Raw genomic sequence first — 69,840 nt, forward strand, 5'->3', positions numbered from 1 at the left:
TACTCTGTCGCTTAAGACCCTAAGATCTTATCCCCAGCCCTAACCTTCCCCCCTGACTCATTTCTCCCACCGCTTACATCTCAAATGTAATATACCCAAAAACGGAGTTGAGTTTTCCCTTCCCACACCTCCTTCCCGAGGCTTTCCCTCCAGAGCCCAGCCCCTGCCGCCCCAGGACACTGAGCCCACGGCTAAGGCGGCCTCTTATTTCTCCTTCTCCTCCTCCCTCGCCTCAAGCCCTCTTCTCTACACCCTCACTGCCACCACCCGAGACCAGCCTGACCTCTGCTCAGCCTCCCCTGGCCCTCCTGCTTTCACCCTTGTCCTCGCCCATTCCTTTTTATAAAATATACTTTTTCTTTATTGTGAAGCCCATGCCTTCTTCCCAGCCAGCAGCGAAGCTGACCTTCCAGCACTGACCTCGTGGTGCCACGCCTTTCTTTCCAGTGGCTCCCAAAGAAAACTCCACGTGCCCCCATGGCCAGCAGCGTCCACACACAAGGTGGGGTGCGCTCGCGCCGGTCTCCTCCCATTGCCCGCACTCCTGCCTCACAGGTCCCCCCCGCCCAGTTCTGCAAACAGGCTAAGATCATTCCTGCCTCGTGACCCCACATTCTGCGCCTTCTGCGTGTCAGGCTCTCCCTCAGCTCCGTCTCGGTGGTGACCACCTGTCTTAGCCCTTTGCTAATTTTCTCTGTTTCCCTTGCAGTTAGTTGCAACTACTTTGCCAGTGGTTTACAGGGGCGTCTCCTTGCTTTTGCCAGTCGCACCGCTAGGACGGAAGCCCCGCGAGAGCGGGAAACGGCCATCTTCTCTAGCACGGTTGGTCCAGCATAGGTCTTGGCACACGGCAGATGTTATGTTAAAAATTGTTGGATCAGTAAATGTTCTCTACCTCTGTCCTCCGTCATGCCTAACTCACTGCCGAGGAAACCCCTGGGACTTGGTCAAGACCACCCACCAACGTGTCCGCTTTTTCGAAGCCTCAGCGCCTGGGGTTTCCTTGAGCTTGCTCTGGGCTGCCTCCCAGCAGGCGAATTCTGCCTTCTCTCTCGCTTCCGCTCTCCACACCCACACCACAGATTCTCCCACCAGCCTGGATTAAAGCAGCACGTCTAAAGCACCCACTATGTGGCGGGCATAGCGAGTTTCCGCCACCAACTCTTAAGACAGGCGTCTCCCAAAAGAAAAACCACGGCTCGGAAGAGACTCGTAAATTTGGCACTCAAGTCCAGGATTAGCTTAAACCAAAGAGAACAGTGAGATTTCTAACCTGTCTGTCCCCAAAGCATGCTCCCCCCCGACACCCCATCTTGCCCCCCCCGTAGACAGATGTGGACTTGCCTGGGGAGGTGGTTCTAGTCTTCTTTGGGAAAGGGGGGATCCAAAGCCAGGGAGGGGGCGCCGCAAATGTAGGAGGTGGGAAGCCCGGGCGGGGGTGCTCTGGCAAGAGGACACAGGACCCAAGAGGGAGAATCGGGAGTCTGTCCCCACTCTCCCCGCCCACCCCGGCCAAGCCAGCCTGAGAAAGGGAGTGGGAAGGGGCGCTGCCGCCAGGAGACCCCTTGTGCGGCCAGCTTTTCGCCGCAGAACCAGCCTCTCTCTTATCCGCAGCCTCAGACGCAGGAATTTGCCTCCCTGCTCCGTGGGCCTCGGGTCGATGGCGCGGGGACAGCACAAGGGGAGGGCAGGTGGTTGCCCAGACCTCGGCCCCGGGAGGGGACAGTGCAGATGGGGCAGCTGGGATCCAGGGGCGGCCTCGGGCGGCTCCCGGCATCCCTCGGAGCTGCCCGGCGGCTGCGGGCACCTCACCTGCGCTCACCGGGCGGGCTTGCCGTCTGAGCGCCACGCTCACCCCGCGTGCCCCTTGCTCCCTTGTTGACACGTCCTGTCCCCACCCTGCAACCGGGGAGCGGTGGAGGACACTGGACTAGAAGACGCTTCTCACTTCTCAGTAGTAAGAGGCCCTGGGCCTCTCGGCGCCTCTGACTCCTCCTCTCTGAAATGCTTATACTCATAATTGCAAGGGCCAGGCTGACGTAGCGAGGACCCAGGGACAGGAGGTCTGGGAAGCCAAATGCATCTCAGGGACATTCCCTTCCAGGCCCGTTTCCAGGGGTTGGAATCCCCAGCGGGCTTCCTGGAGGAGGCGGCTGGGCTAGAGCTGAGGGGCCAGCAGGGGTCCCTGTGAGCTCCCGCGCCCGTCGGAGCGCGCCGGGGCTGTGGGGAGGGCTGCCCGGTCCCCGGAGGACCAGGTGCTGTCTGCGCCCTAGTCCCACCCTGCCCAAACCCACCCCTTCCCACCCTACCTCTCGTCTCCCCCCCCCCAGCCCAAGGCCTCTCCCACCTCCAGGCCCCAGCTGGACCCCCGGGTGGGCTGCTCTCCCCCGCGGGAGAGGCCGGGAAGCGGAGGCCGAGAATGGGCACTTCAACCCGGGCAAATTAACACGTAGGAAAACACCCCGGCACCTGGAGAAACAGGAGCTGCGCCGGGGGAGGGCGGCGGAGCCGGGGGTGTCAGGCCCCGGGCGGGGCGATAATTCAGCCCCGCGCCCCGCCGCCCGCAGGCCCCCACCCGCCTCCCGGCCTCCGGTTTCAAAGGCCGCCCGGCAGCAGCGCCGCGCGGGTTCGCGGCTCCCGCGCTAAATCTTCCTGTCTTCACGTTCTTGCAACCTGAGCCGGCCGAGCCGACCCTCCCTCAGGGGCCTTAGAGGAGGGCGGGGGAGGCGGGAAGGAGGGCGGGGAGGGCCCCCCCGCACTGGCCGCCTCTGCGACCCCCGCTTTGGCCAGGGGCTCCCTTCCCTCCCTCCTAGGGGTCCTTCGGTGGCAGAGGTAGCCTCAGAGCAGGGCTTCTCAACCAGGGGTCCGTGAGCTTGAAGCGAAATTCAAAAAACCTTATCCTTGTGGGGACGTGTTGGTGCGGGTGTGATATAGTTATTAAATAATCCACAGGAGAGGGTGGACTCAGTAAGGGCTCCGTGGTGTTCATCTGACCGGCAAAGGGGTCCCTGGAACAAAAAAGGTTAAGAGCCCCTGCTCTAGGGGAGGCTTTTGCACCCACAGCTTTGGTGGGAATTCTGGGTGCTTCCCAGTGTGACACAGTGCACGTGCGTGTGAAGGGAAGGGGGAGGCTGTTGGGTGGCTGTGGTGAGCTCACACCTCTGCATGTGGAAAAGTCATTTTCGTGCTTGAATTGGAGCAGATGGAACGTCAGAGCCAGAGCCCCCCCAGCAAAGGAAGCAGCGAGGAGGCCCCAGCAGCTGGCCTGGGCCGTCCCTGGCCTGAGGCCGTGCGGAAGGCGCCCCGGCTGCCCGGATCCTGCCCACAGCTCTGCTAACACCCGAGGAGGCCCCTGAGTGTGGCACTGAGGAAGGAACGAGGGCAGGGAGTCCCATCCCCTCTTCCCAGGGGTAAGAGGTTTGGCAGGGAAGCCCTGATGGGATTTCTGGTGGGAGGTCCTCTCTCCATGGTTCGCTCAAGGCACAGGGTGGGATGGGATGGATGAGCACATATGGGAGCTTGAGGTTCCCAGGGACGGCAGAGGGCATTTAATTAGACACGAGCTGGGAAGTGGACGTGGCTCACCTGATAGAGCATCCGCCTACCATGTGGAGGGCCCAGGGTTCAAACCCAGGGCCTCCCGACCCGTGCGGTAAACTGGGCCACGCACAGTACTGCTGCGCGCAAGGGGTGCTGCCCCACGCAGGGGCATCCCCGCATAGGGGAGCCCCACGTGCAAGGAGTGCGCCCCACAAGGAGAGCCGCCCCACGTGAAAAAAGCCCAGCGCACCCAGGAGTGGCGCCGCACGCACGGAGAGCTGACTCAGCAAGGTGATGCAACAAAAAAGAGACGCAGTCTCCCAGTGCTGCCAGATAATGCAAGCGGACGCATAAGAACACACAGCAAATGGGCACAGAAAGCAGACAACTGCAGGGGGGGAGAGCAATAAATAAAATTAATCTTAAAAAAAAAAAAAGAATGAGCTGACCCAGTGGAGATCATGGTTTTGTCAGTGAGGGTAAGCGTAAGAGCAGAGGCTGGGGCTGCAGCTGAGTGGGGGTGAAAGATCTGCGTGAGATCTGAGAGTGAAGAAATAGAGTTGTGGGGGAAGAATTGCGGAAGTGGCAGGCATCCAGTTAGGGGTGGACATAGAGTTGGAGTTAGGGTTCAGATTCAAAGTAGGGGGACATGTTGGGACCAGACAGCATGTTAAGTACAGAGTTCATTCCTTCATTGTCAATGAACAAGGATTAACTGAGCACCTGCCCTATGCCGGGCACTGTTCTTTGCTTGCTGGAAACAGAGCAGTGAGCAAAACCTAAAAACTGCTCCCTTGGAGGGTGCATTCCAGGGGTGGATGCAGATGATAAAATAAATAAGTGGACACGCCGTACGCTAAATGGTGGTAAGCGCTACGGAGACGAGGCGGAAGGGTTAGGGCGTGGTGGGGGATGGTGACATTCGAGTCAAAGCCTCAAGGAAGGGAAGGGAGCCATACAGACGCCTTGGTGAAGTGGTGAAGGACACAGGGGGCAAGGGGGCAGCGGACTTGGCCCAGTGGTTAGGGCGTCCGTCTACCACATGGGAGGTCCGCGGTTCAAACCCCGGGCCTCCTTGACCCGTGTGGAGCAGGCCCATGCGCAGTGCTGATGCACGCAAGGAGTGCCGCACCACGCAGGGGTGTCCCCCACGTAGGGGATCCCCACACGCAAGGAGTGCGCCGTGCAAGGAGAGCTGCCCCAGCGTGAAAGAAATTGCAGCCTGCCCAGGAATGGCGCCGCACACACGGAGAGCTGACACAACAAGATGACGCAACAAAAAGAAACACAGATTCCCGTGCCGCCGGCAACAAGAGGAGCGAACAAAGAAGACGCAGCAAATAGACACAGAGAACAGACAACCGGGGTGGGGGGGGAGGGGAGGGAAATAAATAAATAAATCTTAAAAAACAAAATGAAAGGACACGGTGGGGGGACAACAAAATCTCTAGAGTGGATACATGCCCAGCATGTTCAAGAAACAACAAGGAGACCAGCGTGGCTGGAAGAGGGGGAAACAGGCAGGGAGGGGCTGGAGGGGTGGCAAGTGCGCGGACCCCAGGGGCCTTGCAGCCTGAGAGCTGGGGTTAGGGTTGGAGCAGAGCCAGGTTCTGTCGGTTCCAACTACCCCCCCAAAGAAAAAGGACATCGCTGGCAGCCAGCATGGAGGAAATGAGCAGAGGCGGCAGAGCCTGGGAGGGGCAAACGGAGCAGGTCTGCCCTGAGAACTGAAGCCCTGGCCCTGGGTAGGGCCCTCCAGGCCTCTGGGTGGTCCGAGGCATCTAACGGGGCCCCTGCCTGTCTCACCCAGTGTCTCCCCCTCCAAGCCTGAGACACGTCTTCCTTGGAGCTTGTCTTCCAGAACTTTGTCACCGGCCCCCCCTATTTGTTTGCTAATAACAAGATGTTGGGGGGCTGTCTGTTTCTCCTCCTCCACCTCCATCCTCTTTCCCTCCTCTCTCCTGCCTGCTTCCTCTCCCTCTTCCTTTCTCTCCCCAAGAGCTGATGCAGTTAATTGGAGCGTCTTGGAAGTGCACATTAACACACAAAGAGCCAAGGAGACGTCTTGGCAGCGAAATATCATTATCACTTCTTGAGCTCCAGCCAAAATCCCCTCGCGGTCAAAACACAATTCTTTAAACTAAACAATTAAAGATTTGTGCAAGTGTGGCTGCCATGCGGTATCGGCTGGGAGCGGCTGCCCTGCCAGTGTCAGCAGAACTTAACAACCTGCTCCAGCTCCCAGCCAGGTGACGGGCCCGGCAATTCCTGGGAAGGAGGGAAGACGGCAGGCCCGTGCGGGGGTCCCGCCAGGCCACCAGGAACACGCAGTCCTCAGCACCGACCCCCAGCCCCCACGAGACCCCAGAGGAAAACACGGCAGCCCTGGCCCACCCTTCAAGCACCACCTCCATTTTGGAAGTTGGGGTTCAACCTTGACCCCACAATCACTCTGGACTCAGCTGGCATGGGGCTCAGTCCCTTCCAGAAGCCTGAGGATTCTGAAACGCCAGACCCCTAACCCTTTTCCTGGCCAGTGCCCACATGCCCGTCTTCCGAAGCCCCTTGCCCGGGGGTGAGAATCCCTGGGCATCAAAATGCCCCCTGGTCCATTTCACCCTGGAACTCAGGCCACAGGGCAAAGGGCCTCTGAAGCTGCTTCACTGTGCCGTCCAATCCCTCAGAGTCCTCTCCTCCCTCTGCAGAGCCCGGACTCCCGCCCGCCCTGCCTGGCCTGGCGCCGGCATCCACGGCACTCAGTCACCCACTGGCCACGACACGCACCGCACAGCCTGGGTTTGGAGGACGGAACGGGCATGCTGGGGCCCCACTCCATCCCTGACCCTCCAGGGAGTTTCCACCCTTCCCCGACCCCAGCGGGGACGCCGTGCAGGGCCCCCACCGATGGGCGAGTAACTGTGGGGCCCTCAGACACGGCCCTGCCTCTCCCTGGGCCTCCGTTCCCGTGCCCGTCCCACACGATGTGGGCTTGACGTGCAAGATTCCTTCCAGTTCAAAAATTCTGAGTCCCTGATTGCACGCACCGAAGCGCAGGGCCGGTGCGGGGCTGTCGGTGTGTTTGGGCAGCACACGAAGCTTCTACATTTGGATAAGTTGCTTCTGTGCCGTCCGTTTCAGCAAACTAATTCAATCAAAGATACTCGTTGTGTCCTAGGCAAGGGGATTGGGGGAGACCAGGGAAGGGGCCCTCCGTCTCCAGCTGTCTCAGCAAGGAGTGCCTCTTTCTGGACTGCCAAGGAAGCCTGAGTCTAGTGGAGCAGACTCTAGAGCCAGACTAAGTTCAAGTCCCTGCTGCCCACTCGTTAGCTCTGTGACCTTGGACAAGAAGCTTAACCTCTCTGTGCCACACGTTCCCCATCTGTAAAATGGGGTTAACAATAGTACCCACCTCACAGGGTTGATAGGAAGATTAAATGAGTTGGAATGTGGAAAGTGCTCAGCAGAGGGCCTGGCCCACAGAAAGCACCCCGTGAATATTAGCTGTGGTTTTCCACGGCTCTTCTAGAGGGAACCTGTGATAGCTGTTCTCCAAAGATGGCCTCACAATTAACTCTGCATCCCCATATCCATATCCTGGTGTAGTCCCCTCTCCTGTCAAATCCAGGCTGACCCGGGGTAATCGACAGAAGGAGGTGAAACTGATGCTGTGTGATTTCCAACAGCTAGGTGAAGCTTCTGCCTGGGCCTCACGGCAGGTTCACTCTAGAACGGGGCTTCTTCACCTTTTCTGTTGCATGGACCCCTTTGCCAGTCAGGTGAAAACCACAGACCCCTTACTAAGTCCACACTATCCTGTGGATTATTTAATAAATAGATCACACCTGCACCAACACGTCCCCACAAGAATAATTTTTTTAAAAATTTCAATTCAAGCTCTTGGACCCCTGGTTAAGAACGCCTGCTCTAGAATAAATCAGGTACCATGTAAGTCCAAATACCCTTAGTACACCACACTGCGAGGACCCCCAAGCAGCCACGTGAAGAAATAGAGAGAGATGCATGGCCAAGCACTCAGCTGCTTCCTCCACCAGCAGAGATGCCGAGTAAAGACCACCTGCACACAGCCACCCACACCGGGCCTCAGGGGACCCCAGTCCCAGCTGCCACCTGATGGAGCCACCTGAGCCATCACAAGAAGAACCGCCTAGCTGAGCCCAGCCCAGCCACAGAACAATGAGAGATAATAATACGTTTTGTTAAAGCAACAACGGTTCAGGGTAGTTTGTTCCAACTGCAACAGAGCCTTCTGTAGAACTAAGAGTTGGAAAGAACTGTGGCAATCTGAATGTGAATCTAATCCAAATCAGGTCACGATGCCACTCTCTTTCTCTAAACCCCACTATCGTTTCCCATCTGCTCTAAGGTCTACCATGCCTTACTTTCTCTGTGCCCCCACTCTCCCTCTGACCTCATCTCCCACCACCTCTTTCTTCCCTCCCTCTGCTCTAGTCACTCTGATCTCCTGGCTATTCTTGGAACATGCCAAATAGCCACCCGCCTCGGGGCCTTTGCTCTTGCTGTTCCCTCTTATTTGCTCGCAGTTCGCTCCCTCGCTTTATTCAGGTCCCTGCCTTTCCTGAAGCAGTAACCCCAGTCCTTCCAATACCCCATCCATCCTCTTCCTTTACTCTGCTTTCTTTTCCCTGGGGTTACTCATGGCTCCCTGACTTTAGAGTCAATATTCATTTATGCTTTCCTTTCTTGCTTTTTATTCCACTAGAATGGAAGCCCCAGGAGGGCAGGAATTCTGTCTGCTTGGTTGACGTCTATAGCTCCAAGGCCTAGAACCGTAGCCTGATGCCCGACTCTGTCCCAGGTAGCCCCTGCACCCTTGTGTCCACTCAGGACGCCCCTCTCCCTCGCCTACCGAGCAGCAGAGGCCGCTCCTCTCTGTCACTCACGCGGGCCAATAGCCCTCAGCTCTTCCAGTTGTTTCTGTCAAACAGTATTTACAATAAACTTTGTTTGAACTTTTGTCTAAGTGATAATAATAATAACATGATAATTATACGGAGTATAACGTACAGCCAGCTGTATTTAATTAAAGCTGTAATTTCGCTAAGGGTTTCTGGAAACAAAGTAAACCGCAAGTGTTGTACCACGCATACCCCTCTTTGGGGATTACATCCGCATGGGAGCAGGGCGGCTGGAGCAGAGGCCCCAGGGGCCAGAGGCTGCCCAGGGCGGGGGGTGGGAGTCTGGAGCACACTCCTCTCCGGGGGTGCAGAGGGTTGGGTGGGGTGGGCCAGAGACCGAGCCCGGAGCCTCTCAGGACATGTGCACAGATTTCTTCTGACCTGTGCTGCCTCACGGGAAAATAGTTCAAGACTTTAGAAGATTCCAGAAGATGCCAAATGAGAGCAAGAAACGTGGCTAGGAAGGGCCGGCTGGCCCTATAGACCAGAGGCCCATGAGATGGGACAGGCAGAAGGCGTCAGTGCTAGCCGAGGGGCAGGCACCCAGGCGTGGATTCATCCAGCAAACTTTTCCTGAGTTTCTATCACACGCCCGGCACTGAGCCGGACCCCGGGGTTAGGCAGATGGGCTCTGCCCTCCTAAGCACTGGGCTGAGCGAGGAGACAGCCTCGTGCACCAACCACAAGAGCCCCCGAGGTGACTGGGCAGCTGAGCGGTCAGAGCCCAGCGTCTGGGCAGAGAACTCAGGTTCAAGTCCTGCCCCTGTCCTTCTGAGCCGGGCATTCTCCTCTGCCTCTCTGAGCCTCTCACACAGGGCTATCGCGAGGGTTAAATGAGTGATCCCCGGTCAGGTGCCTAGGACGGCAATGCCTGACCTGTGGAGAGGTAAGTGGGAGCTTTTATCATTGGGTATTTCAGGGAGCACAGTAAGAGGAGGCATTATCTTTTGACCTGGAAATAGGTGACCAACTGTCCTTGTTTGCCCAGGACTGGGGGATTTCCTGGGATGCAGGACCTTCAGTGTGAAAACTGGGACAGTGACAGGAAAACTGGGACGCTGGTCACCCGACCTGGAAAGTCAGAGCTGGGTCTCATAGAGAAGGTGACATCTGAGCTGTGCCCATGCTAAGGCTGGCGAGGACTTAGCTCAGGAGAAGGGCGAGAACACATGGAAAAGGATGGGCCAAGGGCCTCCGGGTCCAGTGAGACATGCACTCCAGGTGTGACCCCCAGCCAGTCACCCTCCTCCGAGGCTGTTGTCCCAGCTGTAGCCTAAGGGGTTGGACTGACAGCCAGGGGCCCTTCCAGGTCTGCCATCAGAGAAGAGCGGGGCTGCAGGAAAAACCCTGGGGGGGCTCATGGGTCACCCCACCGGCCCCCAGCGTGTGCACACAAGCACACAGGCATGCAGATGTAGGTACTGCACACACGTGGGCACACAACCCATGCACGTGCACACACACACACCCCGACAGGGCAAGGGCGGTGGACGAGTAGGGTGAACCGCAGAGGCCGTTTTAATTGTCTAAAGAGGCTTGCTGCCGCGGCTGGGGTGGGGGCGGAGCAAGATCGCTAAAGAGATGCAGAAATATTCCTGGGTAATAAAATATCCTCTTTTCAGTGTCAAAGTTAATGTTCCAGGACTCAGGTAAAACCGGCTCCTTATCAGCCATGCTCTCCCTGGAGAGGGCAGGCTGCGGGGAGGGAGGCTGGCAGCCTGGGCTCCTGGCACCCCCCAGGGCGGGGTGGGGCTCGGTGGTGGGAGGAGGCCGCCCTCCCTCCGTGGTCCTGCCGCTGTCCCCAGGCCTGGGGGGCATACTGCCCACGCGACGTGGTGGCCCTGGTTGTTTGTCCACCTTCCTCCCTCTGTCTTTGCTATGGATGACAGTTCATTCCCCCACCCAGCCCTCCCTCCTTCCTTCCCTCCCTTGCTCCTTTCTTCTCTCCCCTCCTCTCTCTCAGCCTGTTCCTTCCACCTGTCTGCCCCCGTCCCTTCTGCATGTGCCTGTCTGTGACAGGGTTTATGTCTGGCTGTCCTGCTGAGGTTCTGTCCCCTGAGGCTGGGACAGGAGGTCAGAGGCCACACACACTGTCCGGGCACACCTTGAGCTCACCGCGCACCGATGCAGCCGGTGCGGATCCGCACCGGCAGATGCGGGGACCTCAGGAGCCTCGCCCCCCGCCCAGAGAGGCCTCCTGCATCCCCTGCACGACCCCGGGCCCCGAAGCTGCTGGCACGAGCCGCGGTGCCGCGCCGGGACTCTGACAGGCCGCTGGTTAAATATAGAGCTGCGCATGCAAGACGGGGCTAATTTTAGCAGGAATGTGCTGGAAACTTTCTGAGGGCTCCGTTCTCTGGCTGTCTCCCCTGTGCTCATCGCTGAGGTCTGGAAGGAAAATTGCTGGTCCCCGCTTCGCGCCTTCCTGCGTCTCTCCCCGTCGCGCCTTCTCCCAACTCAGGACCCCAAACGCTGTCCGCGTTCCTCGACTTAGCAGCACTCTTTTAGCCCAAAAGTCTAAATCCCTTGGGTCCCTTCTCCTTGGCCCTCCAGACCCTCACCTAGGTCTCTGCGGCAAGGCCAAGGTCGGCCAGCCCTGGGGAGAAATGGTCAGCCAAGTAAGCTCTTCCTTCAGCCTGTCCCACCCAAGTGACTTGTCCTGCCAGGAAGGAATGCACCTGCCTGGCTCACGTAGTGACACCCCCTTTCAGTGGATAAAGTGCTGAGTGCTTTATAACGAGTCGCTCGTTTCATACTCAAAGCCGCCCTGAGGTGTGTGTGATGAATTGCGCCACTTTGCAGAGCAGGACATTGATGCCTAGAAAAGTTCAAGGATTTGCCCAAGGTCATTCAACACCACAATGTCCATCACCAAATACATTGTTTTTTACAGGGAGTAAGTTTGCCTCTTAAGCCAAAACCTGGGAGGAAATAATGTTTAGCACAAAGGAATGAATGTGGAATGGTGGAAACCTCGAGGACTCCGATTCCTGAACTGCACAGACCTTTGGAGTGGGGATGGGTAAGCCTCTTAACCTTCCCCCCCAGGGGCCTAGGACCCCAGAGCATGCTTCTCCCCCACCAGACTCTACATTCATTCTTGTTCTGATCTCGTCCTGCTTTCCCCTTACCCAGACAAGCAGCATTTAGTGAGCAAATACTGTGTGCCCAGCACTGGTGCAGGCACCGGGCTGCAAAGGTAAATGAGGCAAAGGCCGCGTCTGGGCTCTGAAGGCTCCGTGGACTATAGCCGGTGGCAGGCTGGAGCCCAGAGTAAACAATGAGCCGAATTCTCGTTGGTAAGGACGACAACAGGAGAGAGGGGGACAGAGAGGAGAGAAAAACTTGACACAGGAAGGGGCTGCTCCGCCTCCCCCTGTGCAGGAACCTCCAGGAGACATCAGCTCTTCCTCCCCGCGCCTCTGACTGCTCTCTCTGGCAGCTCCAGAAAAATGCCCTGTCTCCCCACGGGGCTGTGTTTCAGCGCTGCGTGGTTGTTGTGCTGGAGTGCGAGGACGTTTCCCTGTAATGAGGATTAGAATAGCAACGAGGACGATGACATGCTGTAGTCAGAGAGCAACAGATCCCGGAGGAGTGCCCCCACCGCCGCTGCTGCGGGGACAGCGACAGAGGCCAGCCCGCCCACCGTCCAGGAGCCGCGGGGCCCACGCCCCACTCTGCTGCTGTCCCCAGCCTCCCCACTCCCTCTTCCCGCTCGGGTTTCTTCCACAGCCCTAAATTGTTTCTAATATACCCTATCAACGGCATATGCATTTCCTTACTGTCTCCTGCACTAAGATGTGAACTCTAGGAGGATAGGGTATTTTTTTTGGTCCCTGCCACATCTCTAGGAACTAGAACAGTGCCTGGTGCGTAGCAGGTGTTCGAGAAAGAGTCGTTCATGCGCAAATACGTTAGGGCTTCTGTGCTGGCTGGACTCTTGGTCCCCGTGGGCTTGGAGGGGGGTGGCCGAGGGGCAAGCCTGTGTCTGCGTCGACCTGTGGGAGGATGTCTATTAGCTGTGTGCATGAGTTGTGTGTGCACAGGAGCTGTGTGGGAGTTGTGTGGGTGTGTGTGTATGAGGCATGTGTGGGAGTTGTGGGGGGAGATGTGTCTGTATGAATTGTGGGTGGCATGTGAGAGTTGTGTACGTAAGTTGTTTGTAAATGAGTTGTGTGTGCCTTGTGCGTATTACACGGGTGTGTGTGAGTTGCATATGAGTTGTGTGAGTAGTGGGGGAGAGCTGTGTGGACGTTGTGTGTGAGTTGTACATGTCTGACTTATGTGTGTCTGAGGTGTATGTGTGAGCTGTGCATGTTTGTGAATTGTGTGTGCGTCTGTGAGTTGTGTGTGCACTTTCAGCCTGGTCAACTCCCTTCACACACTTTAGCTGCTCCCACCGATCTCGGCTGCTGGCCCGGTGAGTCTCGAGTGAACACACCGGGAGCCGGAGGAGGGTGTGGGGTGAGTCGCCAGCGGAGGACCTGGCTTGCAGATCCCTGCTGATGCCCTCTGCCCACCCCCAAGTCTCTAGGTCAGCCTCACCCAGCCGTGCCCACATCAAATCGTGCCCCTTGGCACCCAGGTGGCCCAGACAACTTCTGGAACAGAGGCTGCTCCCCGCAGGAGTGGACGCGGTCCCAAGCCGGGTTTCCGTCCACTCCGGGTGGAAAAGCCAAGACTCACGGAAAAGAACAAAGACGGCCAGGACCGACCGTACCTGCTACGGGCCAGGTGTTGTTCTGCATTCTTTACAATTCTCCCAACCCGGTGAGCTAGCTATCGTTGGTACAGATGGGAAACTGAGGCACTGGGGAATGCGGTGCCCAAGCCTCCAGAGCCTGCCACACCCCAGTCCTTGTGCCCCAAGTCCTCCTCTCGCCACAGCCTGCGGGCTTCACCCAGATGAAACGGTGGGCCCCTGCCCCTTCCCCCGACCCCCGCGGCCTAGCACGGGAGCAGGAAGGGGGCACGCAGGAGCCATCTGCATTCCCAGTCTCGCATGCGGGTTCGTGGGGTCCTGACAGCCTCCCTGCCCTCAGCAGACACCCTGTCGCCCAGTGCAAAAGGACACGCACAGTCACGTAGGGACACGATGACTTGACTCCCACTTGCGCCCAGGCCGCACAGCCCCCGAGCAGGTGCCCGCTGGCCCCCTCGCAGCCTGCTCCTGCTCGCAGCTGCCCCACACCCTGCAGAGTGCGCCCCTCCCTCCTGGGGCCCACCAGGAGCTGTCGGGGGGAGCCTCCCCGAGGGCGGGGAACCCCCCAAACTCCTCCTGGGGCTCTGTCCCCCGTCTCCCCTCCAGTTCCCTTCCAAGCCGCTGTTGCCCGGTCCTCCTTCCTTCCTCTCTGCCTCCCTCTCTCCTTCCCGCCTTCCTTCAACTTCCTCTCCCTCTGCCCCTTTTGCTCTCCCTCTGAGTAAACACGGCCCCGTTGCCGGCCGACAGGTTCCCGGGGCGCCGCGCATTGCCACCTGTTGCTATGGAGGAGCCTCTATCGCAAACACTGGGTAAACAGCTGCTGCTGGGAGCCCCTTTCTGCCGGCCGGGGGTTTATTTGGAGAAAGTCAATAAGGAAAAATAAACATTCCCGGCCCTGTGTATATACAGCCTTGGGACCAGTCCTCAGCTGCAGTCCCCAGAGCGTCCCCCAGGCTGAGCCCCCGCCCCTGACCCCAGGGTCCTCCAGCCAGAGCGGGGCGGGGGCGAGGTCCACCTCTCCCTGGGCACAGGTCCCCCTGCCGGCTGCACACAGCCCCGGCCCGCGCTGGGTGTGGGGCTCAGGGTCTGGGGCTCAGACCTCCACTTCTTCCTTCCAGGAAAGGGTCTGAAGCTCCTCCCTGCCTCGTGCCAGGTCCCTCTGGGGGCTTTCTAGGGACATTCTTGCCACCAAGGCTTCCGCGGGGCGCTGGAGTTCCTGGGAAGAGGCGCGAACAAGTCAGCTTGATTGGGCGCCTCTCTCCCGCAGCTTAGTTTCAGCTGAATTCAGTTTGTTAAGTGTTCCGTTACACAACAGGCCACTCATTCAGCACCTAGCTGTTTAGCACAGGGGTTCCTAACAGGTGAGAGATTTCAGGGGTCCTTGAGCTTAAATTGAAAAAATAAAATCACCTTATTATCTTTGTTTCCTCTGCCCTTTAACTGAAACCTAGCGTTTCCTTCACTCCTGAAGGTATGCTATAAATATATTACGGTAGGATTCATTTCACCTGACTGGCAAAGGGATCCGTGGAACAAACAAGGTTAAGGGACGCGGACTTGGCCCAGTGGTTAGGGTGTCCGTCTACCACATGGGAGGTCCGTGGTTCAAACCCCGGGCCTCCTTGACCCGTGTGGAGCTGGTCCATGCGCAGTGCTGATGCGCGCAAGGAGTGCCCTGCCACACAGGGGTGTCCCCGCGTAAGGGAGCCCCATGTGCAAGGAGTGCGCCCCATAAGGAGAACCGCCCAGCGCGAAAGTGCAGCCTGCCCAGGAATGGTGCTGCACATTCGGAGAACTGACACAGCAAGATGACCCAACAAAAAAACAGATTCCCGTGCCGCTGACAACAGAAGCGGACAAAGAAGAACATGTAGCAAATGGACTCAGAGAACAGACAACTAGGGGAGGGGGGAAGGGGAGAGAAATAAATAAAATAAATCTTTTTAAAAATCCAAAAGCACAAGGTTAAGACCCCTGACTTAGCAGCTACGACTTTGGTGAGCAATTGCGCCGGGCCCCTCTGGCTCCTGCCCTCATGGTGCTTTTAGGCTAGCGGAGAGGCCCGTGAGCCGCAAGGCCGCAGAGAGCTCAGTGTTTACAGGGTGCGCCGAGCCGGGAGCTGTGAGAGTGTACGAAACACTTTCCATCCGACTGACGTCTAGCACACGCATTGGCTCAGCCCTCGAACAAGGCTAGGAGAGATGGTTCCTACTGTTATTCCAGGTTGAGACAGGGCCGGGGGGCGGGGGGGGGGGGAGCCGCAGTCACTTATTGGTCAGTTAGCTAACCTGGGAGACTCAGCATTTAAACCCAAGACTGGCTGAGGCAGAAGTCCCGGCTCCTCACCGCTGTGTCTCTTGGTGTCACTTCTTTTGTCTCCAGGCTGACCACAGAAAAGCCGCCAGCAAAGCCCCAGTGAAGAGTCTCAAAGGCAGGTGACCTGCAGTGACCAGAAAGCCCGATGAGGCGCTCCCAGAGTCCTGCGGGGATGTGGGTGTGGTCCAGGGGTGAGAGCTGGGAGGCGGGATTGGGGTGCGCCCTCGAGGCGGGTAGAATTTAGAGGGCCCCGGGAGGAGAGGAGAGTTCTCAGCAGGGTTGGGCTCGGCCGGCCGGGGTCAGCATCGCGGTGGGAAACGGGGAGGGCGAGGTCTTGCCTCTGGCTCCCGAGCCCCTGCGCCTCTCCCTCTCCCGGCAACGCGCCTCCACCCACACCACTCCTGCTTCCTTCCTCTCTCACCTGCGTGTCTACGCGGCCTCCTTCCTGGTCTTCCTGCCCCCAGTCTTGTCCGCAATCTACTCTCCGCCAGCCACCAGGGTCTTCCAGAAATGTCAAGCCAATATCTAATCTTTCACCCCTCTCTTCTGCTGGCCTCGGCTCGTCTTCTTCCTCAAGTCCCAATGCATTGGGCCCTCCCAGGCCTCTGAGCTTTGCACTTACTGTTCCCCCTGCCCGGACATTCTACCATATTCATTCACGAACATTTAGTGAGCACCTACTATACGCCTGGCATTGTTCTGGGCCCTATGGCCAAAACAGGCAAAGATCCCTGTCCTCAGGGTGAACATCCTAGTGAGGAATAGAGTCCAACAACACAGCAAAGAATAAAATATATTCAATATTAGGTGGTGCTGCATGCTGTAGGGGAAAACACAGCAGGGAAGAGGAGCGCTTGAGGCCTTGAGGCCACTCAGATGGTTTTGCGTAAGATGGGGTTCCTGTGGCGGGTGTTAAACAGAGGGTAACATGAGCCCTCTTAGGTTTTATCCCTCTGACTGCTGTTTTGAGACTATACAGAAGGGGGACAGGGTGGAAGCAGGGAGAGGAGCAGGCTGTATCCTGCTTGTCCTTTAAAGCTCAGTCTTGGGGAAGCAGATGTGGCTCAAGCGACTGGGCTCCTGCCTACCCCATGCGAGGTCCCTGGTTCAGTTCCCAGTGCCTCCTAAAGATGACAGCAAGCTGGTGTGAATAGCAGGTGTGGCAAGCTGATGCAACAGAGACACAAAAAGAAAAACATAATGAGAGACACAACAAAGCAGGGAACAGAGGTTCCCAGTGCCTCCTAAAGAAGACAAACAAAACAGCAAGCTGACGTGACAGGCAGGCGCAGCAAGCTGGCCTTACAAGATGACACAAGAAGAAAAACATAATGAGAGACACAACAAAGTAGGGAACGGAGGTGGCTCAAGCAATTAGGCGTCTTCCTCCTTCCCATATTGGAGGTTCAGTTCACGGTGACCTAAAGAAACCAGGAAGATGAACAGACACAGCAAGTGCTAACAATGAGGGGGTGGGCGAGAAATAAATATGTAATAAATCTTTCTGTTAAAAAAAAAAAGCTGAGTCTTGGCCCTCTTGTCTGGGTGAGGGTGCTCTGCCCTGACGCCTGGAACAGCCTTTGCTTACTGATGCGCTAGTCCTTGCCCACCCTACTGGTGTGGTCTGCTGGAATCATTTTCTCTCTCTTTGCACATGATCTCTGCCGCTTTGGCCCAGGATCTATCCCATGAGAACCACTCAAACCCTTGGTTGGATGACTTAGAATGTGGGTCTAGATCACCCATGAGGTTCTTCCTACATTCCCAAAGGTATATCCCTTCACGTGACCTCCTCCCTGATTCCCCGGAAGGAGAAGCAACGCAGTCCGCCCATTTCAAGCTCGGGTTTACTGACCTGAAAGAGACCCCTGGGGGCTCCCACTTCCCCGCAAGTGCTGGGCACCCACCTCCTCCAGCCCCGGGCACCCAGTTCCTCCCCATTGGAGCAGAGCCTCTGATCTGCTTCCTGGCCCTCTCTCTCCAAGACCCTCTCCTGGGGGAGCCAGGTAGGAGGGGCACCCCCGCCAGGGTCTTCCAGCTCCACTGGTCTGGCCAGCGTGTGTGTCTTGGTTTAACGGAGCAACCCCGCAGGCCTTCAGGCGGGCGTCCCAATGCCCTCCATGCCCACCTCCCCCAGCAAAGGTTCTGAGGTGGACAGGAGCCCCACGGAGCCCTGATGCACTTATCAGGAGCAAGGGAATTAACATTCCCAGGCTGTAATTATACTTTCTGCAGGTGACACCTAAAGAAGCATCTTTTTATAAAAGCAGGTAAATTGAAGGCTTATGGGATTGTGGGGAATGAGTGTATTTTTAGCACGCTCCCCTCACTGCCCGCGAGTGCCAGAACTCTGGTTATTGCCCTGGCACTGGTGGTCTGAACCTGAGACTGGCAACTCAGGATGGTTGAGGGGTCATTGACAAGGGGATCTGGGAGGCACCGAGAACTTGGGCCACGTGAGAATATAGGAAAGAAGCCTGAGAAACTCCCTCTGGTGGGAGAATGAAGGGAAGGAGTCATTCATGAGCAGAGAGAAAAGGCATTTTCACATACAGTAATAGTAATAACAGTGATGATAAAAGTAGTGATAGCTAATCCTTATATGGCACTTATTAAGTGCCTGGCGCTGTTCTAAGTGCTTTTTATATGTTAACTCATTGTGATGGCTAAATTCACATGTCAGCTTGGCAAGGTTGTGGTGTCCAGTTGTTTGGTCAAGCAAGCCCTGGCCTGATTGTTACTGTGAGGGTATTTTGTGGATTTAAATCATTAGTCAGTTGATTGCATGTATGGCTGATTACATCTACAATCAACAAAGGAAATTGCCTTCAGCAATGAGAGATGTCTCATGCAATCAGTTGGAGGCCTTAAAGGGAGGACTGATGATTTCAGCAGTCAGAAGGAAGTTCTATTTCTATTTTAGCCAGCCAGCTTCTCCTGGGGAATTCATCAAAATCTTTATTGGAGTTCCCAGCTTGCAGTCTGCCCTGTGGAATTCGGACTTGCCAAACCCCGTGGCCACATGAGCCAATTCCTATAATAACTATCATTATATATATCCTGTTGGTTCTGTTTCCCTGGAGAACCCTGATAATATCCTCATTAATCTTCACAATAATCCTATGAAGGAGGTACTGCTATAATCCCCACTTTACAGTTGAGAAGACAAAGAAGCGTAGAAAATTTAAGAGTAATTTTGTATTCGGCATTGGAGATGCACATACATGTCTAAACATATATATAAAAGTTCCTTGACTTAGTGACTGAATGAATGATCCCCTCGCTCCTATTTCGCAAATGTTTACAAAGAGGACTAAAGCTTAGCCAATCAGAAAGCTCCAAGGGCTAGGCAGCCCCTCCCCTTTGGGGTGGGCCTCTGATCCTGCTTCCTGTTCCTTTCCAAGAGCCCGGCTTCCTGCTGGGGCGAAGGCCGCCATTTTGGTTGATGGCCGCCATCTTGGTTGATGGCCAACCTTGCCATGTTCTTAGGCACAGAAGAGCAGAGCAAGAGGCGGTGAAAAGATGCTTGAGGAGTTGAGGGAAGGTTCCCTGGATTTTGCAGGGTCTTCTGCCCATTTAGGGCACTGCTTGGAATAGCAGATCTGCTAATATGGAGAAACTGTGAAGGAGGAGGAGGAGGAGGGGATAGGGGCTTCCTAGATGGTGCACACTGGTAGCTGCTGTCTGGGGACATCCCTTCTCCAGGCAAGGAGATCAGCACAGAGAAAGCAGAGGAGAGAGAGGCAGGAGGAAAATGTGATTTTTAATGCAAGCCTCGGTAATCAGCTATTTGTGATGGAATTTTATCTGTCCTGGTCTCTGAGGGATGAGAAGCGGGAGTGAGGGAAGAGGGGTCAGAAATTAGTATGCAGAAATATCTGATCAGCCAAAGTAATTTTCTTTAATAATCGTATTCATACTGCCTGCTCTCTGCTCACGAGAAGAATTAAGTATTTAATAGTAATATATTTCATCTGGCAGTGGTTCCGTTTCGTTAGGAACCATGATGCCTTGTTGGGGTACGTGGGTGGGTGGAGGTTTGGGGGGGGGCCAGGGTAGGAGGTGTCAAAGAAAAAAGAAAAAGAGCTAAGTGAGCAGGAGGGAAGCAGGCTTGTGTGGGCAGGAAATGAAGTCGAAGTGGAAGCTGTGTGCCGGGGCGAGGCCCGCACGATTCTGAGATGCCCCTCAAGTGCGGGACTCTCCCACTTATGTCCTCTGGCTGCGGCTCCGATGCCCCAGAGGCCCCACTTCTGACCCAGTCCCTCAAGCTTGATGTCTAACCTCCCAAGATAGGTCCTCCTTCCCTATCTCCGGCCTGTCCCTGGCCCCCAGCCCTGAGACCCTCTCCCAAAGACTTTGGAGGCGCTGGGTGACTAGCCCTGCAGAGGAACTCCCACTGTGAATTCCAGACCCTACCCTGGCCCCCGTGTCCAAGCCTCTGGGGCTCTGGGGGCAGGTTCCTGGAGCTGTCCCTGTTTGTTGCCCAGACCAGAGGAGAGCGTGCAGTTCCTGGCTCGGGCCTGAGCAGGGCTGCTACAGAGAGGCGTAGCGTGTCCCTCTGCCCCGAGGCTGCAGGAGCTGCGTGCTTAAGCTATTCCATGAACTTTTTTTTCCCCCGCAAACTAAAACTATTTATTATGAGAAATTGTAAATAATATATGTACAGGCTTTCAAACATCAACATTTCCTAAAATGATGGCAATTTAACACAAAATAATGAAAGATATATATGCATTGTTTTGAGGTAATTTGTGGCATGGTGTTATAAAATATAAGACACAAAGCAAAACAAATAATAAGTCTGCAAAGAAATTTGAATAAAGAAGGATAAAATGTAAAATACAATTTGATAATTTTTGTACATATTAGTTTTTTTTAACAAATCAATTTTATTGATACATATTAATAAAGCATAAATCCATCCCAAGTATGTACAATCAGTGGCATTTGGTACAATCACATAGTTGTGCATCCATCACTTCAGTCGTTTCTAGAGTATTTTCATTATTCTAAGAATAACAATAATAATAATAAACAAGAAGCAAACAAAACTCATCACCTCTCCGTCTCTCTATGCCTCCCCTGCCATACATAGCTGCTGTGCTGTCTTCCCCCTCTAGTTTATTTATATCTTGTAAAAACAGTCTTATATGGGCAACATCACCCATATTCGTATTTTACATGAGGTTTCACTATGTTATATAGTTCCTTATTACATTTTCTAGTAATATACATGTCCTTGACTTTCCCTTTCAACTAATCATAGCCACATAATAGCTCTGCTAGCCACAAACACCATGATGTGCTCTCACCATTTCCTTTCATTTCCAAAGATTTACAAACTACCTTTTAACCCGTTCTGCACAGACTAACCCTCAGCTTTCAATTGTCTACCCTCCTTCTATTCTCTGGTACTTATATTCTAACTATTAACAAATTGTGGTGTATACACAAACTGGAATATTATGCAGCAATAAGAAGAAATGAAGTCTTGAAGCATATGACAACGTGGATGAACCTGGAGGACATTATGTTGAGTGAAGCAAGCCAGACACAAAGGACAAATACTGTATGGTCGTGCTATTATGAACTAAATATATTATGTAGAATCGTGGACTTATTACATGATGTTAATATTTTAAAAGCAGGCCCAGCACATGCCAGGGACATAACTGATGACACCCGGCACTTGGAGTGCTGGAAGCCCTGGGAGAGGCTCTGTGCCTCCTCTGCCAGGCTCCCTGAGCTCCGCCACCCCAGTGGAGAAGAGCAGTGAAGAAGAGGCTACCATATTTGCCCGATGAGCTGGAGACAAAGAGAGGGAGGGTTGAGCTGCAGATAGCAGAGTTCAGTTTCTTGCTGCTCTTTTTAAGAGCAAACTCTACAAACTGATGTGCAGTGATACTGGCATTTCCAGGCGCCTGACAGGCTGGAATTAAACACCTGTCCATTAAACTGACAGCCCCAGGAAGGACAGGGAGGGGAGAAAAGGAGGAAGGGCGAGAGGGCTGGGAACCCAAACGTAGGCTGGCGCCTTCCCCATGGGAAGCAACGTGACTGTGAGAGAGAGAGAGAGACGGAGGGAGGGAGGGAAGGAGGGAGGGAGAGGGAAAGACCAGAGTGAGATACAGGCCCTGTACACAGCATCTCTGGGGTCGCTGCCCTGGAGTTTCTGGGCCAGAGTGTAGACAGGTAGATTGCAAGCTAACATTCCAAACTGGACTCTGGGGATGGAGGAGGAATATGTGATGCCCCCAAAGACTTATCCTCATTTGCCCAAAGCTCCAGTTCAAAGACTCATAGGGCTCCGGCAGCCAAACTGGCCTCCCATCCCAGGATCTTTGTCTGCTGTAAACCCCTTAGCCATGTACATGCACTAGGCAACCCATCCAGTACTGCCCTGAGACATCTCTTGGGCAGTTATGTAACATCTAAGTGGGTCTATCCTGGCTCCCCAACTCAGATGTAAGCTCCTAGAGAGAAGGACACTTGTCTTGTACTTCACAGATGCTCTCCCACAGTGCTCAGTGCATACTAGAAGGTGGGGCTCGGGTAGGAAGCTAGATTTATGGACAGCAGGGGTTCCTGGAGGAATGGACAGATGAATGGCTGGACGGGTGGGCAGATGGGCCGATGCAGGGCTGATCGTCAGGTGCTATGTACCAGTGTGCCCGTTCAAGTTGTTAAACATCGAAAAATGTCAGTACCAGTTAGTAAATAACTGTTGCCCTGAGCCCACCACATGCTCCATGCCCCACTATCCCAGCCATGACCTTGAGACTTGATGGGCCTCCCCATGATCCAACAAGTAAAGTGTTAGCACCCAGCCCAGCAGGGGGCCTCAGGACCCTGCTTCATGGCTATGGCGATCGTCCATTCTGATTGGTCAGTATCTACACTTATTCTTTTAACCAGCACCCCTGGGTGGGTAGGTGAACACAGGCCAGGGTTGAGGAAGGGAAGGAATGTTGAGATTAGGTGATTTCAGGGAAGGAAGACCTGGAAGGAACTGGATAGGGCCAGAAGGGCCAAATAGCTGTCAGGAGGCGTGGGGGGGGGGGTTGTTTTTTCACGCTCCCCGCCCCCTTGAACCACTCAGGGGAGCCGTCCAAGCCTCAGTTTGCTTACGTCTTAAGTGGGGACAGTTATCCGCCCTGCTTACCTTAGAGGGTATCTGTGCCCAGTGGAACCTGTCACTGGACCCTCTGGCCAGTTTTCTTTGCTATGAGCACATGCAATTCTCAAATAGATGATGGATTCCCTGAAAACAAGGATGGTGTGTAAAACATCTTTCTAGCCCACAGGGTGCTCACGAAATGTTTGCTGAACGGATGGGTGCAGGAGTAATGAAGGAGTGAATGAAAGTGAGCGCGGACTCTGAAGAGTGTAACGGGGGATTGCAGATGGGGAAGTTATCAGATAGCCGGGGGAGGAAGTGTGAGAGCTGTGGAAAGAACACTGCCAGAGAGCAGTCGGGAGCTTTTCCCCGCCCTGGCCAAACCCTCACATGCCACCCTTCCTGCCCTGGTGATGCCCAAGCTTCGGGGACACCAGGTGAGCATGAGTTCTTAGCAGAGAGCAGACCTCTGATGCCACAGGGCAGATCCAAGAGTCAGTAACGCCAACTTACCCAGCTTCCCAAGATGCAACTCGGCAATCCCTGGAAGCTCCAGGTATCAAGTGGGGAAGCAGGTCCCAGAGGAAGAGAAGAGTTAGCATCTGAGGAGGGAGACAGGCCAGGGAGGGCCTGGCCAAGCCCAGAGGAGCTCAGAACCCCCCTGGCCTTGAGTTAGAACCCTGCCCTCTGCGCTCCTCCTGCCAGTCAGCCTGTCCCTTCTTCCTCAAATCCAGCTCTGCCCTGCCAGCTTCTCCTTCCCAGCTCTCTCTCAGCAACCCTTTCCTGCAGATCCGGGGCCCATTGGGAAGGGACCTCGAGCCCCATGCTCTGGAGAAGAGCTCCCACATGATCTTGGCCTCTTCCCAGCTCGGAACCACACAATTTAGCACTTAACGCTTTCCCATCTCGTCCGGGGCTCCATTTGCTCGGGTGAGTGTGCGCTGCACGTGGGGCTGATCTCCCACGACATCTGTCGCCCACCGATTGCCAGGGTTGATACAGCTGCTCGGTCTGGCTAAGCCGGTATTCTTCCCTTCAGGGCTTCCAGCAAGCTGTCTGGAAGCTGCCACAGGCAGAGGGCAGCTTGCTGCGCCAAAGTCTGCGAGACTCTCCACCCCCTACTAGAGAGCACACGTGCGCGAGCATTTTACAACCAGCCCCGCCTGGGTTCAAATTCTAGCCCTGCCATGTAGAGCCTGTGTGGCTTTGGGCGAGTTATTTAACCTCTCTGAATCTCACGCACTTGTCCTGCCACCCTTTAAAGGATGGTTTTGAGGATTTAATTAGAGCTGGGGTGTGAAAGGTCTTTCCAAACCAAAATGATACACCCATGTACAGGAGCTTTATTATTATTGTTGCTATTATTGGTATCATCCTCATGATCACTATTGGTTTAGTGCAGCTGAGAAAGCAGGAAGGGGCAAGGGCCGGATCTCATTAAAGCCTTGCCACGGAGCAGAGTGATAATGTGCAGACATCTAGGGGAGAAAAATTCTTCACCATCTGTTTGTGTTCGAGCAGAGCCCTTTGAAGCTTCTGCGGCCCACACTGGCCCCCTGGCCCCGTCCTGAACCCCCCGGGGATCGTGTAGGCACCGCTCATGCAGCCCGGCCCTGTCTCCAACTCTTCTCAGCCTCCCGTGACCACGCCTCATCCCACAACCAGCCCGGACGTGTTCCCTGTTTCCAGTGTATCTCCACTTAGCACTGGGGGGTAAGACACACAAGGTGTGAAGGAAATCAGAGGAGGAGGAGAAGGAGGGAGAGAGGGAGGGAGAAAGGAGGGGAGGGGGCAGGGAGGGAGGGAGGCACTAGTACTGGATTTGGAGCCAATCCTGGCTCTACCACTCTCACTAATTTGGGTGGTCTTCATCAAGTTACTTAACCTCTTAGTGCCTCAGTGTCCCCATACGATATCAAGCCTCCCAGCATCCTCTGCTGAGAGTTGGAGAACCAGAGACTTTCAGACCCCATTTCTAGCCGACCATTTCCTCCACCAGACCCATCTGTCCAGGGAACCAGCCCTCTGGTGTTCATTCTCTGGACCCCTGGGTCTCCACGATCTTCCCTTCCCCACGGGCCCCCACCCATGTCCTCACAGGGGCACCCCAGCACCGAGCCTGTGTTGGTGAGCTCACAAGGAACCTCGCGACATGGGCCTTTCTCTCTGCCGTAATGAAACCCTTTAATCATATTCAAATAGGTTACTGTTCAGGGGGAAAATAGAAATATGGATTTGATAGCAATAAATTTCCCTGGCTGGCTAAGCCCAGTTCTTAATTGTCCTGTCCCAGGGCTCGCACATTTCATTGTTCGTTAGGTGCTTAAGTCCCCACTCTCATTTTGTGGCGGTGACATTACCGTTGATGGCTCTAATACTCTCATAATTTGAAAGGGGATTTGCATGATAGAACGCAGAGTATTAAAAGAAAAAGAAAAAAGGGAGAGAGAAAAATGGGGGGGGCAAGATGGGAGGAGGAGCTGGGGAAGGGAAGGGGGGCAGTCAGGGGGGAGGGGTGGGGGAGGGACTCAATCTAGCTTTCACTTTAAAAAAGTCACTTTCTTCAAAGTCAAATCATTGTTTTCATTAAAGTAAAGAGAAAAAAAAAAAAAGGAAGAAAGAAAAAAGCCGAGACTGCACATTGGGCTGACTGGGCACTGGTATTCTCCTTATTGTTCCTAATGGTTATTAATTATTATTATCCGGCGGTGCAGGGCTCTGTGGACGTGACGTCCCCGATGTCCTTGGGGTGGAGTTGGGGGGGCAGCAGGGGAGGGGGTGACTCTGGATGGGGAGATTTGCTCCTGGGCCACAGGGAGATGCAGATGCTCACCTCGTGGCGGAGGCCAGCAGGGGCCAGCCTTTGGGTAGGCGGAGGTGCGACGGGGCACTTTTCTAGAAAGCAGGCCTCTATGGGAGGAATCCAAGCCTTCTGGGTGCTGGCCAACTCTTCCTGGGTTTCCTAGAAGTCTCCTCTTTCCAAAAGCAGTGATTTGGACACCAGACACTTTTTAGTTACTGGTGGGGTCTTGCGAGTCCTTTTTTCCTTCTTAGGAGGTACCAGGAATTGAACTGGGGACCTCGTATATGGGAAGCAGGTGCTCAACCACTGAGCTACACCTGCTCACCCTCAAGTCCCTTTTGCAAAGTGGACTCCTCCCCACCTCACCCTCACCCCAATCCAGAACTGGAAGGCATCATGCAAGTTTCCAAAAGGGCCTCTCCTAGCTCTGACATTGGGCACTCAGGGCCACACTGCCCTCCCGTCCTGGCTGAGGGAGTCTCAGGGTCCCCAGGACAATTTCCCCCCTCCTTAGCATCTTTCTTCGTAGGGCTAGAAGTTCCAGAAATCGCTGCAGTTGGGTTTCTGGAGTTTGGGGGGTTGTTGATCCAGCTTTCACAGGGATGATGGAGCTATGTCCCATGCAGGACTCTTTCCAGGATTTCCTGAATCTCCCCAGACATGGAGAGCGCATGTGGCTTAGTGTCCTCGGTGGGTGGTGTGAATGTGCCGGGGAATTCTGGAGAAAGCAGGGCGTGACGCACGTGTTGGGGGTATAGAGTGAGGTGTATTGCCCCTCTGGGCTCATGAGTTCAGGGACATAGGGTCCCACCCACCAAGCAACCCCCAGTCGTGTCACTGTCTAACCATCCCCCACTGGGCCAGGCAGTGAGTTGCCCGCGTGCCTCTGGCGTATCCCAGCCGTACACCCCTCCTGCTCCTGCCGGTTCTGAGCTCCTCTCAGCTGCCCCTCGTCTCCCTCCATTTCCCGGGGATACTCTTCTGGACTCGAATTTTAAATCAAAGAAATTCTGGAATTGGGGGGAAAAAAAAAATTGTCTGCAGACAGCCTCCTCCACTCCCTCTTCCTCTTTCTGGGCCTGTTACTGGAATTCCAGATCCTGGGAAGGGGCAGCCTCAGGGCCTCCTCGGTGCCCTCGGCCTTCCCGGTCAGGTCTTTTCCATCTGCTAGCCCGCTCTGTTACCCCTCTCCACCAGCTCCTCCTCTCTGTGCCCAGCTGCTGCTCCAAGAACCACCGTCACCGCGGTCGACCCCGGGCTCCTGAGGGGTGGGGCTGGAACCCGCTTCCCATATGGAGGGCGAGGCATGAAGGAACAGTGGGGATTAATGGAAAGACTGTAGAAAGAAAGAAAAAAAAAAAATACGCTACCCCAGAGCCCAAGCTCCAAGGTGCCGCTCTTTTTTTTCCTCTGAGGACGGGGGGGGGGGGGGGGGGGGGGGGGGGGGGAGGGTGGAGGACCCTGTCCTCACGGCTTCCCGTACACAAGGGTGACAGAATGCCACAGGCCCGGCCCCTCGGCTCCCCAGCCTGGCTCCCGGATTCATACCACTGTGGACCTAAAGCGTCTTCAGAGGTGCAGTCCGGAGCCTCAGGGAAACAAATTTTGTGCTGCCCCCCCCCCATTTTGCCCCCCCCAAGACCCCCAAGGAGAAGCTGTCTCCAGGAAAGGGGGGCGCAGAGAGACAAAGTGATTCTTAAATATTTTCCTTCTCTGCAGTCACTCAGGGAGGAGGGGCAAGGGGCGAGGGAGACAGGAAGGGGGGACAAAGGGGGCTTAATAGGCTCCTGTGACAGCACAGTGTCCACATTGGGAAAAGATTAATGATGAAAATTAATCGCCTGACCTTTCTTTCCAGGAGCTGGAGGTGAGGCGGGCCATTAAAGCCTCTTATGTTGTAATTAACGTTGGAGGGGAGAAGAGAGCTGCCTTCAGAATGGATGTGATCATTTAATTAGGCTTAGGCGTAGGTGCCACAACAGGTCCACAGAAGTCATAATTTACCTATAGCTTTAAATTACACAAGCAGAGTGGGGATGGCAGAGTTTAACGGCAGGAGGACCCGATGCGGAGCTCCGGGAAACAATTAAATAAACACCTCTCGTGAGGGAGACGGACAAAGTGACAGAGAGACAGACAAAGAAAGCGGTAGGCACTGACAGCGGGTCAAGTGGACAAGCCAGGGGGAAGGCGCAAGGAAGAGGGGCAACGCGAGGAGTTAAGAGAGGGAGATACAGTAGTGAGCCCCAAGAGTTAGTGGTGTCAGGGAGGGGGTGTGTGTGCAAACCTAATTCCACAAACACATCCCGACCTCTGAGCACACGTGCAAAGGCCCTGCGGGGCCAAGCCCTCACTGCGCGCTCGCCTCCCACGTGCGCCCCTCAGTCTCCCCTGCCGAGCTTGGGCGAGGGGCGACGCCGTCCGTTCTCAAGCCCTCCCCAATGCGGGCACCGGGGCTTCCCGAGCGCCGCGCGGTGCCCGCGTCCTAGAGGACACGCCGCGGCAGGGGCGCAGGGCGCGGGGCCGCGAGGTCGGCGCGGGGCCGCGGGAGTTCAAGGCCGGGGCACTGCGCCCCGCCCAGGGGTAGTGACCCGTCGTCTCGCGGGCGCCGCGGCCAGCTTGTTGCTCAACCTGTGGGATTAGTCACTCGGCGGGAGGACCTCGCCGTCGGAAAACGCGAACCGAGCGCTTCGGCGCAGAGGGGAGGGACGGAGAGGGCTGCGGAGCGGCGTGGGGAGGGCGAGGAGGGGCCGCCGGGCGCAGCGAGGGGCCAGCGGCCGGCGGAAAGCCCGCCGGGCTCGGCAGCGCTGTCACCCAGGCGCAGCCGACAGCTCCGTGCAGGGGCGCGGGGGTGGTGGCCGCTGGCGGGCGCGGGTCGGCAGGCGGTGTGATGCGGGGAGGATGGAGCAAGGCTCGGGGTGGAGCCCCTGGACACCTGGGCTCCTGCTCTGCTTTTAGACTCTGGCCACTGTTTGGGGTTTTTCCTGGGCCCGCGGCGGCCGCGATGACCTCACTCCCCTCCCGCTCTAGTCCAGGCCGGTGCTTGTCGGGGACTGGAGCGGAGGCTCAGAGGACAGACCACGGAGAGAGAGACGGAGATATGGAGCTGCTGCGGGCCCCGGGGGGGCCGGTGCCGGGCCCGGTGGCCAGTGCGGGGCCGGGTGGCCAGTGCGGGGCCGGGTGGGCGGGTGCGTCAGGGCCGGACTTCTCTTGCCCTCCGCGGGGCTCCCAGGTCCTCAAGGCATCTGGTACAACCCAAGTCGCCAACCCTTGGGGCCTGGCCCGTGGGCTGCGCCTCTGGGCATCCATTTGGGGTGGAAGGAGAGAGGCAGGGGGGGAGGAGATGGTGCACCACACACCCATCTTCCCACTCAGGGCCTCTTCCCAGCCCCAGGTGCTCCAGCTGCGGGACGCTGCCTCCTGCGCTCCCCCACGCAACACACAAAGCAGGTACCAAAGGATGGCTGGAAAGCCGCTTTTTCATCCAGAGCCGGGCAGAGTTTCCACTTTGATTAAACATCCACAAGTTCTCCAAATGAGTGAAGCTCCTCAGCTGGAAGTGAGTCTTTGCCCAGTTGACTGCTGATGGGTTGACGAGTGGCTGCGGTCTCTCTCAGGGCTCAGAACTCCGGCCTACGGACCCCCAACGTACACTGGGGGCAAAGGAGGACTTGTGAGCTAGGGGTGCTGGAGAGGGCTGGAGGTGGGACTCGGCAGAGGTGGGGGGCTGCTGGGGGAGGGGGGCTGCCCCGGAAGCCCGGGGTCATCTCTTGCTGTGAGGAAAGGGCCCCACGGCCCAGCTCCAGGGCTCCTGAGGTCCTGACTCAGAAGGGGAGGCAAAGGCGGCCAGAGGGGGAGTGTGGCAAACTGTGGGAGGGGTGGGGGGTGGGGGGAGGGGAGTTGGTGAGTGTCCAGGGGAAGGAGGGGAGTGGGAACAGAGGAGCGGAGGGGGGAGCGAGTGGGGAGGGAGATGGGAATCCCAGGCCTGTGGTTGCGTGTCCCCCTCTCTGAGGAGGTGGCATTTGATGGAGAGGCCTGCTCTGGTCACCTCCCCTCCCTGCTCACCTCCTAATCCCCTTTCACACCGTGGCGGTGGCTTTTACCGCTACCTGGCCGCATGGGGATTATTTGTTAGTTTATGTGCTCGTGGCCTCCCTCCCCCAGCCAGACTTCAAGGGCCCGGGGCTGTCTGGTTCACCTGCTATTTGCAGGGCCCAGAACCGTGCCTGGCCCTGGCAGCCACCCAGCAAACCTCTGCTAAGGAAGTGGGTGTCTTACTCTCCGTGCCTCTGGAGCGCCCCTCTCCCCACCACCACCCCTGGGCGTCGCACACACAGAAGACCCCTCCCCCCGGCACTCCTTATTTTGTGGCTCTTCTTTCTATAATGTTTCTTCCTCTGCGGAGACTGGCGTTGGCTGTTTCTGGGAGGGGAGAGGCCGCCAAATTACTCTGCAGTAAAAATAAAGCCATCCACTTGGACTCTCGAACCCAAATGGCCAGGCTACAGGGCTCACCTCACCGGCGAGCAGCCTGTCCCGAGGCCCTGCCAGGGCGATCCTGGAAAACAGAGGAAAAAGCCATTGGGAGATCCAGCTTTTCAAAGCGGGCGGCAGGGTCGACCCCTTTGGAAAAGATGGACAGGGCCCGAGGGGGCCCTGCCTGCAGGAATTTGGTTGGGAGGAGCTGGGAGTGGGGGAAGACAAGTGGGGGGTGGGGGGGCGGGCCTCCCCGTGAGAACAGCTTGCAGCGGGTCTGTTTGTTCTGTCTGTTTGTTGGATGGGGGTGGGGCGATAAGGACTTGGAAACAACCTTAAAATAACCTCCATCATTCCGTGGGCGCTGCCGGGCCTGGGTGCTGGGGCCTGGCTTTGGGCTTGTGGACTTGTCCTGTAGCACAGCTGAGGGGGGTGGGGTTCCGGGCCAGTCCGGGGAGATCTGTCTGTCTGTCTGAGGCACTATGCCATTGCCGCGTCTCGGGCCCCCTGTGTGCTCTGGGGGAGCTGAAGTCGGTTTCAGCCCCCTCTGCTGACACCAGAGGAATAAATAATCCTGTGACTTGAGTTAGGAGACAGGGCCCCAAGGTGCCATTGCAACTGCATAAATCCTGAAGAGACGGGCTGGGTGGGCTCCTCCGAGCACCCAGGTCACTCCCTGGGAGCTGCGACTCCTTAATTCAACACCTGCCTCTTTCTCCTTTATCCCTGCCTCGTTGTATCCCAGGCAGCAAAGCTTACTCCCAGAGCCCTGTCTCCGTGCCCAGACGGGCCCCGGGGCTTCCTGCAGCGTGGGCTGGTGCCACAGTGATCCCTAGACTGATTCTTGGACTCTATCACGCCCTCATCTCCCTTTCAGGTGCCTCCTCCCCAGTACCTCCCAGCCCTTCTCTGCTGGCCACTCACCGTCAAGCCAGCCCTACCCGCCCCCCCCCACCACGAGGGAGGGCGCAGCCAGGCTTAGGAATCCGCCGAGAGGCTCCTGACCCCAGGTCTGGGCCTCTCTGTGTCCCCGGGGATGAAGGACATTTGCCTTGAGGCCTATGCCCTTCAATTGCCCTCCTCTGATCCTTCTCTAAACCTGGATTTGCACTCCCACTCTGCCACCAGCCCTGGGAGCTTGACCTTGAGCAAAGGCCGTCCCCTCTGCCTATGGTCTGTCACATTACCCAACCCAGTTCCTGAGCACTGGGTTGTGTGATCTTGTCTCTCCAAAGGAGTGTCTGAGCTTTTCAAAGAGGGGCTTTTTAATCCCAGAGTTTTTATCATTAGGTGGGTGGTGAGAATGGGGGAAATTTCTGAACAGAGGGACTTTCTGACGGATGTCCCCTGGTCCACTCTAGCCCCTGACGAACAGCAGAGATCTCCCAGTTGGTCCCTCCAATTTCTACCATCAACACCCCAAGCCCCAAATGGTTGGTATTGGAGTTTTCACATGTTTCCAATCTGAGAGAGACTGAAACGAAAACTGCTGAAAATAAAATAATTTTCCATTCAAACCTTAAAAGAGTCTATCACTTATTCATTCCATCAGGCCTCAAAGGTTTATTGAGCACGTATGGCATGCAAAGCTCGGGGTGCTCACAAGGAGATGAAATCCAAGAAAAGTAAGACACACTCTAGACTCCAGCTGTGTGGCCCATAGTTCTGTCTAGGGAGCCATTGTAGCGATTCAGTGAGATCAAGACATGGGTAGGCAAAGGAGTGGGATTGGACTAGAGAAGGACAAGGGGAGAGTTAGGGCTCTCGTCCTTCTGCTCCCCATGACCCCACGAGGCACATACGTCATCTCTCCTGCCAGGTGATGCTCGCTGCCTTTATCTCCACTCCAGCTGTAACTTCTAGGGTGGACCTGAAGCTACACTTGCAAATCACAATTTCAAGGCAGCTGGGTGTTCTGCAGCTCAAAAGATTCGTGAGCCACAGACAGGCGAAGGATTCACTGTGCATTTGGAAAGATGAAGCCAAGGGCAAGGTTAGCCGGAGTGTGCTCAGAGCCCGGTGAGGGCTGGAGAAACCCAGCAGAGTGACCTTGTGCTGGGGTGAGGCGGGGGGCAGTCACGGAGGGCTTCCAAGGGGAGATGATATTTGATTTGTCTTTTGAAGACTTTTCCAGACTGGTAGACTAGAATAGACTGAGTGAAAGGTGAAAATGTTGGGTGTTCAGTAGGGAGGAAAAAGAGGTACATTAAATTAAGCAAGTGGGAGTGAGAGGGAATGCTGGGTTTTGTAGGATGTTGAACGGACTGGTTTGGCTGGAACTGAGTTGTTGGAAATGGGGCCGGGGAGGTAGGTGGACGGAGACTGTTTGGAGATGACCTTGAGGCTATATTAGTCAGCTATCACCACAATTATGCTGCCCAGAAAGTCATAGGAACAGTCCAGGGTTTACAACAAAAAGCATTTGTTTTCTTACTCATAGGCTGTGGGTTCCGTTCAGGCCTGCTCACACGTCCCCACATTCTCCTGGCACCAGGATGGCGATCACGGAAGCTTAAGAGACCAAACAGCACAAACATTTTAAAGTCTGTGCCCTTGTCATGCGCACTGACATGTCACTGGTCAAAGCCAATGACCGAGTCTTTGCTCACAAGTCACATGACCAAGCCCAACATCAGCGTGGCGGGAAAGCCGGGTCACCTGCAAACACAAGGTGCGTGGCGGAGCGGATGTGGCTCAAGCAGTTGGGTGCCCGCCTCCCACATGGGAAGTCCCAGGTTAGGTTCCTGGTGCCTCCAAAAGGAAAAACAGACAACGAGGAAAAACAAGGAGCAAACAGATAAGGGAGCCATTTAGGGGGAGAGGGGATATGTGGGTATATAATCCTATAACTGGGAATGAAAACATGGGGCCAATAATCCAATCTACCTCAGTCGCTATGCAGCAGCCCCTGAAAGTTTCGGCTGGTTGCTGAGTTCCTCAGGGTTTGAGCCCTCTCACAGATACCACTCCCCTGCGCCCCCAGTGGACGGGGTGGAGAACATCATCTGACACCCACCTGCCCTTTCCCATCAGCCCAGGCAGCCTCTCGCGGCCTGAATCTCCACTTCCACGGGGATTCTCGTGATAAACAAGGCCCCTAAATGGACGCTAGTGGCCTGGTCTGGTCTGGAGGAGACACAGCAATCCCGTCCAGAGTGGAGAGAACACGGGCAACACTGAGCCTTCCTAGGGACGTTCAAGGGCAATTCCCACTCTTTCATCTTCCACAACTACTTTAAATCCCAAACCCAATTTTTTAAAAAAATGTCCCTCCCTGCATTCCTAGTGCAGGGCAGCAGAGCCCTCTGGAAAGTCCTTGGAGTAGGCAAAGCTCGTCCTCTACCTGGTGATGCCCTTGGCACCTGCCCAGCCTCCTTGCCCTCCCGCCCCCAACACTGCCCTGACTGCAAACCACAATTGTCCCATGTCCTTCAGCTTGGCATGCCCTCCGTCACCTTCCTCAATGAGCCCAAGCACGCAATTCCTGAGTCCCTGCCCGGCCCCACTCGCCCTCCACCTACAGCTGGGGGCCTTCCGGGCTCTCAGCCCTGCCCCCACTCCTGTGCTTTCCCCTGCGACAGCACTCTCTCTGTCTGCCATGGTCAGTTTCTCCTCTAGACAGGTTGCTTCTATTTTTTTTTTAAAGAAAACATATTCTTATTTATTTTTTATTTGTTTCTCTCCCCTCCTCCCCCCAACTGTCTGCTCTCTGTGTCCATTCACTGTGTGTTCTGTGTCCACTTGTGTCAGCGGCACCCGGAATCTGTGTCTCTTTTTGTTGCGTCATCTTGCTGCATCAGCTCTCCATGAGTGCGGCATCATTCCTGGGCAGGCTGCACTTTTTTCATGTTGGGCAACTCTCCTTACGGGGTGCACTCCTTGCGTGTGGGGCTCCCCTATGTGGGGACACCCCTGCGTGGCAGGGCCCTCCTTGCATGCATCAGCAGTGTGTGGGCCAGCCCATCACCCGGGTCAGGAGGCCCAGGGTTTGAACCTTGGATCTCCCATATGGTAGACGGACGCCATGTCCTTTGGGCCAAATCCACTTCCCAAGGTCGCTTCTTGAAAGCAGGTTCTGTGTCTTGTTCACCTTTGTGTCTTTGTACCTGGCACATAGGAAGTGATCAATAAATATTTCCTGAAAAAAGGGAGGGAGGAACATTTTCCTAGCTGGAGACAAATGGCAAGGCCTCTGCTAAAGTCATTTATGTGAAGATGATAAGCTTCTGAATTCCAGGGATAGCTCAATAGGGGACAAATATCTTAACCCAAAGGACTGAAGTGGTGAACTAACAGGCATTGATGATGGGTGGGCCAAGGAGAAAAGATACATCTGGGAATCGGACTTGGCTCAATGGATAGAGCGTCCGCCTACCACATGGGAGGTCCGCGGTTCAAACCCCAGGCCTCCTTGACCTGTGTGGAGCCGACCCACGCACAGTGCTGATGCACACAAGGAGTGCCCTGCCATGCAGGGGTGTTCCCCACGTAGGGGAGCCCCATGCGCAAGGAGTGCACCCCGTAAGGAGAGCCGCCCTATGCAAAAGAAAGTGCAGCCTGCCCAGGAGTGGCACCGCACAGAGAGCTGACGCAGCAAGATGATGCAACAAAAAGAGACAGAAATTCCTGGTGCCACTGATAGGAATAGAAGTGGACACAGAAGAACACGCAGCAAATGGATAAAGAGAACAGACAACTGGGGGGGGGGGAGGCAGGGGAAGGGAGAGAAATAAATACAAAATAAATAAATCTTTTAAAAAAAAAGGAAAAGATACATCTTAGCTGGGATTTCTCCGGGTAAGTCTCAAAAGTCACCATTTGGGGAACTGTCTCTGCATGAGACCCTCACCCTCCACCTCCATCGCTATGTTATCCACACCATTGCCAAGGGCATCCCAGGCACTGAGCCAAGTATGTTGTCCCATTAAATCCTCACAGTGACCCAGTGAGGTAGCTACTATCATCATCCCCATTTTGCAGATAAGCAAACTGAGGTCCCAAGAGGGTAAGAAACTTGCCGAGACTTCCAGGATTGCTGAGTGGCAGAGAGGTTTTACCTGGGGCTGCCCGACTCCCAAGCCCAGGTGCTGATCACCTCCTAAGAGCCAGGGGAACCGTCCTCACCAACACGCCTCTGCAGGGTGACTTCAGAGGACAGGGCCTTAGAGTTCAAGACGAGCCCACCTAAGCCAACAGCAAAGTACACGTGAAGGCTGAGGGAGGTGGGATGGGGCCAGCAGCAGCCAGGCGTGTGTGCCCACGTGTGCACACGTGCCTGTGCACAAATGTGTGTGAGCGTGTGCAGGTGCCTGTGCTCGGATGTGGGGGCGTATGTGTGTATGTGTGCAGGTGTGCACGGGTGTGTGTGCACTGTGTGCGCGTGCTTGTGTCTGCTGGGGGCAGAGGGGAGGAGCTCGCCAATTAGAAGAGGGTAACCGAGGGGAAGCCTCCTCCTGTGGCCGGCACACAGTAAATATTTGTAGAATTGAATTGAAATGCTAAAGAGCGCGCTCCACAAAGGTGAGGTGGTGTTATCACTATTATCTCCAAACTGCGGGCTCTTAGAAGACAGGTGGATGAAGAGCTGGTGACAGGGTGGGACCGTGTGGCACTGACTCCCTTGTGTGGCCTCTCTGGGCAGTTGTCCTCCCGAGCTGGCCAAGGCAGGGATCTTGCAACCTGTGATGACGGCTGTGGAAAGAAAAGTCATAAGTCATGCAAGGAGGACTCTGCAGGGACCGGCCCTGCGCCAAGAGCTCCGCACGACTCCTTGCCATCACTCCTTCCAAAGCCGCCCATTAGGTGGGGGCCATCGTTACACCCAAACTGCAGAGAAAAGGGCGGTGCAGGGAGTGACCCATGGTAACGGCGACACCGGTCCCGAGAACGGCGCCTCTCCTCCTCCTGCACAACGCAGCCCGGCACAGACTAATGGGCGGTCAGGGCAAGGCCAGGCCTAAGCAGTCGAGAGCTTGGTCGGTCCTGAGTTTGAATCCTGAGCCGGGCACTTCATCTCCCCATATCTCGGTTTCTTCACTGACGAAATGGAGATGCATAATTGCTCCATCTGTGGGTTGCTGGGATGAGAGAACACCTGGAAAGTGAACGCTCGAGCAGGCTAGTCGTTGTTGCAAACGTGCTGAGTTTTTACTCGAATCCAACACTCCTTTTCTCAAAAAGTAATGAAATTAGTCTCAGAGGATTGGCACGAGTTTAGCAATTATCTAGGCCAACCCTCTTGGGGAACAGGTAAGAAAAACAAGGCCCGAAGAACGGGACTTGCTCAAGGTCACACGGCTGGCAAGTGGCAGAGCCTGGAGCCCAAGCTCAGGTTTCCCACTCCCAGGCTGGGCCTCTCTACCGGCCACCTGTGATGTCCTCGGGCAGGCGGGCTGAAAGGGCAGAGGGGCACGGGTGAGATGGAGAGCGTGCCACCTCAAAGCCACAGCCTAGAACGGGGGTAGCAGTGAGGTCTGGGGGAGGGCCATGGCCACTTCTGGCTGAGGAAGCCCGAGAATGAGGGGCACCCACCAAATCAGCGGCTTCTGCGAGAGCCATTAAGGCCCAGAGGTCAGGGGTCCCTTCTAGCCTCACAGGGGAAAGTCCCTTTCCTCTCCCAGCTCACCTGTTCCCACTCCAGGGAAGGTCAAGCTTATGGTTCCACAAGTCTGAGAGCAGGAAGCGGATGTGGCTCAAGCGATTGCGCTCCTGCCTACCACACGGGAGGTCCCTGGTTTAGTGCCTGGAAGCTGACGCAACAAGCGGACCCAGCAAGATGACATAAGAGACACAAGAAGGAAAACATAATGAGCGACCCAACAAAGTGAGGTGGCTCAAGAAATTAGATGCCTCCCTCCCACATTGAGGTCCCAGGTTCGGCTCCCCATGCCTCCTAAAGAAACAAGGAAGATAAACAGATACAGCCAGGGCAAACAGCGAGGGGGTGTGGAGAAATAAATACATCTTTAAAATATAATAAAGTCTGAGAGCCATTTCCCAGGCCACAGAGAGATGTCTCGAGCCCCCTCCCCTGCCCCAGCCCACCACCTTCTAAGGCCTTTGGCCCTGTCCTCAGCCCCAAGCAGTCTCCCTTCCGGCTGCCACATAAGCCAAGAGCCCACCAAGCCCCCATGCCAACCTGCCTCCTCCCCGGAGGTCCAAGGCCTTAAAACTTAATAGTCTCTCGAATGCTGTAACTCTGGAGGGGGCTTTTATGGACTCAACAGGGATAATATTATGAAGGGGCGTTAGCCGCCTGAAGTTGGCTGTTCGCAGTGGGGGACCCACCCCTCGCCCCTCACACACTTCAGGGGCTTCCGAGGGACCCTCCACTACCCCCACTCTAAGCCCCTCCGCCCCCAGAGTTCTAACCAGGTTATTACTGAGCAGTTTGCTGCAAACAGGGGCCTGGTGGGAAGCAGAGACCCCCGCTGGCCCTGGCTCGATTGAAGCAAGACCACTGGGGGGGGGCGGCGACCGAGGGAAACCCCTTGGTGACTAATGAGCGGGCAATTGACAGCGCCATCGTGTCCACGGAAGCAGATGGGGAAGGAGGGGAATTCCTCTGGCCTCCTCGAGCTGTGGGCGGCTGGGAGGGGAAAGGGGGGGGGAGAAGCGGGGGAAGCAGTTGGGGTCAGCGGGTGGGGGAGGGGCGCCGGGCCATCACCGCCCGATGACCGGGGCTGGGGCCCAGGGCCAGGGAAGCTGCGGGCCGGCGGGACAGGGTCCAGGTGGCGGGACAGGGTCCAGGCGGCGGGACAGGGTCCAGGCGGGGCGCTGCGGGCGGGGCCCTCTCTCAGCAGCCTTCTCTTCTCCTCTGCCCAGGTCCGTGTTTTCCCGCCGTCGCCTTCCCCTTTCGATCCCCGTCTCGCCCCGCTGGTGTCCCCGGTCTGTCCCTGCCCTGCCTTCCTCCCCTCTCTTCCTCCCTGCCCCCCTTTCTCAACACCCCTTTCCCTCTTTTCCTCAAGTTCACCATGTCCTGGGAACCAGGGCTAGGGAGTCTTCCCCGTCTTCGGTGGAGAGGGCAGTTCTCCCCAAATAAACAGAACACTGCATAGCACTAAAAGATCTTGGCAGATTCGCCAACAGTCCCACACTCGCACTTACCCCAGACACCCACCGGCACACACCAGCACACGGGCACACTCACATTTCCTCTTACCCCAGACACACGCATGCACATGCACACATGCCCCAGACACACACGTGTGCAAGCAGACATAAACACGCAGTCTCTTTTGCCCCAGACACACATATGCACATGCACACACATGCGCGCTTACTCCAGACACAACACACGTGCATACACACACACAGAAGCGCACACACATTCTCACTTACCCAAACACACACGTGCACATGCACACGTGCCCCAGACACACACACGTACAAGCACACATAAACACAGTCTCTTTCGCCCCAGACACACATATGCACATGCACACACACACGTGCTTACTCCAGACACAACACATGTGCATACACACACAGAAGCGCACACACATTCCCACTTACCCCAGACACACACGTGCACACACGGGCACACACGCACACATATTTTCCTCATTACCTCCTCTAATACTGTCTTTCTTCCATCTTGAGTTCAATGTTGTTTTTTGTCTCTTTCGACCCTCCCCCTCCACTTCCCCTCAATTTATTCCAGCTGTGAAAACCTTTTTCCCATCTCCCTCTGTCACCCCGGCAGATAGGTGAGTGGCAGGCAGAGGAGTCCACTCCACAGCCACCGTTGCTAATCGATGCCAGATGTCGAGCTGGCCCCCGGCCCAGCCCCGGGCAGGGCTCCCGCACCCGGCTCCAGCATCTGGGCGTAAAACACGAGCTGCGGGCGGATCGAGCCTGGGTGTCGGTGGGATCAGGAGCCCTGCCGCAGGGGACTGGGTGGGGAGGGCCCGGCCCAAGGGCTGCAGGAGGGAGGAAGGCGCCGGGGGGCACCCGACAGGGGGCTGGGCCGTGGGGCTGGGGTGAGAGGCGCCCGCGCAGCACAGCGCGAGAAGCCGCAGGCTGGCCCTTCCCTGGTTCCCATGTCAGCCATTTTATTTCCTGGGGATAAAAGGTTTGCTGCTGCTGCTGTTGAAAAATACATGTATTTGGTCAAATACAAAAAGTCACTAATAAAGAAGTCTGGAATTCTGCGTGTCTGTTCCACTAATGGCAATGAAACCAGATAGCATTTATGGAGTATTTTAGGTGCTTTCTGAGTCACCCTACATGAAGGCACTCATTTGATTTTCACAACAATCCTGGGAGACAAGGTCTCTAATTGTCCCCATTCCGCAGATGCAACAAAAGAGGCCCGGAGCATCTAACTGACCCAGCTGGAAAACACGGCTGCCAAGATCTGAACCCAGATAGCCTGATTCCAGAGACTATTTTAGGCTCTCAGAGAAGACTTCAAAATATTACAACGTTGGAACCAGAAAGAACCTGGCCCAAATCCTTTCCCTTCTAAAGGAGGAACCGAGGTCCAGAGGGGAGGGGTGACCTGTCCAAGGACCCACAGTGAGCTGGACCCAGAGCAGGGCTTGCTCCAGAGCTCCCGGGCCCCGTTCAGAGTCCTTCCTGGGATACCTGGGTTCTGACTCAAGCCCACACCACCTGGGCAACGAGGCAGGCTTCCTGGAGGAAGAGCCTTACGTGGGGCTTGGAATGAGACTGGCAGATAAGCGGGACAAAGCGCTTTCAGGGAGGAGGCTTCTGTTCAAAACCGGTGTGTGCGAAAGGCTGCGTCAAGGTGGGGCTGGCGACAGCCCTGACTGTGTGTCTCCGTCGCACGCCAGACACTGGGATCCCAGAGCGGACTTGGAGAGGGACAAACAAAAAATGAAAAAGAACACCGAGTAAGGGGGATATGATGGTGGGGGACGGGGTGGGGGCAGCAGTATCTTGCTTTAGATCTAGGTTGGCAGAAGAGGACGTTGGAGCAGACCGCTGAAGGAGGGAGGGAGGGAGCCCGTGCGGGTATCTAGGTTAAGGGGATGACAAGTGCAAAGGCCCTGAGGCTGGAGTTTGGTTAGCCTGCTGAGTCTAGGGCAGGCAGAGCAAAGGAGAGAGTGATAGCCTACGTGTCAGCGGAGGAAGGGGGCCAGATCATGGAAGGCCCTGTGGGGACGGCAGAGCCTGGCCTTCGCTCCCTCCCGGGGCAGCAGGGGGCCATGGAGTGGGGAGGGGGCACGGTCTGAGCAGAGGAGTGACATGGCCTGACTCGGATTTTAAAGGCCCTCTCTGCCGCTGTGTTTACCCTATAGAGGGCAAGTGGGAAGCAGGGAGACCAGTGAGGAGGCTGTCGCATCTGTCAGGGGCAAGTAGTGTCAGCTGGGACCAGGGTGGCAGCAGTGGTGGGAAGTGGTAGGATTCTGGATGTATTTTGAAGGTAGAACCAACAAGTCTTCTTGACAGTTGGGTGTGGAGTGTCACAAAAAGAAAGGAGTGAAATGTGACTCCAAACATTTTGGCCTGAGCAACTGGGAGAATGGAGTTGCCCTTGCTGAGATGGGAGCCTGCAGAGGGAGATTTGCTTTTGAACCCACTGGCTATGGGAGGACTGTCATTCGTGCCATGGTGGCCCGTATTGGAGACCCAGGAGAAATCAACGGGACTGAATCTGTCTTTATTTAAAATTTTGATATTTTGTCCATCGTGGACTTTTCGCGTTAATTTTGATTTAAAAAGCATTGCATTAAAATAGGATTTATCTTTGTTCCTGAGGTTTTCGAGGTCTCTTCAGTTTTGCACCCTGCTCCTGACCCTACCTGTTCCAGACATCGACGTGGAATGCAGTGCGGGGGTGGGCATGACTTCTGGGTTCCCAGCCACTCTCCCTGTCCATGGGGAGTCAGTGGCCTCCTGAGTGTGAGCCGTGGCAGCAATGGGCGCTGAAGGGTGGCCACGCGCCCCAGGGAGGTCCTGAATGGGGATCGTGGCCGGGGCTGGGCGAGGAGAGGGGTCGGGTCAGATGTGTGGCCGGTCCTAGAAGCTGCTGGGAGGGTGTGAGTCCATCACTTGGCCGCCCCACCCGGGGGCCCGTGATGGATGGCATCTGTCTTCTGCTTTATTAAACTCACACCGCTCACTTCAGCCCTGGATTTGCAAACGGCTTAATAAGCATTTGGAAGGGCTCCGGGGGGGAGGGAGGCTGGGATTTCAGGGGGTTACCAAGACCCAGACAGGAAACTGCATGCGCCCTGAGTGGGCCCCGGGAGAGCGTCAGGTGTCCGGGTGGGGGATTGGGGGGAGTATTTGGTTTCACGGAAGGCACTTGGGGCCCCAGAGGAGGAGGGGTACACAGGAATCGGTGCCACCCCTCCCCAGGCACTGGTGTTAGCACACACTGGGAGTTCACAGAACCTGGGGTGGGTTCTGGGCATTGCAAAGGGCAAGCGATACAGGGACCTGGGATGGGAAGAACGGATCTGGGGGGGAAGAGGCGGTCCCTGTCATTTAGGAGTTCCCGGCAGCAGAGCACACAGGGATATATACAAAAGAGATGTTCTCCGGCCACCCCCACCACTCCCTCCCACGTCTGAACTTCTACAAACGCCATTGGACACACTCTTGGTCTGGAACTTCCATGCAATGCCTGGCACTGGCACCGACCTGCGGGCAGCAGGATCTCTTCTCTCCTGAATAAGGCGGAAGCACCCGGCGGGGAAGAGGGGTGTGCAGCCATCCTGGGCCCCTCTTAAGCCAGCTCATATTGGTTTGCCAGAGCAGACTGCAAGCATCTCTTCTCAACTCTGCGCCCAGGGATGTCACGTTGGTAGCATGAAGTCAGCGATGATGGGAATATTTGCACCGTGGAAATTGGCAAAAGCTGCCAAATGGGGCTGCCCCTGGCAACTCCCCACGATGAGAGCCAGTGGTTGAATGTTTACCAGCAGACCTACTGCCTCACCTGCTCTTCCACCGACAGAAATAGCTAGCCCCTTCGAGTATAAGAAAAGCAGTTTTTCCTCCCCCAAAAGGCTGTGGAGCTCCTGGAGAGTGGAGATCGGGGCTCTGTGTCTCTTGTCAATAAGGACGGATCGGGTATGAGAGGCAGTGGTGATTAAGCCTCGGCAGCCTCGAGTCAAACCATGGCTCCACCACTTGACAGCTCCGTGCCTTAGTCCTCAGAGGGGCTGTTCTGAGATTAGTGGAATCGTATCTGAAAAGTGCCTTGGAACAGGGCCTGAAACAGTAAGTAACCAGTAGACGTTAGCCCTCACTCTGAGTCACTGGCGCCTAAATACCTACTCTTAATTGGAGTCTTCGAAACCCCCTGAAGACAATCCCATCTTATTCCCATTCTCTAGAGGGGAAAGGGGAGGCTAGGATCTGTTAGGGCAATTACCTAAAGTCAGACAACGGCAGAGCTGGGATTTGAACACGGGCTTTCCAGGAGTAACAGCCCAACTCTCTCCACTGCCATTGGATCCCCGGGCCTGGGCATGGGTTAGGGATAGCAGTAATGGTGGAGGCCACCCCTGGCTTTCGGCCTCTCCCCTCCTGCCCCCAGGCCTTTCGCCAGGCCCCTAGCACTTCACCTCCACACCTGTTCATTTCCAGAGGCTGCGAGCCGCCTTGTTCTAGAAACTCCCATTTCCTGCTGGCTTTTTCCATCCCCTCTTACCCGACTCACTGCCTTTGTCCCCGGGCCGATTTCCCAGCCTGCCTCTCTGGCCCTCTCTCTGCCACGTCTCCCCCTGCCCACCACTGCCCTCGGAAGCTGGGAAAGCCCACCCCAAAGCTGCCCGCCTCCACAGGGGCCCGAGGCCAGGGCGGGTGAAACGGGCCCGGCCGGTCAAGGGGGCAGCTCTTGTTCCCGTCCCTTTCCTTTCCTCCCCTCGCCCTGGCTGGCCTCCTTGGTGTCTCCCCCTTCCTGTCCCCCTGTCCCCTGGGCTCTTTCTGCCTTTGTGTCTGGGTCAGTCTGGTGGCGAGTGGGGATGTGTTTCTCTCTCTCTTTGTTCCGTGTGTGTGTGTGTGTGTGAGGGTGTGAGTGTGTGCAGCTTCCCGGGTCTCGGGGACTAATTCTACCTCCAGGGGTTTCCCGCGCGGTGCGTGTCTGTTTGTCTGCCGCCGCCTCCGTGGGTCGGTCTTCAGGGCCGCCTCTTGGGGTCTTTCCGTCAGGGCTGCCCTTCGGAGGCTCCCGCGGAAGGACCCCCCCCCTCGCCCCTCCCGAAGTTCACTGCCTTGTCAAACAGAGCTAATCTCCTGCGGGAGGAAAAGGCCTCGTTCAAACGGGGCGGGGGGCGGGGGAAGGGATGTCTCCTTGGCTGCAGCCTGAAAACACCCCGGCCCATAATACCCCTTTTGTTCTAGGCTGGTGGGAGGGGGCGGGCGGCGGAATGGAGGAGGGGGGATATTAAAGGAGCAGGTGAAAGACATGTGTCTCCAGCAGCCTCAGATAAGCGCTTACCCCCTTCGAATCTGACGGCGGCCTATTATCTTCCCGCCACAGTCATTACGATTAATATTGAACACCCCCCCTCCCCGATCCAGCTGGAAGCAACCTGAGGGGGCGGGCTCCCGGGCCCAGCCGGTTCCAAGAGGAGGTGCTGCCCCGCTGCCCCCTCCTCCTCCAGCTCCTCCTCCAGCACTCGACATCCCCCTGGCCCCCCCAGGCCCCAAGTCCCCTCGACCTTTCCTAGGACCCCCCCGTCCCTGCCCTTCCCTCGCCTAGCCCCACCCAGCAGCCTCTGACCAGCCACCTTTTCTCTAACCGAACCCCATTTCAGTTTTACTTCTGGGGGTTTCTCTGTACCCCAGCCCTCCTCTCTCCACAGTAGAACCTGGGGGGAAGCCAGAAACAGAGAGCAGTTTCCTCCCCTGCCTTTGACATCCGACAGCAGTGGATTTGCATTTCACAGCAGCAGCTGACGCGTTGGGCCCCCGTAGGCCAGTGCCTCAACCCTCTGAGCCTCCGTTTCTCTTCTCTAAAATGGGGGCAATGAGGGACGCGGACTTGGCCCAGTGGTTAGGGCGTCCGTCTACCACATAGGAGGCCCGCGGTTCAAGCCCCGGGCCTCCTTGACCCGTGTGGAGCTGGCCATGCGCAGTGCTGATGCGCGCAAGGAGTGCCCTGCCACGCAGGGGTGTCCCCCACGTAGGGGAGCCCCACGTGCAAGGAGTGCGCCCCGTAAGGAGAGCCGCCCAGTGCGAAAGAAAGTGCAGCCTGCCCAGGAATGGCGCCACACACACGGAGAGCTGACACAACAAGATGACGCAACAAAAAGAAACACAGATTCCCGTGCCGCTGACAACAACAGAAGCGGACAAAGAACACACAGCAAATAGACCCAGAGAACAGACATCTGGGGGGGGGGCGGAAATGGAAGAGAAATAAATAAATCTTTAAAAAAAAAAGAAAAGAAGTAAAGACCTGTTGTAAAGGTGACTATTTAAAAAAATAAAATAAATAAAAAATAAAAATAATAAAATGGGGACAACGAAAGATCCTGTGACAGAGAGTTATCTTAAAGATTACACGATAGAATGAATGAAAAAGCTCGTGGTATGTGCTGATGCAGTTTAAGAGCTCAACAAACAGTGGCGGTAACCTGTTAGTTGGACAGGCTGCGAGAAGCAGCCCAGAGCTGTGGCCCTCCCGGCTGGCGCCTTCTTCAGCCATCAGACGACCCCTGGGCTCTTAAGTCAGCGCCAGCTTTCACGCTGAGCAATGCAAGCACAGAGGTGGGGGAGACACAACTCCTGCCTCTAGGAATCCACAAACTGGTGGCAGCAAGGGCCACACAAGCAGCGCTTGGCAAAACATACTGCAGGAGGAATTGGTGCAAAGGGCTCTGGGAACACAGAACAGTGAGTTCCCCAAGTGGGCGATGTTGTGTCTAGGCTGGTGAAGGATTCATTTGCTTTTTCAACGTCCATTTGGTGGCAGAGCCAGTTATGGCCCATGCCAGTGCCTATGGTCATAGCTCCCAAGAGGAGAGGGTCGTGAAGCTTCTGCAGGGAGCAGCAGAGGGGCAGCGTTGTTGAGCTGTCAGGTCCATGGCGGGTCTCCCATCCCTGCTCTCAGAGCCTGGGGAAAAGAGAAGGGAGAAGCTGGCATTTCACAGAGCATCCTCCTTGGAGCTGGCCCTGGGCCGAGAGCTTCAGTGTCGGGTCGCTGGCTCCTCACCGCCACCTCTCTGCCAAGCAGGCCTCCTCGAGCCCATTCTGCAGAGGAGTGAAGAGGCTCAGAGACGGGACTTGAGAGTGGCAGAGCAAGATTTTACGCCACCTGTCTCCAGCCCCCAACTCCGGGGTATTTGCATCCCCAGGGCTGCTCGAACTTTCCAACTCCATCTCCATCTCAGCCCCATGTCCTTACCATCGGGGGAGCTTGAAAAAAACCCACACGGGTTGGAAGAGGGAGCAGGGCTGAGGAGCAGAGCCTGCTGTGAGCCCAAACGTTTTTTGATGTCGTGTGTTTTACCGATCTTAGAAGTCTCTACGAACTTTAAATGGCAATGTGTGTTATAAAAGAAAAAGAATGTTTTAAAATGTCATAAAAGAAACCTTCCCCCAAGAATACTGGACTAAAGTTGAGGCTCCAAGAAGTTGTGCCAAGTCTATTCCGTTGCTTCCTCTGCCCTTGTCCACTCTGGGGGACTGCACCCCTGTCCTGCACCGACTACCGCTCCCCGACTCCACGTGGCTCTGTGTTCACCGCGCTCGGCTCCTCCGGCCTCAGGGTGGGCCCCGAGACAGGCCTGGCCAAGGTGAGGGCACATCCTCCCAGCCACCCGATTGGCCCAAGGGGTAGGCACGTGCCCCGAGCTAAGCTTTTACAGACGGGGGTGCTGGGAGTGGCAAATGCCCTTTCCCCCGAGACGCCAGCCTGAAGTCATCTGCTCCACGCCTCGTCCCACCCTCTCCTCGCCGCCACTCCCCACGCGGCAGATGCGGCCCTGAGCCCCGTGCCTTCTCCACTCCACTGCTGTGGTTGAGAGGAAGCGCAGCTGCACTTGGAGGGAAAAAAATGAGGCGATCATACCCCAAAAAACACAGCCAACTTGCGGGTGAGCTCAAGAAAGAGGTACAGAGGGAAAACTGACGGTATCTTTTCAGGCAGTCACTAAACTACCCCCTCACACAGACACACACCTGTCCTGACGGATTATTTGAGCCACTAAATCCCTTCCTTTTGCTCACGCTGCTTGGAGTGGTTTTCCATCACTCGCTGTCTGAGCAGTGCCTTCCAGCACGCTCCGTCCTCTTGAACACCTCCCCGCTCCTCAGCACTTGCCGGCGAGAGAGCAGCAGCGTGCCCAGCCGGCTTGGGGAATCGGGAAGGGCGGAGCTCTCCGTGGTGCAGACGCACCTTCCACCCGGAGCCCCCTGAGGGCCCTCCCTCACAGAGATTCGGGCCGGGAAGACCCTCAAACCATCCCCGGACCCCAGGAGGGATGACAGGGACTCTGCCCAATCAAAGAACTGTCCGCTGTCTTCAAGGAAGACTGACTCCACCTCCAGCCTTGGAAATCCATCCCTGGACCCCCAGCTCAGAGATACGCCAGGGCCTCCCAGCTGCAAGGCAAGCCTGTTTCCCTCGTTCTGGCCCAGCAGAAGCGGAGTAATAGCTGACCCCGCCTCTCCTTCAGTCTTCTTGCAGAGGCCCAACCCAACCTTCCCTCTGCTATTCCTTTACCCTTGTTTGTGTAGGATCGTGCTTGCTGTGTGCACAATGTACTGGCTCAGAGCTCGGCCTCTAGAGAGACTGCCCAGGATCCAATCTTAGCTCTGTTGCTTGCTAGCTGTGTGACTTTGGGCCAGCTGCTTAACTTCTCTGTGCTTCAGTGTCCTCATCTTCAACATGAGAATATGAAGTAAAGTAATTGGCACCATGCCTGGCACAGAGTAAGTATTCAATCAATATTGACTACTGTTACGATATGACTATGCTGTGTGTGTGTGTCCAGCTCCCCATTTGACTTGGAGCTCCCTGAGGGCAGGAGATGAAGCTCAAAGGGCGCTTAACTGAATGAATAAAGAGTGAGGGTGCTTGGCTGAATACTCAGAGAATCAGGGTGCTGCATTCGCTCCTTGGAGCCCTCAGGAGCCCCGCAGAGGCAGCCGTTGATTCTGCCCCCATGCTGCCCCCGAAGGGGGTGCTTCTCAGGCAGGAGGGCCCTCACGGCCAGAGGCACGGCAGAAGCAGGCCGCGCCAGCCTCACGGCTCGGTCACAACACAGGAGGTGGGCAGGGCAAGGGTCACCTTATCCCCTTTCACAGGTGGGTAAACTGAGTTTCAGGACATTTAGGTGACTTCCCCAAGACCCAGCTGAGGCCAGAGCCCAGAGCCGGGGTTGGATGCTGTGACTGTCACATGCCAGCAACCAGACCCCCCTCATCGACACCTCCTGGCTGGGGGGGGGGGGGAGTCTCGGCCGTGCAGCCCCTCCCCCACCCCACCCCCAGCCCCGTCCATTCCCGCCCTCTGGGCTCCCCTCCCGCTCCATCACCTCCCACTGGGCTGTGTCTTCCCTGCCTCCTGATAGACAGCGGGGTGGGAGGTGATGGAGCGGGAGGGGAGCCCAGAGACCAGGAGGGAGTGCAAGTCCAGAGCACACAATGTCCCATTGTGTGCCCCTGCCCCCCACCCGCTCCCCACCACGCCCAGCGCGGAGCATCCTGTTTGCCTGCCTCCAGGACCTGGCTGCGGCTCAGGTGCCGCTCCAGCTTGGCCCACGCACAGGCACTGCCAAACCCTCTGCCCGCGAGCCCCAGGCTTGGCGGCGGCGCCCCTCCCTGGGGACTCCCCCAGCCTTTGTCCTACCCCCACCCCCCTTCTATCCCTGCGCAGACACCCCTCCTGGCTCACAGCCCAGTACCTGGCACACAGTAGGCTCTCCGGAAATGGTTCCTGACAACAGTAAATGGTTCCTCGGTGACGGTAAGGACCTCCAGGGACACGGGGCTCTTTAAAGGGCTGTTCCCAGCTTGCGAGGGGGGAGGTGGCGCTGTGAAGGGCGTGGGCTGGGGGCTGAGTGTCAGCTAGCCTCCTTTCCTGCCCCCGTCCCTGAGTCCAGGATTCTGGGGGAGCGGGGGGGAGGGCAGCGTGAGAAGACAGAGCCTGCCCGTCTCTGGGGACAGAAGACCTATATTAGGCACTCTCTTGGTCCAGCTGGGATGCCATTCTCGTACTCTCGCCGAAGTCAGAGGTCAAGGGTCAGGGCTCCCAGCCAAGAGGACAGATGGAGAGGCCTGGCTCTTCAGGCCAGGTTCAGGGGTCAAGCAGCCGGGTATAGGTGGGAGGGGCAAGTGGCCCGGGAAGGTGTTAACCATCAGTTCATCCACATATCCCCTCCAGACCCTGAGACTGTGGCACAAGGAGAGGAGGAGAGAAGAGAGGAGGAAAGCAGGGGGAGCAATAAAGGAGAAAGAAGGGGACATCACAGAGAAAAGCCAAGAGGTAGGCAAGAAATAGGAGAGGGGGGACCCATTCCTCCAGAGGAGCAGGCTCCAGAAGGCAAGATGAGGTTCCCCCAGCTCAAAGAAGAATCAGACATAAACTGCAAAGGCTGCAAGGGAGGCAGGAGAGCAACCAGTCTCACCCACTCATTTTATCTATGAGGAGTCCAAGGCCCAGAGAGGGGTTCTATCTTGCCCAAGGACACACAGCAAATCAGGATTCACCTCAAACCAGAGTCAGGGAATGGTGGCTCCAGGCCACAGGACATCTCTTGGCTTTCTGCTAAACAGGGCAAGAGGGGCTTCAGAGGGACCCACCCTGCTTGGCTTCCAGGGATGTGGGAGCAGGAAGATCAGCCACCAAGGCCCGCCAGCCTGTGGCCAGACATCTGAGATAGGAGGAGGCACCTTCAGGCCCATCATCCACCATGCACAGTTCTGTCTACCTAGCGTCACTGGAGCCAAGGTGTGATGAGCTTTCTATTATATCCATCCATTTCACCCACCACTTATTCCACATGCCCAGTATCGTAGCAGCTGCTGAGATTGAGGGTGGCGGGGAAGCCACGGTGCTCTGTCCACATCCTTTGGAAGATAAAGCGGACATTCGTTCAGAGCTTGCCACAGGCCAGCAGCTTTCTCCGTAGTATCCCATCGGAGCCTCACCAGGAAGTTATTTTTATTCCCACTTGTCAGATGATAAAACCGAGATTCAAAGAGGCAAAGAGGGGGTAGCGCCCGTAGATGAGGGAGCAGAGCAGGAAGCCGAGCAACTGTGCCTCCTGGCTCCAGGGTCCTTGCTCTTAACCGCCAGGTGGCAGTGCCCCCAGGAGGGCCTTCGAGAGCCGGATCCTGCTGAGACCCCCTCCCCGCAACTCGGGGGTCCTTCCCAGCCACGTTCAGTCAGTCCCTCCTCTGGGGTGCACCCCAAAGCTTTTCTGAAGACCTCACTGGAGGCCCGTATTATCTGCCTTGGCTTAGAATTAATTTGTTGGCCAATCGTCTGTCTCCCTGGCAAGTCTGAGGGCAGAGGCCTCTCATCGTCTCTGACCCCTGAGTGCCTAGCGAGTGCCTGGTCCACGGCAGATGCTCGGTGACTGCTTATTGCACAAATATGGCTGGGTATTAAGACATCTCCATATGCACAGAAAGTAAGGGCCAGTGGAGGCTCAAGCCCCCAAGAGTAGGGAGAGAGTCTCATCCAGCTCCATATCCCTGGTCTAGAACACTCCTGGCACATAGTAGTTGCTCATTAAAAGCCTGCTGAAATGAGTGGTCTACATGAAAGATGGTCCAGAGAGGCAGCTTCCACGGGCCCTGAGGGACAGGGTCAGGGGGCTCAAGGCTCCTCCCCAAGTGGGGCCAGACCTCAGGGCTCCTGTCCAAGAACTCTGAGACCCAGCCAGACCATCTTGAGTGCTTGCAGAGAACTGGGGTTCAAGGAGCCTCTTGGAGGAGCCTAGGCTAGTCCTGGGGGCCCTACAAGGAGCTGGGGACCAGGGGAGACTGGCTCCCAGTCAGGAGGAGCAGGCGGGTTGGGCTAGGGCGCATTCGCCAACCCCTTCCGTTTGCAGGCGCCTGCCACCTTGAGAGCCGGTCGTAGACCTGTCTGTAGCCCACCGGGAAGGGAAGACAGAAAGCTGTGCCTTCAGCCCCCCAGTTCAGAAGAGGCGCCACAGAGATAAGAATGGTGGGAGAGAGGCGAGGAGAGAGACACGCGGAGGCATCTGGGGAGAAGGGCAGGTGGCTGGGGAAGGAAGTCTGCGCCACCAGCCCTGCCTCTGGCACCAGCCCCACTGGGCGGGGGGGCCCAGGGATTCATTGATTAATCCTCAAATGATACACTCTCCCTGATTTATCCTCCGCCTCTCAGCGCCCTCCCAAGATCCCATTGTCTCAGGACAGTGCTGGGCCGGGGACCTCCACCTCTGGCCTCCAGGCTCCCATCCACTTCCGGCGGGAATGGAGGCTCCCCGCAGCTCCGCTCTGCCACCCTCGGCGGGCGCTCCCCCCGCCCAGGGGTCAAGCTGCCAGGCCGCCGGGCAATGCCAGGCACGACGCGGGCAGCACCTAGCCAGCCCGAGAAGTCGGTGAGCCGGTGACAGGCTAGAGCTGCTGGTGTGAGGGGCCCACTGGTGCCACTGCTCCGCCAAGTCTGAGGGGGGAGGCAGCTGACGGCTGGGGGCGTGGCCGCTAAGCAAGTGGGTGTCAGGGTGCTGGGCGAGGGGGCGAGGCAGGTCGGAGTCCAGATCTTAGCTGACCTGAGTGGGCGGGCTAAAGGGAATTCGTTAAAAGGTCTCTTTCTTCTTCAATAATCTCTTTCCCCCTTCCTAGGACCCGGGCGGGAGGGAGGGGGACGCGGGGGCAGGGCAGTCCTCCACTAGTGACACTTAATTCCCGGTCTGGACTGGGCCGGCGCTTGAAAGCAGCTAAATTAGCAAAACAGAAGTCAACTGTCGATTGCTTCATTGGAGGATTAAGTGTGATAAATGGGGGGTTTGTTCGCTCCCCAGTCCAGATGTTGTGTCTAAGTGAGGGGTTTTTTCAGGCTTTTTTTTTACGTTCTTGGCCCACCGCCCGTATATATTTTGGATACTGCTGGGAGTATATAATATCATTGGAAAATGATGCGGTCTGCTAACCTTTTAAATAACATTTCCTCCCTCCTCTATTTTCTAATAGTTTGTTTTTCTTTCCATGTTTGCCTTTTATTGGGGGAAATTTTTTTTGGAAATTAATGAGGCTTAAGTTTGGAGACCGAAATTAAAAAAAAAAAAAAAGGGGGAGTGTGAGAGGTGGAGGGGTGTGGAGGGAGGCTGGGACGGGGGGGGAGGGCTGCTCTTTGTGTCTTTTCAAGCATTCCTGGTTGGGTTGGATTTTTTCCTCCGCGGAGGCTGCCCGGGGCCCGGCGGCGGGGCTGCGCGGTGGCGCGCGCGGGCAGGGAGCCCAGGACCGGCCGCAGCGCCCGGCGCCCACTCGCCGCGCGCCCCCGGGCCTCCGGGAAGGACCTGCCGGTCCCCCCGCAGCCGGGCCCGCAGTGAGAGGGGGTGGGGTGGGGGCGCCTCCTTCCTGAGTGAAACCTACGGAATCCGGCAGGAATTCAGGCCTCCCAGATTTAAGAAAACAAACAAAGGAAAGATTGTCAGAGAGGGGCCTCCGAGAGCCGCCGGGCCGCCCGCACTGCCCTCCGCGCTCACCCCCGGGGCGCCCAGGCCTCCCGGCGGGGGCGCAACCCGAGGCGTGGGGGGGAGGGGTCCCCCGGTGGTCGCCGGTGGGCTTCCCTGCCCTGGGCCTCTGCTAACCCGCCATCTCCCTGCCTGTGGGGCTGAGAAGGCCCCAGCGCGCAAAAGAAAGGAAGGTGTCGGCGAGGTGGCTGCTTGGGAGAAAGCGCCCCCCTCACCCGGGAGAAAGGCCCCCCCACCCCGCAGGCATCATCCAGGACCTTCTTCTGCCCCTAGGCAAGGCCCGCAGAGTCCAGGGCGAGTTCCGGTCGCCCAGCTCAGGTTTGGGGGAGAAATTTAGACCGCTTGGGTTCCTCTGGGAGCGGGGGGCTCCTCCTCCGCGCAGCCATCCAGGCTCTCCACGGCCAGGACTAGGTTACCGCGAGAGCAGAGAGACTCTGTAGAATTTACTTTAAGAAAAAAAATATATATATGAGAGTGCGGGAGAAGGGGTGCCGTAAACAAAAGGGGGGAGACACCCATGACACCATTAGAGACCCGGCGATAGATTCTGGGTCTTTTGAGCACCTAGCGCCTCCCGGGTTCACCCCAGCCAGGTCTGCGTTTCCTTGCCGTTGCCTTTCTGTCTCCTGATTCTGTCTGGCCTGCCTCTATTTCTCAGCCTTTCCATCTGTGTCTCTAGCTCCGCTTCTCTTCCGTCTCCATTGAAATCGGAATAGACACCCCCCCCCCCCCCCCCCCCCCCGTTTCTGGCTCTCAATCTGTGTGGCTCTCTGCCTCATTTTGGAGAAGTGTCTCTTTCAGCCTCTCTCCGCGTGTCTCCCTCTCTCTGGGAGTTTCCTCTGTCTCTGCCTGTCTCTTTCGTGTCTCTGCCTCTCCCCTCCCCGTCCCCTCGGCCTCCCCAGCCCACCCCCGGCTCCAGGTAGCCCCGCAGGCGGGCCCCGAGCCAAGGCCGCCCCCGGGAGGGCCTGGCCCGCGCTGACGGAGCCTCGCGCCCGCGGCCCAATTAGCGCGCGGCGCGAGGGCCGCGGCATCTGGAATTGCGCTGCGCTCGCGGCCGAGGCCGATTGTTTAGTCTGCGCGGCGGGGCGGGCGGCCCGCGCGGTGGCCCCACATCTGGAGCCGCGGCCAGACGGCCCTGCTGGCGGCTGGCCGGGGTGCGTGTGCATTTTTAACTCCGGGATTTGCTGACAAGTTAAGAAGTCAGAAAGTCAGCGGCGGCGGGAACTGGCGAGGCGCGCAAGGAAGGGAGGGGCGGGCCGAGGCCGGGGCGCACACGCCGCGGCGGAGACACGCTCCGGGGGCGAGCACAGCCCGGCGGCACTTTGGCCCAGCGTGCCTTTCCACCAACCCGTCCCCACCCGCAGCTGCCGAGCGCCGCGGTCGCGTGTTGACTTTTCTTTGAGGATTACTTCCCCACCCCCACCCCCAGCCCCGCCTTTATCCTCTCCTGCTTCTTCCTCCTCATTAAATAAGTGGCTGAATTACCCCGAAATCCTTGACTCTCCCCAGCGGACCTGAGGACCTGGGAGGCCAGCCTCTCAGGGCTCCACCCTCTGGAGGAAGCACGCAGTAGCCCAGAGAGGGCGGGTGACTTAGGCAAGGTTGCCCAGCAGTTAGTTTCAGGGGTAGGATCAGACGCCAACTCTCTTGACCCCTCGTAGAGCTCTTGGCACAGTTCTGGGTCCCTCTTGGGACCAGGCCAGGCTCATGAGCATTCTCACATTGTCAGAGTTCCTTTCCATCCTTAAAAACGTGCTTTTGCACTTCCACTCTTTCATTTAACAAAATATTTGTTGTACGCTGTGTGCCAGACCTGGGGGATACAGCTGTAAACAAGACAGGCGTGTCCTTACTCTGCAAAGCTTACGTTTTGTGGAAAAGACAGACAGGGAGGAGATAGACTTCATTAAGTGAATACATAAACTACCCGGGGAAGAGGAACAAGATAGCTCGTGTTTATTGAGCATTTATTATGTGTCCAGATACGGTTCTGGGTAATTTCATTTGTACTAGCTGATCCTCGTGATGTCCTCGTCAAGTGGGTTGTACCCTTATTTTGTAGATGGTCAGCCGGAGGCTCAGGGATGTTAAGTGATCTGTCCAAGGTCAAACACAGTCACAGGCGGTGGAGCGGGGGTGTTGGCTCCAAAACCAGGGCTCTTGCCAGGACAGCAGGCTGCAAGGGCCTGAAGGAGAATAGTTGTCCAGAATTGGGTAACTGGCATCCAGGTGATAACCAATTTCCTCTCTGCAGCAAGACCAGTATTTGCCAGGCCTCTGCTGCATAATAATTATTAGTAGCATTTGTATGCAACTTTCTTTTCTGTAAGCCACTTTCCCTCCGTCTGCTCTAACCGGCACCACAATTTAGAAGGGTCGGCCTCGTTATGGCCTCCATTTCCACATCTGGAAACTGAGGCCGGCCTGTGCGCTGAAGGTCTCGGTGCCAGTAAGTAGCAAAGCAGAGTTTTAACTCAAGTTTCAAGTTCCCTGGCTGGGCACTCTTTCTTAGTAACGGAGGTTTCCTTTTCTTTCCAGATTTGGTCTGGTTTTTCTTGGTCTGTTTTCCATGGAAACAGACCTCAGCGCCCACCTTCATCCCGGTCCCGTCTGAGCTTCCCTCCAGGAGCAAAGAGGGCGGGGCCGCGGGGTGGGTGCGGGGTGTGGCCTGGGGTGGGGGGGCCTGCCTGGGGTGGGGGGGCCTGGCAGCCCTGGCTGACCCACACGACCGCAAAGGCTCGCGGGAGCGGGGGAAGGGGCCTTGGGTTTTACCCTCTTCCTAAGCCGTGGCCCGGCAGATCTCCTCCCTTCTCTGGACCTCGGTGTCCTCCCCTTGGAGACGGAAGATTTGGGCTAGCGCAGATCTACTTTCCTTGGGTCACAGACTCCTTTGAAAATTAGCAGGAAGCCCCGGACCACCAACCTAGAGCAGCTCGTGTGTGCACAGCTCCTCACATGCTTAATTCTGCATCTGTTTCCAAGGGATTCAGGCACTCCTAAAGCTTGTCCACGAGCGTCCCAGTGATCCCAAGACTCCCACATTGATCTCTGGATGAACTGGTTTCTACATTCACAAGCGATGGGGCAAAACCCACGCCTGGCCTCGAGGACCGGAACCACAGAGCGTCCTTGCTAGGGGGGGACATCTGGAATTCTTTCCACGAGGACCCATCAGCCCAAAGCCCCTTCGGCCTTTTCTTTCTTTCCTGGCCTTTGAGGTTGTTCCAGGGTGAGAAGGGGCAGGAGGCGCCCCAGGAGGGCCTGAGAACACACCTGTGTGTTCTGACCAGGATGTGTGTGAATGAAGCGCTGCCAGCCACTCCTCCCTTGGGCAATGCCGGATGGGACCTGCCCCCACCCCCTCATCACAGCCACCTCCTAACTATCTGAACACCCCTAAAGACCAGACTCCGGGAGAAGCTGAGAGGAGGGAAAGTCAGGAGTTCACAGAAGATTCAGGCGCCGAGTGGTCATATGTCTTGCTCAGGATCACACGATGAGTTAAAAGCTATGCAGCGAAGAGAGCCCAGAGTTTCCCTGCTCTCAGCCCAAGCCTCCTCCCCCCACCCCAGATGGCGCCCTCGTCTGTTTGCTCATTGTTTTTGCTTCTTGTTTGCTCGTTGTCTCTTGTTTTTTCTTTGGGAGGCACCAGGAACTGAACCCGGGACCTCCCGCCTGGGAGGCAGGCGCTCAACTGCATGCGTCACATCTGCTGCTCACCGCCCACCCCCAAGCCTCCTTTTGATCTGTAAGTAATTATAGTGAGCAAAACTTTGTGCTGGAAGCTGTGGGAACTAGAAAGGTGAAGACTTCCCAGAGGGTGCTCTCAGTGCCCCCCCATACCCCTCGGCCCACCTCTCAGGTGCTCGGCAGCTCTCAGGAGCCCCGGCGGGAAAGCGATTGTTTACCCCAAGGAGTCGTTCTGCCTCTGCCCTGCAGGGTTTCCTCCCGAGGAGCTTTAGTCAGCCCCGCTGGCAAGCGCCAGGGACTTGGCGCCTCGGGGACATCCTCAGCTAAGGAAAGGCAGGAGTCGTGGGCGAATATCCTGGCTGCCCGGCCGCTCCGTGGGACACTCCTGCGGCACGTCTCAACAGTTCCTCGGTGAGCCCCGATTGCCTGCAACGTAACTTGCTTATTAGCCACTTTTTGAAAAAACTATTGGTTTATTTATCTATTTTTAGGAGCTACAGGGGACCTCGTGCATGGGAAGCAGGTGCTCAACCACCGAACTACCTCCGCGCCCCCCCCTTGTTAACCGCTCTTGATTTGCTCTGCTCCCTTCCCTTCCCGTCTCCCTTCTCCATCCCCTCACTTGGGCTTCCTGGGATCACTTCCCAAATAAACTACCCCTACGCAAGATCTTGTCTCAGAGGCTCTTTTCAAGGGAACCCAACGAGGACACACCCACAAGCGTGCACACACACACACTCTTGTCTCCGGGAAAGGACAGGGCACGGAGGCGCTGCTGCCTGCTCATGACTGGGTGGCCCCCGTGGGAAACGCTGACACGCGCGAATCTCTTAGCCTCTGCCCCTGGCCTGGCTGAGCACTGTCTCCGTCCCCCTCACTTAATCCTCACGGCCAGCCCACGAGGCAGGCACCCCCGCTACGCCCATTTTACAGAGTAAGACACTGAAGCTGAGGCGTGAGCCTGCCTGGCGTCCCTCAGCTGCGTACCAGACCTGCCCGCCAGGGCAGCAGACGTCTTGTAAGGACCACGCCGGGCTCTCCGTGGCCGTGCTGTAGGAAACGGAACTGAGAATAGTGTTCCTGAGCACTGGAGGTTTGGGGAGACTTCCTGGAGGAGGTGGGGCTTGGCCTGGGCTGGAGAGTCAGGATGGAGAGGAGGGAACGTACAGGCAGGGAGCAGAGCACTTTGGAAACCCCGCCGAGGCGCTGGGGCTCCCGGTCGAGGATGTGTGTCTGGGATTTGGGGCCAACTGTGGCCAGGCAGTGGAGGCCTGACTGTCAGCCCAGGGGGCAGCTCCTTCCCGCCCCCAGCCCACGTCTGAGCACCCCTGAGCTGTCTCCGGAAGCAAGGATTGGTCAGAGGGGTCCTGCTCAGGTCTGGGAGGCAGAAGGTTCCTACCTGGACTGGCCCCCCATTTCCTTGGGAGGCACCCCTTGGCCTCAATCATCTCCAGTGTCCAAGCAGTAAATAGAACTGGAAAGCACCCACTTCCATTTAAAGCTCTGCAGGCCGCAGGGAGGAGGGCCCGCAGGCCATCTGGGCCCTTGTTTGGCAATGTTTGTGCTCACAACAAACCTGATAGACAGAGATTTATCACCGTTTTCATTAGCTGGGGTTGGTTTGGTTTGCTGGTTTCTACCACAGGTTCCCCCCCCCTCCCTGAGTTACAGATTTATGGTGGGTGGGAGGGCCAGGGGAGAGGAAAGTAGGGAGGGGGATGAGTGGGAGGGCGGGGGCCCAGGGAGAGGGGAGGCAGGAGGAGGTGAGCAAGGTGTGGGTTGGCGCAAGGGGTGGGAGGGAAATCCAGGCTTAAGGGTGGGGCCAGCCAGGAGCCCTCCGGCTCCAGAGCTGGGGGGTGGGGGGCAGAGGGGGAGGTGTGCACGTGTGTGCGCTGAGGGGCTGAAAGCCACCTGCAGCAACACCACACACACACACACACACACACACACACCTCGTAATCACCACGATCACGAGCAGAGAAGCTGGTGGAATTCTAAGCCATCACCACCACCGGGCCAGAGGCCAGAAGGCGCGGAGCGCTGGCAAGCTCCGGACCCGCTCCGGTCTGCATGCATTTAACAAATGCTTGTGTAGCATTCTTTGTGCAACAGGCACTGTTCTGGGGACTTCGGAGATCTCAGCGCTGCTCACCCTCGAAGCAATCCTACGAGGTGGATCCTCTTCCTACTTCCTGTTGCTGGTTCCTTACCTCCCTCTCGAGCAAGGGGAGCCCCCACCCTTCTCTGTGGGAAGGGGTTCATGCTCCCAGTTGTTGCAGATGAGCTTGTGAAGTTCCCGCGGGGCACCCTCGGAGAACCCCCCTTTCTTAGGTCTTTCGACCCCGCCTGCCTAGGGACGCCTCCGGTCCAGCAGGCTGGCTCTTTGCCGGCACACACCTTGCCCTTTCCTGTCTCGGCGTCTTTTCTCCAGCAAACGCCTCCTGCCCGGCGCCCCTCCCCATACCTGCACTCATCACAATCCTTCTAGCCTTAAGGCCCACCTCGACTTCCTCCAGGAGGCCATCCCTGATCCTGGTCAACGTGGTTCAGCCCTTAGACTCAAGAGCATTTAGAAATGAGCTGAAAAGAAAGGCAGAGAAGGCTGGCTTCCCACGTCGTAAAAGCAGAGCAGCTCTGCTTTCTGCAGCAGGGTTGTGTGTTCGATTTCATCAGCACCCAGGGTCCCATTGCTAACCCAGCGATGGATTCTAACATTCTCATTTTATGGATGAGAAATCAAGATCAGGGACGGTAAGCGACTTGCCCACTATCACACAGTGAATTCACATCCGGGCCAGCATCGACGGATGCTCTTTCCACATGATGTTTCCCCAGTGTGTCTGTCCATCTTCCTAGGACATTGTAAGCTCCCAGAGGGCAGGCCCCAGAATTGAAGGTCTCTGCCTCCACTCAACAAGTGAGGTGGGTAAAGGCTGAGTGTCCGCTAGCAGGCTTTCAGATGCCCGAGTCTGGCAGCTTTCCGGGGAGCCTGTGTCAGCAACGTGCTTCCCTGGTCTTCAGTAGAGACAGGCTGTGGGGCTGCGGCAGGGCTGGGGAGAGGAGAAAGCAGCTGCTTGCCCCTCCAGAGTCCCGTCCAGCTGGAACCCTCCCGGCCAAAAAGAGTGCTGCTTCACAATGTCCAACACACAAGCGCCTTCTCCAGTCCCACCCTCAGCCAACATCGCTTGAAAAGAGAGCTCTTCTGTTGGTCTGTTGCCTGGGAAGCCTTCAGCTATAGTTGCAGGGTGACCAAAAGAACTTCCTCTCCCCAGCCGACAGGAGCATCAGCCCCATCGGGCTACTGCAATGCCTGGAGTCCTTCCACGCAAGCGCCTCCCGTGGGATAGGGCTTGTTTAGAAGATCTAAACTCTTTAGCAGGCAGGAGTGTCGCAGTCACTCTGAGAAAGGCAGGATTCCTCACGGGAAAGAGAGTGGACTCTGTAGCCGCACGGTCTTGGGTTCCAGTTCTGGCACTGTACACCCGGGCAGGCTGGGGCCAGGGCCATGCTCTGAAGCCCCGGGCACGGCCTCTGGCACAGCCTCACCCGATCCCGGGAAGCTCCCTGCCAGCCTCCTCCCGGCCGGCTTCCCCCAGAGGCCTCTGCGGCCACCGACCAACCCCCCAGGTCACACCGAGTCCTCGTCTCTCACTATCAGGCTGGGATCCGATTTTCTTTCCAGTCCAGGGGAAATGACCGAGACTCAGGGGCCCGGGCTGGGCGAGGGGTAAAGCAGGCAAACAAGACATAACCCTAGCCCTCGGGGAGTTTCCACTCACCCCTCCTGCACAGGCAAAGGACTAATGGAGGCCCACCGTCCATATGTCTAAATATTTAAAAGTCGTAAATCAAGTTAACAAGCTGTTAAATAAAATATGTTCTCTTCTTCGGTGCTGACACATCTACCTTCAAAAGATCTGGAAGGCCCGTTCTGCACTGAGAACTCTCAGGCTTCTTGGAGTCCTGCACAAGGCAGTGCAGGAGACCTGTTTCTGTGGCCCCCAGCCCCTGCCCCGGCCTGCCTGCCTTCTCTTCCCCGGAGGCCCCCCTCCCCCTGCACTCAGCCCTGTGCGGTGGCACAGCCCCCCTCTGGAGCCGGGGCCTCAGGGGATGCCTGCACGGCCCTGGACTTGGCCCCTGGGACCTAGAGAGGTCTAGAAGGAAAGGTAGCTCTGGGCGCCCTGCAGATGCCTCATCCCGTGAGGATGGGCCACGGCCAGAGGAGGGCATGGCATCCCTCGCACCTGGTCTCAGGGTGCCAGCACCGACACGAGTCCCTCTGTATTCCTTCTGCTTTCTAGTCCCTCTTGCCCAGTCAGCCCACGGCTGAACTTGCTGGTGATTCTCCTTTCTAAACAGTTCTCTAAGCCCCATCCTGGCCCCTGCAGTCCAGGCAGCCCTTGGCTCTCGCAGAGCACCGTGCCAGCCTCCTAGTGGTCTCCACTTCCGTCTCCCCCCACTCCCTTCTCCGCAGCCAGAGGGATCTCTCGCAGCACAAACTGTTTCATAACAAGGTCCAGCTTAAAACCCTTCAGGGGCTCCCTGCTGCACGCAAGGAAACCCCAACCCCTCAACTCAGTTTAGGGCGCCCTTGGTGCCCCGCTCTTCCCCAACCCCTCCAGCCCGGATCCACACCGCTCCGTGCCTCTAAGGGATTCTCACTGCTTCCTGCAACCCGGGACGCAGGCACCTGAGCGCTGGCTGGCCCCTCTGCCCCATCCGCCCATCTCCTGTTTGGACTAACTCCTCAGCGTTGAAGATCCAGCCCTGTGGTCAAGGCTTGAGCAATCCTCTCTTGTCAGCTCACCCCCACCGCCAGACTGGGCCAGGAGCCCCTGGGGTGTGCGCTCCCAATAGCGTGTCGACCCTGTATTATCATAGTCTCCCCTCTGATCGCTTTCCACCGCCCGCAACCCAAGCCCCCGCCTTCTCTTGCCTGCAGTGGTCTCCTGGCTGCTCTCCCTGCTTCCACTCTCACCCTCCCTCCAAACTCCCTCCATCAGCAGCTAAAGGGTTTCTTCACAAACATACGCTTAATCATAGCACCCCATGCACAAAACGCTGCAATGGGTTCGCATCTCGCTCTAGAAACTCGAGGCCTTGTTGGGACACCCCCTGGCCCCTCCTGACATCTTCCTCTCCTCCCCTCTCTCACTCCGCTCCAGTCACAGTGGTCTTGCTCCTCCTTGAACTCACAGGCACCCCTGCCTCAGGGCCTTTGCACAGAGGTTCCTTCCCTTCAGTCATGTCTCTGCACAAGGATCCACACCAACAAGACCCTTCTTTCTTTTCCTTCGCTCATTCGTCTCCGACTGGCACATCATCTATCTTTATTTATGCGTTGCTGTCTGTTTCTCCTTCTTCCATATAAACTTCCTGGGATTTTACCTGTTTTGGTTGCCCCGGTGTCCCTAGGACCTAGAACAGGGTCTGGCACAGGTAGGTTTTCAACATCTATTTGGTGAAAGAATTCATTTTTTATGATTCTATCTCCCCCAACTAGACTGTGTCACCCCGAGAGCAGGGACTGTGGCTTATTCATCCCAGTGTCCCCACTGCTTAGCCAGACTCATAAATGAGTGTCTATTCAGAGGGTGAAGGAGTGGAGGGCGTGGAGGGGAAGGGAGCGGCGCGGCGTAGGGAGAGGCGCAGCGGTAGACTGGAGCTAGGGCAACACAGGGCCCACGAGCTAGAAAGGCGAGGCAGGGCCAGATTGACAAGTGGCTTGAGGGCCCAGGACAAGACCTGATGTGGAGCCACTGCAAGATCTTGAGCCAGAGAGGAATTTTATGCAGAAACTAGAAATTGGAAGACATGCCAAGGGGGAAGGGATTTGGAGTTTGCAAAACCCCTCATTCCACCATAGCAGAAGATCCCAGGGGCCAAGCATCATCTTTGAGTCAGACATCTCAAGGCTTGCATCCGGAAACTTCTGGACCTCCTGACCTGGGGTTAGTCACTTTCTGACTTTCTGGCTCTGTTAATAGTCATGGACACACCTGCTCCAACCACGGGATGCGTACATGAAGATCTACAAGAGAAGGTTAAGATGTGAGGGGTTCCCTGGAGGCAAGAGCCGGGGAAAGGGCCAGCTGGGGACAATCATAGGCCCCCTTTTGGCATTAGCTCTTGCCCATGTCTTGCTCACTAAGAAAGGTCTGGAAAAGGGGGGCAGCGCGCCTTGGGCCTCTCCTCGCCTCTGCCCACTCCTCAGGCTTCACGGAGGGTCAGTTGGAGCTGAAGTGGCTTTTAAGCAATTAGACTGAGCACTGGGCACTTGCAAATCTAATTGTTTCAAAAGCCCTTGAAGGGTTTGATTCTAAGCTCTTAAAATGCGGGAGAAGAAGGAACTCGGAGGTGGGAGGTGGGAGGCCCGGCTCTTCTCGCCCCAGCTGTACCCCTTTCTGCTCTTCGGCTCCTGGGGGCTGGGGGCTGGGCCAATTGGAGGCAAAAGGGACAGCCTCAGACCCCAGGCTCTGTGTCCACCCCGCCCCCCCAACTTCCGATTTCAGGCCTCCTGGTCAGTGTCTGATGACACGCTCGCCTTTCAGGGATCACTCTCAGTGGTCTCCCGGCTGAGCTGATGAGAAGTGGGGCTGTCCAGTCAGCCCCCAGGGGGGCAAAGCGACCCGCTGCCCCAGCAGCACACACGTCGACAGCCTCACAGCGACTGTACACTTACTAATGGCCTGGGTGCTTGAGATAAAAAAGACCCCCCAGCCCCCAAGAGCCCCCCAGGCTGATGAGGGAGCCAAGGAGCCAAGACCTGCTCCAACAAGCAGAAATGTAAAGGATGCTGTTCCCAGGAGGGGGCAAGCAGCGAGGCCCGGGGACACCGAGGAGGCTGGGCGAGGGGCGGGAAAGGAGTGAGAGAAGCCGCGGGTGCTGGGGGGAGGAGGTGGTCTTTGAACTGGGCCTCAGGGTGGGTGGGATTTTGCAGGTCAAGGTGAAAAGGAGGGCTCCTGGTGAGTCCAAGGAGCGAACATGAATCAAAGCAAACCATGGTGAGGTGGAGGGCCCGAAGGACCACCCTCTTCCCCACGAGGCTCTGACTCAGTTCCCCTGTCTGTAAAATGGGTCACTGGGCTAGCTTTAGGAATCCTATTCATGATCTTCCAGGCTTCGGAGTTCCACAGAGGAGCCTGGGGCTGCTTCAGGGGGCAAGCGGGGGAGCCCCCTTCAACCAGAGCTACAGCTCTTAGCTGTTTTATATGTAACGCCCACTATAAATTAAGTTTAGGAAAGGTCTGTGCTACTTGCAAAGGTCTCTGCTACCCTCTGTAAAGCACCGGACTACTTGACCCCCTGGTCACTTCCAGTTCTGAGTTGCAGGTCTTTTCCTAAGAGCTCATAGTCTGCCGTCAACTCCCTGTCCTACAGAAAGGGACAGAGAAGGAAACAGATCCAGAGCCCTGACTGCCAGTGGTCCCCTTTGGAGATTCCCCCCCCCCCCCCCCCCGAGGACCGGTGTCCTGGGGGGACTCCTGCCACCTGAGGAGCCCAGCCTCAGGGACAAACCAGAATGCACTGGTGGGTCAAGGGCTGAGCACCCACCCCAACCCACCACCCTCTTCCATTCAATACAAAGGCCCCCAAACTTCTGCATGAAGATGAATTACATTTCCTTTCCCTGGAGCTGCAGAGAAGAGAGCTTGGGTTGCTGCCAGCAGACCTACATGCTGTCAGAGGGGGGTGTCATCGCCAGCGAAGCCCCGAGCTAGGGCAGCCGCCGACCCAGCAGCTAGAGACGTCCCAGCCGAGGCTCTGCGATGGGATGGAGGGTCTCCAGGAATGCCAGCGGAAATTGCTGAGTAAATGAAAGAATGAATGAACAAACAAAGCGGCCGCTGCCAAGATGCCCTTGAAAGGGTCACTTTAGAAGCCGTGATCAGTCATGTTTGCCTTGGTGTGAATGAAGTATCTTAGAGCAAGAGTTGACAGGAGGAGAGAAAGGTCTTGGAGCCCGGGTGCCACCAATTAAGGAAAAAATGGCACAAAGGAAAGGTGAAGGGTACAGGTGATCGTCCACATAACCTGGCCCTGGACCGACCCCATCCCCCCCAACCCTCTCCCCCCAGCTCCTCCCCACACTCTCCCCCTGCTTCCCCCCCGCCCTGGAAGTCCAGCCCAGCTCAGGGTCCAGGTGCTGAAAGTTTCTTTCAGGGGGAGGGGAAAGGTATTTGGCCTGAGAACAAGGGGACGACGGGGGAGCGGGTGTCAGGCTGTGCCATCCCCAGGGGAGCGGCCCACTGCGTGTAAACACAGAGGAGGGGCAGTGGCTTCTGGCCTGAGCTGTGGGCAGGAAGGAATGGAAATTCCGACCTGGCCTTCCCCTCTCTCCCCCACCTGCCGCGGCAGGCCCTTCGTCCCAACGCGCAGACGGAAGTCAGAGGAGTCTCTGCAAAGAAATCTGCCCCCCTGCGCAGACCCTGGCTTCCATTCAGCCCCCGGGACCCCAGGATGGCCTATAGATGTCCCAGAGGCTCCTGCCGTGCCCCACTTCCCTGGCCCCGTTGCCCTCTTAGAAGCAACTTCCACCTACAAAAGGCCAGGTAGGATAAAGAAAATAAGCAAAAACCCGTGGGTCCCCACATTCCTAGGTTGAGATGTCAGGCCAGTGAGCTGTGTGTCTTAGAACAGGTCACTTATCTCTTCTGGATTTCAAGGTCTTTCTCTCGAAAAGGGTAATAAGTGGAAAGGCAGTTTAGAAAGTTTAAAGCGGGAATGAAGCACGGTCGGGAATAAATATCCGACCCTTTAATCGTAGGTTCAAATCTTAGCTCCGCCACTCACTGGTGCGTGGTCTTGGGCAGCTTACTAACTTCTTGGTGCCTCAATTCCCTCATCAGAGGTGCTCCTGTGACTCATCGCCAAGCACTGGGAGATGGATTAAGTGGGATACTGGGTGCAAATCCCCCAGCCCAGGGCCCAACAGGTGGTAGACATGAGTTCCCTAAGATTGGAAACATGCCCCATCATTTTATGTTCCTCTAAGGAAGAAAATTGGCTCATCGTTGTTTATGAGACACATCTCCGATTTCAGATAGGTGTACACCTTAGAACCGATGAAACAATGGAAGTACTGTATTATTTGGAAGCTGTGGCGAGAAGAAGCAAGAACATCAATCTTTTTAGCAAAGTCTCTCCTTGGAAAGCACTTTTGAATCACCTGGGGAACTTTTGAAAATCCCGATGCTCATACTGCGTCCCAATTAAACCAAATCCTCTCTGGTGTGGCTCAGTAATCGCTCTGTGCCTTGGTTTCCCCAACTGGGATAATCGTAGCATCTATTCTTGGGGCTCTTATGAGTATTAAATAAGTCAGTTCACGTATGCAGTTTAGAACTGAGCCGGGACCACGGAAAGGCTCCAATAAATGTTAACGATTATTCATCTCTGCACCCCCAGGTCTTGCAACACAATAGGTGCCTCATAAATGTTGGTTGAGTGCAGGAATAGACATTGTCATGTGACTGCTCCTCTACACACACTCCCCTGCCCCAGCCAGCGGCGAGAGGCCCACTCTGGTTTCTGCCTGGGGCTGGAGGCCCAAGAAGAGGCTCACTTGCCCAAGGGCCTTCCGTCCAAAGTTCAAGGGAACCCCACCCCTCCTGGGCACTGCACCCCGCCTCCCTCGCCCCCACCCCACCCCCACAGCGTCAGTGCACGCTGTGGGCGCTGCCGCACCCGGAGCTGCCACAGCCTCCTGGAGTCAGTGACAAGAACCAAACCTCTCTCCTGGCCTCCCCCCGCCCCTTTCCTGCTCTTATTATTTTCTTTTCCACAAAGATTAGTCTGTGTTGCTCCTCTATCAAGGCCTGGAGGATAAACATGTGGTCGGGAGGCAGAGAAACCCCAGGCTCGAGGGCCCCCGCTGCCCCCGCCCGGCAGCGTAAACCTGGGGCTTTTAGGCAAGGAATGGTTTTCAGTAAATCTCTCCTATCAGCAGAAACCTTTGAAAGAGTTTGTTTAAAGGCCAGAGAGATAAACAGCAAGGAGAAGTGTTTGTTTAAGATGTATGTTCTGTGTGGCCACTCTGGGGCTGGGATTTACATCTATGGAGAGAGAAGCCATTCGGAGGCGGGGTGGGGGCCTCCCGGGGGTGCCCGGGGCCCCTGGGTGTGGACTCCAGCCCCCGCAGGGACCCAAGTCCTCGGGGAGGGGAGGGGAGCTGGCCTGCACCTGCAGCCCCTCCCAGGCCTGGGGAGACCGTGGAGGGGGCAGAGAGGAGCTCTGGGAGGGGAAGGAAACTTCCTCACCCGGCACGAGAGGGAAGGGTTACCCAAAAGGGCCTGCTGGTTGGGGTGCAGGCAGCCACACCCCCCTCAAAGTTCAGAGTAGGCCCAGGCTCAGGGCCCACCCCCACAGGCCTCCCGCACGCAGCCCGACACACAAGAGGGCTGGAAAGTGGGTTTAAGCAGCCCTGTGGCCTTGGGTGAGCCACTTAACCCAGAACCGCTGCCCTAGTTCCACCCGGTGCAAATTACAAAGCCTGCCTCCAAGGGTTTTGAGTATTCTTTCTTTCCTTTGACAAATATTTACGGTGCACCTCCTTTTCATGCCTGGCACTGTTCTAGGGGCTGAGGATACAATAGCAAACAATAGAAGTAAAAGTCTCTGCCCTCTTGGAGCTTAAAACAAAGGGAGATAGATGATGAGAAAATAAAAAGTAAATTAGGGAAGGGGATGTGGCTCAAGCAGCTGGGCGCCCACCTATCACCTGGGAGGTCCTGGGTTCGGCTCCCCGTGCCTCCTAAAGAAGACGAGCGAGACTGCGGGCTGACGCTTCAGGCTGACGTGACAAGATGGTGCAATGAAGAGGCACAACAAGGAAACACAATGAGAGACACAACAAGCAGGGAGCAGAGGTGGCTCAAGCATCCTGAAAAAAAGAAGACGAGCACATAACAGACACAGAGAAGAGACGGCGAGTGCAAACCACGGTGTTGTCCAGGGGAGGAGAATCTTTAAAAAAAAATTTTTTAGAAGATTTTAGAAGGTGATATGAGTTACAGAAAGGAGTAGAGCCAGGTCCAAGGAACTGGGAAAGGATGGTCTGGACTCGCTGAAGGGTGATCTTTGAAGGAGAGGCAGAATTAGGCAGAAGACTCTGCCAGGGCAGAGGCCTGGGAGATTAAATCAAATATCACGCAGTAAGCACTTAGGACAAGCCCTGGAGCGTGGTCTGGGGGTCAGTAAATCCTCCTCAATGCTGTCACCGTTGTCCTTGAAGGGTTACTGGGGACTGGGTGGGCAGGGGAGCCTGCAGGGAGGAAGCAGGACCTGAGCTGCCATTCCCCTGGAATTCTCTCTCCCTGCTCAGGAGAGAGGAGAGGAAGGCTCTGGAGAAAAGGTGCCATGGAGGTGGAGAGAGAAGATTCCAGAGCATATTCTCTGCACCCAGATGGTGTGCATGGGGTGGAGGGGCGAAGGCAGCGGAGTCTCAGGCCAGCCCTCGGCCTGGACCAGGAGTCGGGGCGCTGAACCTGGCTGTGCCCGTCACCAGCCGGGCGGGCTGGGCCAAGTTGCCAGGAGCTCCCTGCATCTCTCTTTCCCCTACAGTAAAGAGGAAATAATATGTACTCTCTTTATTGGATGGTTGGAGGATGAAAGGAGAGATGGTGTGCGTTTGTGCCTGGAATGTAGTTGATGCTCAAAAATGTTGGATTTGCTTTTTTTTTTTCCTTCCTTCGTCTTTCCAGGTTCTCTTTGGCGCTTGCATGGGAGAGCGAGCTGGATGCTCCAGAACTAGAGGAGCAGAGGTAGTCCTCGTGTTGCTGAAGGGCTGTCCGCAGGAAAAGGTTCAGATTGTTCCTGGGCTCCTAAGGGGAAGGGAGGGATTTCAGGGAAAGAGATTTTCCCTCATTCTCAGGAAGAATTTTCCAGGAGCCAGTGCTGTCTTACAGTGGCCTGGACTTCTTTAGAGGCAGTGAGCTGCTCCTGGGAATTGTGCGAATAGAGGCAGCAGATTCTTAGATAGAGGTAGAGCAGAGGGGAGCCCTGTTCCAGTAGGAATTTGGACCAGCTGGGTTCTGGGGTTCCTCCCGATCTGAGATTTGGGGATTCATCTCTCTTCTTTCCGGGCTCCATCATCCATTAAGCTGCCCAGATTTTTCGCCATCACCTCATCAAAACTTGCCTGACCTGTGTCCCACTCCCTTAGGGCTCGGCCAGGAAATAGCCTAGAAAGCCTGGTAGATAAACCCATGCTCAAGGTGCAATGCTCCAGGTTAGCCTGTCACACCTGCCAGGTAACAGGTGTGTTCAAAGGACCTAGGCTACATTACCCCAGAGGCGTGAGGGATGGTGAACGCTCCAGGTGGGAGAGACGGAGGGGCCGATATGTTTGGGGAAACATGCCTGAGTGGTTAATCAAATAGTCCTCAGTACCCCCCCAAACGGTACCTACACTAAGACGAACTTTGGCTGGGATCTCGGACCACGGATTTAAAGGGCCAGAGCCCCCGCCGTGGCTCCTCCTCACACACCAGGGACTCGCCGGGCACCTTCTCCCGGCTCCACCGGCTCCACCGACACCCTGCCAAGGAGAGCCCGCTCGTCTGGCAGCTGCAAGCCAGCACTTTTCTTTTCAAAGCTTCTGCATCTCCTTCCCCTCCTCCTCCCTCCTTCCCGCCTCCCCCCCCCACCCCCAAAAGGAGGATGCCCCTTCTGTTGAGTACACAGCCTGTAATTTTGCTGTCACATCTCAGCCAGGAGGTCAGTGTTGTGACTGACTCTGTAAGGATCGCTCCCTTAAGGGTAATTACACTAAATTCCCCTCTGAAGGACAGCTCTCTCTGGATAGAATACAAGAACGGCCCGCATGCATCCCCATTCACGGGAATGCATGATTTCTGCGGCTGTCACTGGTACCCCGGCAGCAAGGCACTGCGAGGCGCTCCATCTCCTCTGAGGTGAGTCTGCAGGGAGGTGGCCGAGGTAGGACGCGGGCCGTGGAGGTGGGTGGCCAGGCAGGGAGGGCAGGGGGGCCCTACGGGGCCACCCTGAGGAGATGGGGCTCTGGGCAGAGCTGGCCACAGCCTGAGTTAGGAAAGCAGGGACGCCAGCGAGTGTCCACCCCAGCAGAGAAGACCCCTGGACACTCACTCCCTCCTCTGCTTAACAGGTTGGCTTTGAGCGCCCATCACCCGCCCTGCACTGCGCCTGGTGCACTGAGGGCACCCAGACAGGGCAGCACAGCCCGCCCGCTGGAGAGAGCCCGAGAGCTCTTGGGCAAAACAAAGCACTCCCACCCGCAAGGTGAGTTACCACCCAAACCTTGCCACAGCCCCCGAGCCCTGCAGGGGAGGTGCCCCCGACCCTTGCCCCCAGCTGCCCCCCGGGGGGGGATAGCAGAGATGCCCAAGACCAGCAGCCCCGCACGCCTCCTTCTCCCCACCCCAGGGAACCCCAGGCGAGAGCTGGGGAGTCACTCACCCACAACAAACAGTTAAAAGGAAGAAAGCGGGCCTGGCGATATCAATGCACTTTGATAACAATAAACTCTGCTTTTAATTTATGCTAATGTGTAGGGCTGTGGTGACAGTAAGAACTAAATTACAGAGTGGCTTTCGAGCTGGTAATTATCCCTCCATTTTTCGCTGCTCTGGAAGATGGACACACAATTATGCTCTCTTGCTGTATATTAATACAGATTCTTGACATCTTCAGCAGACCTGGAGCTGTCATCGAGCTTTTTGTCTCCTTTAATTGAAAATTAATGGTTACTGGGTTGCCACGGAAACAGAGGCCACGGACGCCAATGGCGCTCGCGTCTCACTGAGGGACTGGCAGCATCAGGAGTCCGGAATGACCTTGAAAGTTAAAAGAAAAAAAAAACTTAAAGAAGGGGAGAGGTGGAGAAAGGAGGACAGGAGGGTGGGAGAGTGTGCTAGAGCTGAGAGGAGAGAGAGAGAAGAGAAGGAAAACAGAAAGGGAGAAGAGGGAGAGAAAGGAGAGGAAAAGAGGAGCCACAAATTTAAAAAGGAGAGAGAAAATTGCAGGAGGCTGCGAGTATGGACACTTGAGAGAGGGAGCTTAAATTAGTAAGTTTTCCCCTCTCGCTTTTTGCCTCTTACCTCGCATTTTCAATAAGACCCATTGAAAAGCCGGGCGCTGGGATTCTTCAGCTCCCAAATCCATGGTTCTACAAATGTGTGCAAGAGCGGGGGTGTCAGCTGAGAGCCCCCTCTACCCGCCACCCCCCCCCCAGGAAGAGACAAAGCCCCACTGGTGCCGTGGGAGGGGGCAGGGGCGAGTGTACCCCGTGGGCACCTCCCTGGGGCCAAGCGGGATGTGCTGTCAGAAATGGGGGCCGGAGAGGGGACACCTGATGGGGAGCCCAGGAGCTGCCACAACATTGCTCCAGCAGTAATGAGCAGGTGAAAGGCTCTGTCGGCCCCAGCTTGAAGACACAACAAAAGAGCTCAAATGAGTCAGAGATGAGGGGCACACAGGGGGCTGGCCCTGGCAGGGGAGAAGAGAGACGGGGAGGCAGTTCAGCGCGCATTCTGGAAGGCCAGTACCCCCGGCGTAGGAACATTTCGCCCCTGGACGCAGCACAGGGACACGGGGGCCCCTGAGTGCTCCACCGGGGAAGGCGCGCTCCTTCCTGTGAAGCCCGCCATTCTAGGTCCTCCGCCCAGAGCACACACTCCAGAGACGCA

At 56.5% G+C, this 69,840-nt stretch overlaps 2 long non-coding RNA genes across 3 annotated transcripts; one reads left to right on the plus strand and one right to left on the minus strand.

Annotated features, from left to right (window-relative positions):
• The first annotated feature begins 47,566 nt into the window (after positions 1-47,566).
• LOC131280493 (uncharacterized) lies at positions 47,567-55,841 on the plus strand. Of its 2 annotated transcripts, none has more exons than XR_009188105.2 (5): positions 47,567-47,781; positions 48,199-48,300; positions 55,130-55,232; positions 55,424-55,585; positions 55,666-55,841. It is a non-coding gene; the product is annotated as an uncharacterized lncRNA (long non-coding RNA). The 2 variants fall into 2 exon arrangements; XR_011650051.1 differs by having other exon boundaries at positions 55,137-55,232.
• LOC111765237 (uncharacterized) lies at positions 53,429-56,626 on the minus strand. The gene is made up of 3 exons (XR_002797634.3): positions 56,574-56,626; positions 55,340-55,600; positions 53,429-53,670 (listed from the first exon to the last, which is right to left on the minus strand). It is a non-coding gene; the product is annotated as an uncharacterized lncRNA (long non-coding RNA).
• Positions 56,627-69,840: the final 13,214 nt, after the last annotated feature.

This window comes from Dasypus novemcinctus, chromosome 11 (genome assembly GCF_030445035.2).
Source record: "Dasypus novemcinctus isolate mDasNov1 chromosome 11, mDasNov1.1.hap2, whole genome shotgun sequence".
NCBI classification, from domain to species: domain Eukaryota; kingdom Metazoa; phylum Chordata; class Mammalia; order Cingulata; family Dasypodidae; genus Dasypus; species Dasypus novemcinctus.